A 53,573-nucleotide genomic window follows, 5' to 3' on the forward strand; every position below is an offset into this window, starting at 1 on the left:
TTCTTTTATTATAACAAGCTAATGTAATGACCAAATTCAAGTCTAATGCTCCAGTTTTCAGGTTGGATTTAGGAAAACACCCATAAATACAAAACAATGAGTGAATTTTGATCTAGTACTTCATATTTAGTTTTTCAAATGCTAAACATAGCAATAAGAACTATTTAAAACAATTTTCCTGTTTACATTCATTTACTGGCTTGGTCCCTTAAGAGTTTTGTAGCACTCTTTCTTAACTTTCATATACAGTACCATAAATACTGTACTTTTTCACCAGTTTTCTTAATTTCTTGGTGGAATAATGATGAGTTTTTTAAGTTGCTTCTCTGACACATTTGCAGTTTTGAAGAGTTGTGAAAATTACTAAGTGGTGAAAAGGGAGTAGCAATTCTAGAGAGCAACTCCAGTGGATCACTAGGGCTTCAAGCTGTCAAGATTAAAATATTGCATCTCTCTGGTCTAGGTGATGTGTGAAACTGAATTATGGAACTGGCTATAAATTATGTTTTTGGCATCCACCCATTTTCTTTTTGTGGATGTCTTACTATAAAAAGTATCAAAAAGTGGTTGGTTAAAAACTGTTGGAAAAGACATGCAAAGGTATCAGAAATCTAGGCATTGCAACGTCAGGAAGAGATGGAGGAAAAGGGAGACATGATGGTGGAATAAAAATGTAAAAGGGTAACTTAAGAAAAGAATAAAGCCCTAAAGCTCTGGCAGAGAACAGGCAGGGAGGAGGACAAAGAAAATAGGGTTTTATTCAAGATAGCAAAGAAGATAAAGAAGATGGAAAACATGTGAATGTGTTGAAGCCTATACAGTAAAAAAAGAAAATTAAATAATAAAGTTAAAAAGGCTAAAACAATTGAGGGTCTGCAGTATTTTTGTAAATAATTTGAATGAAGAATGATTACAAGCTGGAGGTGGTTGTCATGATAGGAACCAATAAATGCATAAACACCTGATGAAGGAACAGGTATTACCAAAGATTAAGAAAATAGTATAACAGTAATATACTGAAAGTAATTGGAATACTCTTCGATACAGAAATAGAAATAAAATTACGTGATCATGCAATGGAAATACTGAATAATATGCTGGAGGAAATTAGAAGAATGTTTGAAATTGATAATTGTTGGCTAGCTTCTTGCCAGAGTTCAATAACAGAAGCAGTTTTTGTAATAGGGCAACTACAGGACGGTTACCATAAAAAGATAATATAACTTATATGTATGGATCTTTGGAAGACATTTGATAAAATATAAAAGCAAACTATTAGATGACCATTATGAAGGCTGAAGGTACCAGAAAAAGTGAGATATAAATGTTATTGTACATAAAATAATAAATAATAAAACACGGTTGTGGCAGGTGCGTTGAAAGAATTTGTTATAAAAGTTTGGTGCGCTTCAAGATTAACCTAAGCCCTTTGGTACTTATAAGTAAAATAGAGGAAGTTAGAAAGGTGTTTGCTTTTTTATTTTAGATTATGTTGTCCTTGTGATGGCATGGCCTCTTGCTCATGGTAACTCTTAACTCATATAACACTTCTGCAGAAAACGAAAAAGGGAACAAGATTTATTAACAGGGTGGGAAGCAAGCAGTTGCTGCTGATATCCTCGGTCCTCTCTAGCCACTGGGTCGGAAATAAAAAAAAAAAAACAAGAAACTGTTACAGTGAGTCCCAGTAAGGAGAAGGGCCTATGAAAGAAAAAATGAAGTGAAACCAAGAAAAAGGCTGGAAAAAGATTTCTTGTAAACTATAAAGCTCAAGTTGAAGGCATAGCAACAGAGTGTACTTTCAGCCTGGAGAAAAAGACTGAAAAGGAAGGAAGGATTGATGAAAAGGAAGGAAGGATTGAGAAGAAAAAACAGTCACTTGTAGAAGGGAAAGCCATTGTGTTTGTTGAACACAGATGATGTGGTGTTCAGATCAGAATGCATGGAAGAGGTTGTAGAAATACATGAAAGATGGAAAATTGGAATGGGAGGAGAGAATTAAAAATCAATATATGCATAACAAAACTTGTTTTAATATATAATTATTAAGAGAAAACTACATATATAAAAGGTGCCATGTGGTTTTTGTAAGACAGGTATATGGGGTGAACTTGGTACAGTTTATTAAGGGTAACAGATTGTATCACAGGAGATTAATAGGATTTCAAAATGGTTTCCAGTTGGAAGGCCAATGGACATTTGGCTGACAGACATTCCACCAAAGGACATTTGGTTGAACAGACATTTCACTGAATTGATACCTGACCAAATGGACATTTGACTGAAAAGCGAATGACCTACATTCCAAAGGACATTTTGTTGAGCGGGCATTTTGCTGAATGGATACCTGACCAAATGGACATTTGACCGAAAAGCGAATGACTAGACAGACAATTTGCAAATTTTAGCAATATGTCACAAATCATTAACGTACCATTAATAGTAGAAACAGTCTTCATTATCCAGAAACAATCAGCATTAATTTTTCCCAATTGCACCTTACCTAGTCGTTGGTTGCTTGTTTGAGCTTCTTAGGAACACTAATAGCTTACCTGGATGCTCATACAGTCGCTAACCAGAAGTTGTAAAGGTAAGCTGATGTTTCTCAGCATTTTGTTTCGTTATGTTTTACTTGTATTTACACTACTGTTGCTCTCTTTCAAGATTATTTTGTGATGTGTATTGTGATGTGTGTATACTATCACCTATGATAAATTAGTTATTTTTGTAATAGTTAGTTATTTTTGAAATGTTAAAACCTTGTAAAAGTAGTGGTGTTGCTAATGTGAATAACATTTTGTTTCTTTTAAGATCATGGAATTAATACCAATGACAAAGTATGAATTCCTTGATCTTAAAAGAAAACAAAAGATAAGAAAACTTTTGCTTGATGGATTTGCCTACACCATTGATAAACAAAAAGACAAGACGATGTAACATACTGGCAATGTGATGCAAAGTAAGTTGTGAAGGGTGACTAAAAAGAAGACAGCTATTCGAGGAGAAGCAAGTAATCATTCACATATGCTTGATTCTGGATGCAACCTGTCCTTGAAAACAGTACAGAAAAATAAAGAAAGAGGGCCAGCATGTACTCTTTCTAAACAAGAAACTCTGGCAGAATGGTGTGTGAGCAATGTACGGCACCAGACTGGGACATTCTAATTGACGACTTAAGGAAATCAAGTGAAGGAAGAGCTTTTGTGATCCATGAAAGTGGCAACCTGCTAATTCTATCAACACCTCAAAATAAACAGCTTCTTGCTTTTCCAAAGACCACTGGTTGTGTGATAGAACTTTTTATTCTCTGCCATTAAACTTTCAGTTATATATATATATAGTGCCTTTATGCTGGATTAGAGCCATAAGTTCCCTTAGTACACTGCATCCCCAGGAACAAAATCCAAGCAACTTGCGACTTGATTTTTAACACCCTGAAGCAAGTAATACCAGATCTTAATCCTTTTTCAGTTGCCATTAACTATGATAAGGCAGTTCTTAACAAGTAATACCAGATCTTAATCCTTTTTCAGTTACCATTAACTATGATAAGGCAGCTCTTAACAAGTAATACCAGATCTTAATCCTTTTTCAGTTACCATTAACTATGATAGGCAGCTCTTAATAGCATCACAGAATGTTTCCCTAACATGAATATGGATGCTTTTTCCATTTGGGCAGTGCTTGTGGAAAAAATACAAGGATTTGGACTACACATTTGGCATAATGGTTCAAGAAATGCAATGACTGTCAAGTCTGTTCAAGCTTTAGTATTTGTGCCAGTTAGTTATTTAAGATCATGAAGCTTTAGAATTTATTAAAATACTACATATGGTGAAATGTCCATTCGGTCAGATATCCGTTTGGTGAAACGTCCGTTTGTTGAAATGTCTGTCAGTGAAATGTCCGTTCGGCCAAATGTCCATTGGTCATTTGTCCAGCCATATCCAAATTACATGGAATAGGAATTTCAAGGCTACAAATGATTAAGTTGAGTTAATGGGAAAGAAGGAAAGTGCTAAACCCTGTGGTAGATGGGCAGATCTAAGAAAAGACAGAACATTTGTTACCTTGGTGATTCGCTATGGACTGGGAATCAGATGTTGAGGGTAGTAAGAACAGGATCAACATCCATATTGGAATGGAAAAAGGCTGCTACATAGAAAATATCCCATCAGGAGACAGAGCAATGATTTAATAATGCAAGCATAAGGCATGTATAACTCTCTGCTGCAGAAAGCGGCCGAGAAAGAAAGTGGTGATTTTAAAAGGGTGGGCCCATACAATTCTCGGATTCATAGACAGTGTTCAGTGGTATAGTAAAGAATGAAAAAGTGATTGGAAAAGAGACTGAAATTGTTTTTACATGTAATACAGGAGGGATAAACTGCTAGAAAAGTGTTTGATGTAGAATAGGAAGGACAAAAGCCTGTCAAAAAGCCTAGGAAAATATGTAAAAAGGGGCAAAATTAAGACCTATACATCATGGAAGTTCAGGATGAAAGTTTGTTCAATTGGAGAGAGTGGAGAGAACTCTTTTTGCATCCAACCCTGTGAATGAAAAAGCTATCTTATTGCTGAGGTTCTGAAATTTTTAAATGTTGTCATACAGCCTTTTTAATGCAAGTTTCATCCTCTGTGTAGTTTGAAAGCAATGGGGGAAAATTTCTTTATTTAGCTGCTATACCCACGATGACAAATAGAAATTTAGGGACCAGTGATATAGCTGACCTAACTTACTTCATTGTTAAAAAAAAGTAAGATGTATTTACATTTAGATTAATTTTTCAGCATTTTTCATGATGGAAAACTTTTTGAACAGTCAAATATTGTAAGCTCTACAGTATGTAAATTAGGTTAATATTTTTACATGTTGTATGGTGTGATCTATTAATGATACTTATTTTCTTGTCAGGTGTATTGTTTAGAACTGGTGGAAGTGATGAAAATGACTTGGACAGCCACCCTTGGCAAAGTCACGAATCCACTCCTTCTGAAATACTAGAAAGAACCCTGGATTCTCAGATTCTTCCCAGTCACGTCCTACAATAGGTAAAAAGGAGTGTTTTGTCATTAAAACTATGGTAAAAAGTATAATTTATTTAAAACAAAATTTATTTTTCATACAAACCCATAACCTTTAAAACAGGTTGTTCATTTGTAGAAAAATCCTGATAATACTCCCAGTAGATGGCACATGAACACAGGCAACCTTAGGTCGAGATAGCAAACTTGATCACATATTGTATAATTTGAGCAAGCTGTGACAGACAGCAGGGTCAGGATAAAACTGTAAAAATAATGGATTTGTATGAAAAAATAAATTTGAAAATATCTTATTTGGATGATTCTTACATACTGTTAAAGACAGCTACATCTTTGTGCCAGCAGGTGTGGTTAGCATTAAAGTAAAAGACCCAGATGACTGTCCAGTTCACCTGTTCTCCACCAGGTGTGTTGTAAATGTTTTAGTTCTCATCAGAATTCTTCTCATAGGGCAGGATGGTTGTCAGGAATCACTAGTTGCTGTTGGCTGCTTTCTTCATGATATTGTGATGTTTTTGTTCCATGAGGATGCTTGAGAAACAGAAACATCAAGTTGTGCAGAATTTTTTGCATTAACAGATTGTATTTTATATAATTAGATATGCCCAGTGTTTAATAGTGTGTGTTAGGCACAGTGTTTCTTCCAGTTGTAGGAGTAAGGAATGTGATGTTAACTAAGTATGAATTGTAGAGAGTGATCAAATAATTATACTGTAATTCCTTATGTATAGAAAAAGGAGAGAGACTTAATTTAGAGGAAACAGTTGATTAGACATGTTTACTTCCCTTCCTTCTTCATTTCAGGTTTCATCATCTAATTACCCATCTTTGTCCCCTACTCTCTCATGCCGCCTCCTCTACCTAGACGTGACTCTGCAATCTCAGCCCCACCTTATGATCCCCAATTGGTTTAGGAAAAATCTAAATTAGATAGGTTGTTAGTCTTACTCTGGAAGCTGTTAGGGTTGGTACTTGTGGTGAGGTGGTTGTGTGCCCTGTGAAACCTGCCTCCCATCCATCTTTATTGGTTAGGCACTTGGGGTCGTTACTGAAAGTGTAAATTGTTTTATCAGTTATCGATGTCTCCTTTGTCACTAATGGAAGGAAGGTTAAGCCTTAGCTCTTAATTTAAAAGAGAATAACAATAAAATGGTATGGTAAGAATTCAGATGTTTTTGTTTTAGTTCTGATGATAATGTTGTTCTGTATACTGTATTGTTGAACCTGTTGCATCAGACTCATTTATTCCTTCCTTCTTTTTTTTCCTCTTAATTTATTTCTTCTACCTGTATTGTCTTTAGATTTTACTGTTGGTGGTATCTTCTGCCACCTCAGTTGTTCTTATTTTAACTTCTGCTTCATTAGCAGGCACTTCAGTTAATCTAAACAAAGTACCATTTTGTTATTTTTATATTCGCTTGTAATTTTTCTACTGATGACTTTTGGTGTTGTGAGACAGTTGTGTCAGCTATTGCTTGCAAAGGATACAGTATTTTTCCTGGTTTGACCCTTTTAATAGGTGAGCTCTTGATACTGGCAAGGTTCTTTGGTCCAAGCTGAGGCAGAAATTATGTACAAGTCACTTTTTTGCTTTAGCTTAACAGGATTGCTCATTCCTTCTGCACGATTAGGGAGTTTGTGGTGCCAGGAGGATTTTGATTTTAGAGGAGTCTTTGGAGTTTTGCTTGCCTTGATAAGCAAGGATGCATTACACTACAAATTAAGATGTTTAACCTATATAGGTAAAACTACAGGTAAAGAAGACTAGGAATAAAATATCACTAATGGATGCCTAAGATACAACATAAATAATTTAAATCCAGATAAATGAAAAAGTACAACCTTCATCATACTTGCACACCTGATTGTTAACTCTAGATAAGTGGAAGTAAAAATAACAGGATTGCAAACCAGTATTATTATTGATACTATTCAAGAAAACACAGGAATATACAAATATAAAACCAGATAATATTCATATGTTGTTTGAGGTATTAAGACTAGCAACTATCCCATCCCTTGGTGTAAAGTACAAGAAAGGAGGTTAATGCAGATTAAAACCTACCTGTGCTAATTAACTAGCTGAGCAGTATTTTAGTTAATGTCAAGCAGTAAAACATAAATACTGTACTCAAAATATTGGAAAAATTGTTGTTTAAATTTCACCCTCGTTCAAGAGTAAGATACAGTGGACCCCTGCTTATTTGCAGTTCAGTATTTGCAGCTCCAGTTATTCACAGATTTTTCTGTGGAACATATTTTCAATAAAAATGGAAAATTCTGTAATTTGCGGATTTTTAGTAGAGCAATATTCACTAATTACTGTATTCTCAGGTTATTTTCATGACTAAATACATGTTTTAGGATAAAAAATTATTTACTAATTTTCAGATATTAATATTAAGATTAATAAGATTAAATGATAATCAAAATTTTAAGTAATAACATTAAGTAATAATAGTACAGTAATAATACTACCTGTAATAATGCAGATAATATTATAAGTTCTAATTTTCAAATAATAATAAGATTAAATAATAGCTTAGAGAGAGAGAGAGACTTAGTGGAAAGAAACAGGTTTTGAGCTTTGGCTGGTAATAAACCAGTTTTTCTTCCTCTGTATAGAGGAGGACCTTGTTATAAACCCTCCCATATTAGGTACCTTATTACATATAGTGAACCTCCAGATGGCTACTGGACAGTGCCTAAACTGGTTTCTCATCTCCTTATGGCTATGCCGATCAGAAATGATATGTATTGAAGTATTGAAGTGATATTGAAATTTTATTAAAATATTAGTGATATTGAAATTATATTAAAATATTAAAGTGTTTTATGATGATAGTTTAAGGTAGATTTGGTGTTTGAACTATTGAAATAGGCAGTTATAAGCATTTTTAGACGGGGTTTCAGTATACCACAGATTTTCGGTATTCACCTGGTATTTCTGGTACCTAACCCCCATGAATACCGGGGTCGTGCCTGTATACTGTACATGAGAAAAGATCTGTAAATACCTGCAGGTAGTTACCATTTTAAAACATGCTAAAAGGTGGAAATATTTCATACCTTAACTATTTCTTTCCATCTCATTACCAATAAGAAAAGTACTGATAAAATCTGGAACTGATTAACAGAGTCAAATGTCATTAAAAGAAAGCCCAAAGAATATTGCTCAGGAAAACAAGCTGGTTTGAGTTTAGCTGATGACAGCTCAGATAGTTGTTGAATGGTGCTAAGGTTTTCCAAATGGTACTAGTGTTGTGGGAGAGTGCTACTGTTGCTTTTTCTTGGTGAACAAATAATGTAAGCCTTTTGTATATCCCAGGCCTTGATTGAGGCCTAATATGATTACAGGCAGTCCCGGTTTTAGCGGGGTTCCGTTCTTCAAAGCGTCGTAACCCGAAAATCGTCGTAAGCCGGAAAATCGTCGAAAATCGTCAAAATCATAAGAAAACCTTACTTTTAATGCTTTGGGTGCATTGAAAACGATGTAAACTGCATTATTATTGAGTTTTACATCAAAAAACCTTCAAATTATGATTATTCTGCCGTTTTGGGGCCATATTTCTTCCGTCGGATCGTGCGACGCGTCGTAACCGGAACATGCGTCAGTAAGCCAGGAAATAATTTCTGATGAATATATTTGAAAAGCGTCGTAAATACCGGGCGTCAAGCGGAACCGTCGTAAACGGGGACTGCCTGTAATTGGTTTTATATCAAATATTTTCCAGGTAACATGGGAAATCTTGAAAAAAAATTGAAAATTAGATGGAAAATTCCTGCTTTCTATGCAAACATTAGCAAATTTGCAGAATTGTGACCAAATCACACCAAAATTCGTACTAGTTGGTATATTAAGCTCCTGGAAAATTAAAGATTTTTATCATATATTTTAATTAAAAACTTGTAGACTTGAATGTTGCTTATGTAAAAAAGAGCATACATATGTTGATCATTATTATGAGAATAGAGATCTCAAGAACTATGAAATATATAGAATTAATATGAAATAGAATACAGGCAGTCCCTGGTTTTACGGGAGTTCGTTTTTACGCGTCATAAACCAAAAGATTTTCGAAAAATTGTCAAAAATCCTAAGAAAACCTTACTTATAATGCTTTGGTAAAATCGGGAAACTTTAAAATAGGAGCAGAACTGATTTTTCTTTCAAGGTATCAAAAAGCAATTTGATGTTGGGATTCCCATTTGAAAGTTACGTCCTTCCTTATGAGATCAGTTAAAGGAGCTGCTATTACTGAATAATCTCGGATAAACCGGCGATAATAACCCGAAACCCCGAGAAATTTGCTGTATGGCTTTAACATTAGTAGGAACGGAAATTTACTAATAGCAGAGATTTTATCATGGACTACTTTAAGACCTTGCCGAGATACCATGAAACCCAAATAGACTAATTCGTCTTTAAAAAACTCATTTAGAAATTTTTACTTTTAGATGATGTTCTCTTAACCTCTGAAGGACTATTTCTGGTTTACTTAAATGCTCCTCCAAGGTGTTGGAAAATATAACTAAATCATCCATATAAGCATGGAGAATATTCCTAGTAAATCTCCGAACACTATATTGATCATCTAGTGAGCGTAATAGAGCACAACGTAGCCCAAATGGCATGCGTAGGAATTCATAGTGACCTCTAGCTGTACTAAAAAGCAGTGTACTGGGTACTATCCTTAGCTAAGGGTATCTGGTGAAAGCCTTTAAGTAAGTCCAAGGAAGTAAAAATTTATTCTGTCCTAATAGAGACAAAATATCATCTGTGCAAGGTACTGGGAAACGATCAGGGATAGTTTGGTCGTTAAACTGGCGAAAGTCAACACAAATCCTCCAGGTTTTGTCCTTTTTTGGTACTACTATCAGGGGAAAATTATAAGGGCTGTTAGATTTCTTAATAACCCCCTCTTTTAACATCTTATCAACCTCAACATTGATTTCATTCAGAAATTTGGCAAAGCGATATGAAGGCACGTAAATGACCTGGTCTTTATCCTTTAAACGAATTTGATGTTCGATGACTTCCGTTTTGCCTAAAGCTCCAGTACTAGTAGAAAAAACATCACTATATTTGGATAAAAGATCAAAAATTTCTTGCTTATATCCCTGTCTAAGATGTCTGCTTCGATCTTGCCTTTAATTACCTTTAAAAGAGATTGTCTGTTGCTGATTCAGTGGAGTTAATTTCAGCAACTGTAAGGATTCGATGTTTATATGCTTCGATATTGACAATATGTTGATTTTCATGTACTGTTAAAGCAGCATTTAAGTGATTAAAAACTTCAATGTTAACCCGATGATCAGAATTTACTGTGTATAATGCTTGCGTGACTGAAAGCCCATTGATCTTTAAGGTATCAGGAAGAATTAAAACCTCTGAGCCTGGCAATTTTCTTTTAACCTTGACCGTGAGATACGATGGTGTGTTTGGCTCGATGGTTTGTGCGAGCGCAGCAAGGACGGGTGCCTGAGAGTTATGTTGGGTTGCTGTAACAATATCATCGCTTATGAGACAAGTGACTGGCTCTTGATATCGTTATCTTCTTACTCTCTGTCTCCTTCCGATCCAAAACAGATTTCAATGTGTGTGAAGACCGATAGAATTTCCTTTTATAAACACTCCGTGTGTTTTATGGGTGTTAAAATTACGTTATGTAATGACATTGATGGATATCCATAATAACTACTGGGTACATATTAATATTGCCAACTATGATAAAGGTATCCGTAAAAAGCACGTTACCCCAACCTGTATTGTATCTGAGATGTACCAGTACATCTAATTCATTATTGCCTATTCTGACAAACGAACATCAGAGCGTTCGATGGGAAATCTTGAAAATAAAAGGTGATGGGTACGTAAATCCATTATATTACGTGGACTACCTGAATCAAAAACAAGGTGAAATGCTTGTGTTCTAAGCTAACTGCGTGCAAAGTGGGTCTAACTTCTTCTGAGCCAATAATAGCGTGTATTTTGCAAAAATCACGGGACCGTTCTCTGCATGTTTGGGAGACACTACCTCGATTTCTGGAAAATTCTTGTCTTCACACATATCTTGGAGAACATTAAACTTATTTCTGATTCAAAAAGTGATGATAACCCAATATCACTCTCCTCCCCTTTAAGCTGGCTATGTGGTGTTTGTCTGCCCATATGGCATTCGGAAAATTCACTGACGATTATTGTTTGGAACTGCTGAGCCTGAATTTGGCTTTCCGAGGAACGATTTGAATGTACTTGTTTCTGACCTGCATTACTGTTCTGCTTGTAATGTTTGTTCTTTCCCCATGGTACTGTTGCTTTTAGCGTCATTACCAGTGTTTTGAATGTTTGTGTTACTGTTTAAATTCTTCTTTCTTGCATTGCAATGACTATACTTATGATGCGTACTGTTATGGATTGAACAATAGCGGGACCTACACTCATTTATCACATGACCAGGTTTTTTGCAATTGTAACAAATGACTGCTGATGGATTATTAGTGACTAAGTTAACCTGTTGCGGTGATGTAGGCGCATGATTTTTGTTTTCTTGCTTTGTAAAATCCTGAATCAGAGAAGGATCGAGATCTGTACACTTGGACAAGTGTTTCCGAACTTGCCTATAGATATCTAATTCTGAGCTATCTGATTGTAATTTTCATCAAAACACTTAACAAAGGTTCAGGTAACATCGCTGTTACAAGTGTTAAAGGGATTTTGACAAAGGAAAAATCTATTTCTGAGGAAGGTCCCGTGTCACCCGGTGAAATTCCATTACAGCACGAATTTCTAGGTATAACATTGCTAGATATACCAGAGAAAAGAGCTTTCAGGAAAGCTGGGGTTACTACCCCCAGTCGAGCGTCTTCTAGGAAGACGTCGGTATAAGGAGGGTGAGTGAAATACCACTACCACGGAAACCTACTGAAAGATCTCTCCCTATCAAAATCCCCGGAGCAGAGCGGTGAGCCGTTACAGCCCCACACCAAACACCCGCCAGGACGGCGACACCAGCGCCACCTACCTCATTCCATGCTAGCACTAACCCCAGACTTGGCATGTGCAAGAAGGGGGAGAGTACTAGGTGATTCAGGGAGGGTCACGGGTGACATCGGGACCTTCCTCAGAAATAGATTTTTTCCTTTGTCAAAATCCCTTTCTGAGTTCAGTCCCGTGTCAGCGGTGAAATCGTGATAGAGAATCATGCCAAGGCTGCAACTACCAGGAAAAGAAATGGGGTAATCTGAAGAAAAGGCAAAAGTTTTACCAAAATAATTTTAATTAAGCAATCTCTTCCGTAGCAAGAATATTAAGACTAAGGCATACTAAATCTAAGTCACATCAAAAAACTTAATACTAAGAAACGTGGGAGGTCCCCTGCAAGGACGGAGAAGAAGCCCCAAAAACCTTAAAATTACTTAAAGTAAGGTGAAACATGAAAAGAAAATACAAAATAACTGCAAATATAACCTTAATACTATACACGTAAACTTAGGCTAAACACGTAAGAGACAAAATCAATGAGCATTAACATATACATATATCTGAAGGGTAATGGAGCCAAATAAAAACTGTCCAGTACCCCATAAGAAAAACAATCATGGCATGTCAGATTACACTTTTTCCATCAACAGATACAAGAAACATCAATATGAGGAGCCAGGCAGTGAGGTATAATCAACCAGGAGAATAAGCAGAGAAGTAAATGAGGCAGGCGGGGGGGAAAGGAAAGGATAAGGATATGATTAATTAAGGTGGGAGATGACACTTCCCACAGCTATGGTAGAAAATTTCAGGGCTTGAGCGATTTTTAAATAGTGGCGTTTAAACACTAGAGGTGATTTCCAACCCAGTAAATTTAGATAACTCCGAAAAGTCCATATTATGAAAGTAATTAATGGAAGTAGCAACTGCTCGAATATCATGAACCTTGGGAACTGAATCTGGGTTGGCCTGTTTAATGAAATATAGAATTTGTTGTCTTATAGCATTTAGTGAAAGAGTACCACCTTTCTCCCTGATAAAAGAGGACCCGACTTACTCTGTGGAGTTCTTAAAAGGTAAGATTTAAGTGTATAAACTGGACATAAAGACTGGTCTTGAGGAAGGGGCACCACCTTCCAAGGAGACCACCTGTCCTGTGGGTCTTCGTTCTTAGCTAAAAATCTAGGGTCAGGGGAAAGGAGGACCTCTCCAGACGGGAGGAAGTTCACATAATTATCACCTCTAGTGAGAGCCGACAGCTCTGAGATTCTAGCACCTGAAGCCAAGCTAATCAAAAATAAAGTCTTCCTTAACAGATCCTGATAAGAGCAATGAAAGTTATCCATCTCTGATGCTAACTTGAGGACGTCATTGAGAAACCACGTAACAGACTGTGGGCGTGATACTGGTCTCAGACGAGCGCATGCTCTGGGGATAGATGAAAAGTAGGAATCTGTAAGGTCGATTTTAAAGCCGTAAAGAAATACTTTCTTCAATGCTGACTTGACTGTGGTAATAGTGGCGGAGCAAGGCCTTTCTCAAACAATGATCTAAAGAAGGAAACTCCTAAATTAGCTGTCATGATTTTGGCTTCAGATGCTTTTAGGAAGGAGGCTAATTTTTGACTGCTGAGTCATACTGTCTAAGAGTAGAATCTCTTTTATCTGATTCTAAAAACAGAGTGTTGACAGGGTCAATGTTCGCTCCTTTTGGGCTGCGAATTTTATAAAGTCCATAAAACTAGGGCATTCTGAATTCTTGAGAAGCTGACACAGTCTTGGTTTGTACTGTCTGAGTCAGAATGGGCTTGGGAATCCAAGACTCCGTAATCCCAGTTCCTGAAGAAGAGGGAACCAATTGCTCTTCGGCCAATAGGGGGCTACTAGGGCTAATTGACCTTTGAATGTCCTGAGTTTGTGTAAAACTTTCAGCAGTAAATTTATTGGGGGAAAAGATAAATCTTCTCCCAATTGTTCCAATCTACTGTCATTGCGTCTGTGGCGTACGCCTGAGGTCCAGGTTGGGGGCCACATAACAGGGAGCTTGAAGTTGCTCTCCGTTGTAACAGATCCACTTGGAGGCCCGAACCCGGCGGCAAATCCATTTGAAAGATTCCACGTCCAGGGACCACTCCGTCTCCAACGGAGTAGTCCTGGACAGGGGAATCCGCCACCACGTTCCGTACCCCGCTAGGTGGGTGGCTGACAGGTGCCAGCCGTGCTTGTTCGCCAGGAGAAGATAGCAACCATTACTTGGTTTACTCGGCCTGATTTGGAGCCGCCCCTGTTGATGCAATGAACTACCACTGCGCTGTCAATACCAACCTGATATGAATCCGGTTGGGGGCGGATTTTCTTCAGAGTTAGAAAGACCGCCATAGCTTCCAGGGTATTTATATGGAACTGCTGAAACATTGTGGACCACGTTCCTTGTACTTTTGTTTTGGTGAATATCCCCAGCCGCTTAGGGAAGCGTCTGTGTGAACAACTAGTGCCGGAGGGGGAAATTGAAGCGGAACTGTATTGGACAGGCCTCTGACCGAGGTCCAAGGTCGCAATCTTGTCTTTAAGATTTGAGGAATAGAGGAGACCTTGTCTCTGAGCTTGACATTGGCTCGACTCCGCCACACTCTGTTTATGTCTTTTAATTTCGCTTTTTTAATAGCAGGTCTGTCACTGAGGCAAACTGAAGAGATCCAGGACCCTTTCTTGGGACCGGCGGGATGCTGATGGATTTTTGAGGAATCTCCTGGTGAGAGATGCTATCTCTTTCCTCTTGGGAGGCGGAAGAGACAGCGTGTGAGATGACAGATCCCACTGGAGACCCAACCACTGAAACGGGACTCCGAGTCAGGCGGGACTTCTCTCTGTTCAGTTGAAAACCTAGCGACTCCAGGAAATTGATGACTATGGACGTAGCTTTCTGACACTCCGAACTGTTGGTGCCCAAATTATCCAATCGTCCAAATATGCTGCTAGAGATATCCCTCGAGACCGGAGTTGTTGTACTACCGTGTCCGCCAGCTTTGTGAATATCCTGGGCGCAATGTTCAGACCGAAGGGCATGACCCTGAAGGAGTAGGCTTGATTCCCGAGTCTGAAACCGAGGAACTGAGAGAAGTTCCGGCGCAACCGGGACGTGATAATAAGCGTCTGAAAGATCGATAGAGGTGGTGACGGCTCCACGCGGAAGTAGAGTCCCACTTGAGCTACCGTAAGCATGCGTAAATTTGTCGCATTTATGTAGAGATTTAGACGCGACAGATCCAGGATCACTCTTTGCTGATCGGAGTCTTTTTGGGAACAGTGAATAACCTGCCTTGAAACTTTAGGTGCCTTACTTTCTTTATTGCTCGTTTGTTGAGCAATTCTGTCACGTAATCCTTTAGGATTGATGTGGGTGGCTGGTAAAACCTGGTTAGAGGAGGAGGGTTTTGATCCAGCTCCATCCTAGTCCTTTGGACACAATGCTGTGTGCCCAAGGGCTGAAGGTCCATTGGTCCCTGAACCAAAACAGGCGACCGCCTACCTGTGTTCTCTCAGTGGGAGGGAGTGGGTTTATTCCCCTACCACGTCCAGGTCTTCCCCCTTGGGGTGGTGTTGGGCTTCCCTCTATGAGGGCTTTGCCTCTTCCTCCCCTTGCAACCCTATTAAGGCCGTGAAAGTAACCACGGCCCTCATATGTGGGGTTGTACGCCGGTGAAGCCACATAGGAGGGTGCAGCTGGTTGGACCAGCACATACTGTTGGGGGTGAGCCTTGGAAGTAGAAGGCTGTGCTACTGCCGAGACCGGGACGGCTTGGACTACCGCCTGATGGTGGGGCCTCTTATGCCTCCTGAAGCGTTTACCTCCTCTCGATTGGGGCCGGCGATTCTGGGGTCTTACGCTTATAGGCAGAAATGCCCCAGCGAGAACGAAGACTCTGGTTGGCCCGTGTAGCCTCGGCCATAACGTTGTGACCTCCTCTTCAGGAAGAGGTTAGGTCCCCAGATCGAGCTTTTAACGAGCTTGTTAGGCTCGTGGCGGATAGTCGCATCGGCAAAGATGAACTTCCTACATTCCAGTCTGGCCATGATAAATTCAAACAAGTCAGACTGGAAGCCAGCCAGCAAGGATTTAGCCAAAACTTGGAAGAATGGTTCGTCCGAGCAGGAGGCGGCAGTAGCTTCAGTAAGGCATACGGAGTTCAAGGACCGGGCTAACTTGACCGAGCATCAAACTCCGCTTTCAATAAAGCTTCCGGCAGCTTGGGGAGCTGCTCACTGGTGCGTGGAAGCGCAGAAGGGGTCCAGCTTCCCGACCGTGAAAGTGGACGGGGCGTCTATCCAGAACTCATTACTTCCTGGGAATACCAGGGAAGTAGGGTCTGTCTCCCTTAGCTGTGGTAACGGATTACCATCAAAGCACGCTCGGGCCGTAGCCAGAGCGACTTTGTCCAAGCAAGGGGTGGGTAGGTTGTCTCCCAGGGCTTAACATAGTAAAGTTGCCCTTGAAAGGAGTCAACCGTGATGTTGTCTGCCTGCCACTCCGTCAGAGTGCGCAGAAGAGCCGACTGAGCTTGGTCCCTAGGGACGATGACAGTCTCCCTAGGAACCTTGTCTGACCGAATCCAAGCTTCCTCCGTAAGCCTCACGAAGCCTGGGTAAGGGGGCAGGAGATCGGGGAAGAACTCCAATTCCTCCAACCGTCTCGTGCCAAGACCATCAAGTGTCAGCTTGCCATCATGTTGGATGGCCCGGAGCGGCGCCAAGGGTTACCGACATCGAACGCGGAGGTCCGCAGTGTCGGGGATAACATACTGTGGTTCGGCTGGGGGTGGGTGAGCCATTCCCGCCAGTATGTTATCATGACTGGCCAACTTCTCAGAGATTTTATTAAATCTCGAATCTAGGTCCTCTGTAAACCGCTTATAGAGCTGATTGGCAAAGGCCTCTGCGTCGAAAGCAGGTTGGCGAGGAGGGCTTGGTTTTGCAGCCCTCTTACTCGCGCCTTTGCTGGAGGAACCAGACTTGCTCCCGGAGGCTACAGGTCCTGAAACCTTAGCCTTCGACGGGGGAAAGGCGATGCCTTCTTGGAAGTCGAGGACTTGTAGCCCTTCGCCTTCCATGAAGTCTTCAACTCAACTTGGGGATAGCAGACGGAGCTCTATCACCCAAGGAGGAAGACTTCACAAAACCTGCGAAAGAAGAGATGGATGAAGCAGGGGAGTCAAATAAAGGGGGGCCCGCCCCAACAACCTCACTTACCTCACCACTTACCACCTGGTCCTGCTCTATGTTCATCGGTTCCAGGTTAAGATCCATGGCGGCTACATCCTCCGAGACCTCAGCGTAGAGGATATCCAATTTGGGGTGGCTGGGTCTCATCCCGGATTTGCTGGATGATAGGGGTGGCAAGGTCTTCAGGCACTGCGGCCGCCACCCGTGCGCCGGGTAGAGCAAGTCCTCAACCTGGCGTCGAGGACGAGGGCTTCCCCGACGGAACGTTCCTGCCAAACCCAGCCACCCAGGCCGGAGGGATTCCAAGGCAGACTTCTTGGAAGTTTCGTCCGCCTGTAAGAAAACCAACAATTAGCTAAGAACGAAAACCATTCCGGGAACCTCATAAACAATATACAATATGAGGAGCATAAAAGGAGTAATTTAAAGACTGTCACTTACCGACTCATCCTGGACAGTTGTGCAGAGAGCGAAGCAAACCTCACAACCATCAGGGTGCCAGACAACCAGGTCATCCAGTCGGACCGCACAACCAGCGTGGGTCCGGCAAACTACGTGACCGTAAGGTTGTTGGAGGGAGGCGGTGCACCCGGCTCCTCACAGCGAACAGTCTGTAAGTAGAAAAGTACATGAACCTCCCACCCTAAGCAAACTAAAGCTGGCAAGGCGGGAAACTCAACTACAACCGAATACTCCGGCGGAGAAGAACTCCCTTATCATAAACTGGGCCAATAAGCTCTAAATTACATAGAGTGGAAGGTAAAGGTTTTCAGACCTGGAGTACTCCGGGGAATGAAGGAAAGAGAGACCAGGAACTAACCATAAGGGCTGCCAGTAAAATATGGCGGAGCCCCGGGTATAGGACCGGACTCACGTATATAATATATAATATATAATAAATAAAGGAGAGTACTCCTGTAGATAAACAGACTTATCTAAAAACAATAACAAAAATAATAACAGTAACAAGTGATGGTAAAAACTCAAGAGGACGGAAGGATCCGCTCCTCTATAAAATGAAAAACCTTCGCCCTTACTTCCCGCCGGAGAAACAAGACGGGTAAAATGCTCGTATGTTCATAACATAGGCTGAAGCAATATATTTTACCGTATCAACGTAACCCGGACGGGGGAGGCGAGAGGAATGGATAGTGACTCGAACACGTTCGAGTAAACAAACCACCAACCCCAATACAGCGATGCTAGGGACGATATGGGAGGAGCGAATCCCTCAACCAACAGGAGAAGTCCCTGAACTCGGAGAAAACGCCATCTAGCGTCAATTTGAGTAGAGCAAGGCTGAGAGAGGAGGAGGGGGAGGAGTAGGCTACCAGGAAGGAACAGGAGACGGGGAGAAACTCACCCGCTCAACTGCACCATACCTCCCATACAATGAATCTTGGAAGGGTATTTACGACTGGAAGCAACCAACCCAAGCCCGACTCCTACCTAGGCGAAGCCTAATATGGACCTAACCTAATATAGGCTAGGAAAAAGGGAGGAGGGCAGAAGGGAGGAGGAAGCAACAGGGAGAGAAATTTTGTGCCGAGAACCAACCGGGATCGAGAATGGCGGGCAAGGGGGCGACTAGCCTAGAGGAAACACATCCAAAGAACTCGATTCCCCCCAAATGGAGGAAGAGAACTAAAGGGGCTCACTCTGCCCACGAAAAACGATCCCGGAGGAAACAGCAACTAAAACTCCCTCAACCTGAACTCCCCACCCAGGGCAAGGGGATGGAAGCAAACAAGCCTACTCCACAAAATAACCATCACACATAAAAAACTAAAATGTGCTCAACAGAGAGCGTAGCCTACCACGGGGAAGCGGTTAGATCTGAGGCTGCCGCCAGCGCACCGAGGTAAACCACCCAATAAAATAATAAAAATAATAAAAATAAAACTAAAAGAGAGCACCATCTTCAAGCAAAATTAATTAGCCTAGCAAGACCAAAAATAAACAGGAACCCAACCTGGAGGGGGTACCTAGACGGGCATCACTCCCACAAAGGCCGGTAGGCCAATTGAACGTAATTCATAAGGGGGAGCCACCGCAAGGAACCACCAGGAAGGGAACCAAGGGGCAAAATCTATCTATAACGACAGGAGACAACTCCAACTGAAAAGAACAGAAGGAGTCGCCTGCATGGTCGACATGGCTGGCTGGGGACGCCATTAGCGACATAATAAGATCTCAATATTTATGAAAATACGAGACCGTAACAGCCAAAAAATAGAACAAAACCCCACAAGAAGATGGTACTTAACTTTGAAATGGTAAAGCTGCTCGACGCCATCACAGAATGCAGAAAATTCAAATAAAATGAAGACGAGCACACAAAAGAAACAGCGAATTCACGTGCTAGAAAATGGAAAGAGGTAGGTGGCGCTGGTGTCGCCGTCCTGGCGGGTGTTTGGTGTGGGGGCTGTAACGGCTCACCGCTCTGCTCCGGGGATTTTGATAGGGAGAGATCTTTTGAGTAGGTTTCCGTGGTAGTGGTATTTCACTCACCCCTCCTTATACCGACATCTTCCTAGAAGACGCTCGACTGGGGTAGTAACCCCAGCTTTCCTGAAAGCTCTTTTTCTCTGGTATATCTAGCAATGTTATACCTAGAAATTCGTGCTGTAATGGAATTTCACCGGCTGACACGGGACTGAACTCAGAAATAGAATAATACAGGATTCTGTAGGGAAGTGGTGGGGTCGCTCCCACTTGGGGTTGGAGGAGTCATTTTCCTACTAAGTTTCCTATCTGCACGCCCTACTCTCTAAGTGATCTTGAAACCTATATGAATAAACACGGCCGCCACGATAACCTCATAAATCTAAACCAGGGAACGCAAGTAAATAACAACCGAGATTCATATAACCGCTAAAAAATAACATCACTTATGAAAAATGCATCATAAAATACAATAATGAAAGGTAATAAATGCACCTTCCTGAAAAGAACAGAGTTAACAATGTGTCAGGCGTAAAAAATAAAAGGACACAAAAGTATGAAAAAATGAGGTATCAGGAACCGCTACGCCTGCAAGGCAAAGGTATTAATCTACGGCACTGCTCACCTTATATCAGCAACCTGCCACTCGAGACCCGAACACTGTAAATGAATATACCAACTGTTATAAATAATGGCTGTACTTAGCTTTTATTGGATTCTGGTAAGTAGGTCGACGAGGTTTCTCTGCTGTCCAACTTCAATCTGGCTAGATACACGTCATCGGAAGGGATGTTATTGTGGATGTTGAACTTCTTATGTTGATGAATGTTGATTGCAGAAACCCTCAGGGAACAACGTGGAGTGTTGATGCAATGTTGCGTAGATTTGTGTAGATTTCTCTCTCTCTGCCATGCGTTGGGGTAGATGTGTTGTGAAGGTCAGATGTTTTCGCTTTTACGCTGTTGATTGTTTTCTTTCCGTCTGCTTGTAACCATGTTTATGAAGATGACAATTGTCTATGGTTTTTTGGGCATCTCGCCGTATCGGAGCTTCCGTTTACCAATGTAGACGCCATGTAGAGGTGCTGCCAGAAAGCTCTGTTGTGACCGCTGTTGTGTGTGCTGCCACCACTGTTGTATGAAGGTATTTCATCAGAAATTCCTCCAGGTGTTTGGTTATAAGGACTGTGTTTGGAACTCAGTCAGAGTTTGGTTATGACATCTTCAGTTTCTCCATGGCTGTAGAATAAGACTGTTTTTGGAAGATCAGACCAATGTTCTGCAGGATTTCAGACAAACTCCATAGTGGTTTTTCTTGTATTAAATATAAAGACTTATTTACAAAAGAATACAATTGGTCTGCAAGGGATGATCTCCCATGTCGATCTAATATCTAAGCTGTCACACTTTTACATAGCAAGACTAAGATGCACACACACGAACAAACATATGACCTCGTTCCCAAGAACTTCCCACGGCTACGTGACATTTGCCTCCAGCTCTGAGCAAAAGGAGAACGCTGAGTTTATGCAAACGGATGCTAATGTACGATGACGCACTGTCTTAAAGCACTACACAGGTACTTATTGCGTCGTCGTCTGGTTTGACCAAACGGAGATTTCACAATAGCCTTCCTTTCATGATCAATACAGATATATATGTTGGGAATTATCTTAGATTTACTAAGAAACGTAGTTTCTTTAAATGTGGCATAAATGAAATATGACATATTAAAATCTAGTTTCCAGCACAAAATCAGTAAGACTTCTTGGCCTTTTGTTTTGTTATTTTTAATAAGTTATATTCTGACTTGTTTTCTACTGTATCATGTAGCTCATATAAAATCTAATTGGGAATACAGTAAACCCCCATATTTGCAGGGGATGTGAACCACACACCCCATGGATAGCTAAAATCCGCGAATACTTAAAACCCCTCTAAAAACACTTAGAACTGCCTATTTTGATAGTTCAAACACAAAAAAAAAAAAACGCTTATACCTGAGTATTTTAATAGTTTTATCACAAAAATGCATTTAACCATGAAAATGATATGAAAATACAGTAATTGGTAAATATTTCTCAGTGAAAAATACCATGAATGGGCGAATATTCCACAAGTAATGTGTATATATGTTCCACAAAGAAATCTGTGAATAGGTGAGTCCAAAAATCGTGAGAACGCGAATACGGGTGGTTTAGTGCAACATTAATATCATTAATGAAACAGTTAACAGGCCTGGTAATTAACCTAAACTTCAAATGGTTTTTTCATTTTACAAAACTTTTTTATAGAAGATTTTCTAATACCAAGGTTTTCGTTCAAAAGTATTATTACGATAAATTTCTGAAATTGAAATCTAAGCAACCCAGTTTTTGGGGTCCATGGTTTTTTTCACAAAGGATATGATCTCCTTTCAGCTTCTAGGTTGTACATTTAGATAACATCAGTGTTAACGTCATTAATAATGGTTTGTATAAGTCGTTGCTTTATTTTGGTGTGTTTACATTTTCTTAGATTGCTTTTTCAGTATGTACTATATTATTTCATTTTATTGCAGGTCCTTTCTTAGAAGCCTTAATGTTACGTATTGATCAGATGTTGTCATCAAGTATTCATGTAAACCTCCTGGTCACAACTATAGTAAGTCGATTAGCTTCATATCCAACGCCTCTTTTAGCGTCATTATTGCTTGATGCATCTATTGTCTTCCAGCCATCTGTGCGATCACTGGTGCAGGTCAGTATTTAGTGTCAGTATGGAAAGAAATATTAGTTTTAAATTTGTATTTATTAAAAAGAAATTGTGTCAAAATGTAAATTATAAGTAATGGATTTGTATGGAAAATAAATGAATCCTGTTTTAAAAATTTAATTTTTAAAAAAGTTACACTTTTTCATCACAAAATATTGTAATACAAATTTATTCAGTTTTATGAAACCCATTAATCATGTAAAAGAGACCCAGCTACCCTAACTGGAAAAGGTAAAAGAGGAAAGATTCTAATTGTCTGGACAAGAAAAGTGAGACTTGGGGACTGGTAGGAGGGAACTCAGTATGTGAGTGATGGCCTTATATGGAAAAACTCATTTCTTTGAATCTTATTTAATATCATATAGCAATAAGTTTTCAGCCACAGGCACACTTAGCAGTTTAGGAAAAAGTAAAAGAAAGGAAAGGGGTTGAACATGGTTTACTGGTCTATTTTATCTTCCTATTTACCTTCTTTCTGGTAAGTAAAGACAGTCACTCCATTTTCTGTACCTTGGTTCCTTTTTTGCCACCATAGTGTTCATATCACTGGTAGTATACTTGGCTTGTTTGGAAGTATATTATAATAGTTTTGTGTTTCACAAGGAAATTTTGTAATTCTACCTTTTCGTTTGTGCAGAATGTGTTCGTTGTCAAGTAAGCCATTTTGTGAAGCTAGATATATAATAATAATCATTGTGGAAATATTTTCTTTGATTAAGCATGATAGAACACACAATCTTCAATGTGTATATGTAAAACATGTGGCATGGAAGATCATACCCTTGTGTAGCAACAGGAAAGAAACAGATAGGAATAGAAAACATCTCACTGAAGATGTTTTTCCTGATGTGGAATAGGTAGTTTAGGAACAGTTAGGCATAAATAGTGAGGAAGTGTTCTTGTTGATCACCCCATAGTATTCCCTATCCTCCTACCCCTCTTCCTGGATCTCCTGATCATCCTTTCCAAGCTCTTCCATTTTTTCTGTTTGATTTTCTACAAAGGTGTTAGAGGATGTGCCTGCACCCCATCCATACAAGAGCCATGTTAGTTGAGTGACTTACTTTAAGAGCTGTCTCCGCTGCCACTTCCTTTGTGTTCACTTCCAACCCTAACCCTTGAGGAGATGGGTCTTCCTTACCCAAAGCTGGGTGGCTAGGCAAAATCATCCATACATCCTTTTGCTTTTCAGAGCAGCACAAGCAACAGTTTGATTTTGTAAAGTACCCTTAACCATATATTTTTAGATATGTCAAAAATTTGAGAACTAGAGATGATTCTTTAGCATATTGGGGGTAACTAATTTTCAGGTGGTTTTATCAAGTTCAGACACTCGATTCGGAGGCTTTCTTGATCCTCCCTCCAAAAGTACGTTTCCCTTTATGTTAAGACCAAAGGTTTGTTCTGTATATGAACAAATGACAGATCTTAAATCAATTTGTATTTTTCATAACTGACAAACGTGCGGTTTTAACTTATATGGCCCACCTCAAGCCACCCCTCATCCTTTTACCTGGGCTGGAAGGAAACTGCAGAGCTAATGCATAGCTGGGGTAAGGTAGGTCGCACTGCTCCCTTCTTCTACCACCATAATGGCTGACTCCCGTTGCCACCAAACTCCTTGTACTATTTTTAATGGGACTCCAGCAAGCGCTAGAGAATTCTCCCCTTACATTGAGACCGCAGGTTTGTTAGTTATGAAAAATACAAATTAATTTAAGTTTTGTCATTTTAAATGCTTTTGGGGGTTTAAATGCTGTATGGTTTCTTCATTACTTTTGCATGAGTAGCTTCTCTTGAGTGTCATATCCTTGAAGTGTTTCATACTACAAGTAGATACCTAGGAACCTTTTGCCCTCACTTGCAATTTCATATTCTCTCCAGCAATCTTGTTTTTCTTTGTTTGCATTTGTATCGTGACAACACTATTTTGAGTGAAACTATTGTTTTGAGTGTGCATACTTTTTTTGCTGTAAATGTTAGATTTTTATATTATAAAAATGCATAAACCAAAGAAATACTTGAAGCATAAACAAAGTGTCCCACTTAAATGGCCATGCCTTCAGGTGCAACCTTGAAAGAAGCAGTGTGTCCAGTGAAAGTTCATCTGAAAAACAAACTGCAGCAGTTCATAAATCAAGAGAAAGCATTCAAGTATGGCAAGAGGTAAATCCTGTATTGTCAGAGGTGAACATAGTGAGGGTAGGGTTTAGTTCATCAAATGGTCTGTCCTGACATTGAGGTGAAAATTCTTGTAGACTGCTCTGCAGCTGCATCCTTGTAAAATTGATCCTGATTCTGAAATAATGTTTCTTTCTGTCTACCATCCTTTGATAGACATGAGTGAACTTACACCCTGACTTTGTCCATGATTCTGATACAGTAGGTCCCTGTGTACAAATAAGTTCTGTTCCAAAAGCTTGTTTTGTTCTCAAATTCCACAAAGGTAGCCAAGGCATCTAGCATTATACTACTGTAGTTAACTTATGTTGTATAGCCTAGCACTGTACAATAATGCAGTTTTCTAGGAAAACAATTTCCTCTATGTACGTGGAGTAAAGTTTATAATAAATTAAAATCTTTAATATTACCTTGAAAAAGTCTATTACCTAATAAATCTATGAAATTTATTCTGACAAAATTACGAGAGGCATCCAACATTGTTCGTAGTTAGGCCACGTCATTTAGTCTAGCACTGTATGGTAATAAAGTTTTCTTTAAAGACAATAGACAAAAGCTTTAATCTTTCCTTAAGGAAGTGGAATTGAAAATATGAAGTCAAATTTCTATATCCTGTGAGTTCCATTGTCACTAGTAATGCTACTCTTATGAAATAGCCAGTTGGTATCTTTCTCAGTTGATGACCTGCATTAAAAGTTATATTTTGTTTTAGACTTTGAGTGCAATTTAATACCAGCAACTAAGATTTAATTTTTATTTCCATTTTTTGTCTCTCTCTCTCTCTCTCTCTCTCTCTCTCTCTCTCTCTCTCTCTCTCTCTCTCTTTTAAATAGTTATTACATTTATTGTGCTATTTGATGGGAAAAGAAGAGGAGGATCCAGTGGGAGATGGGTCGTCAGTAATAGGATGGGGGGCTAGATGTAACATCTGATGTCTAAGCCACTGGTTCAGATTTATGACAAGGCATGTTTATCAGACCTCTTGAATAACTATATAGTGATATTCGGGTTGAGATGGTAACATTGCACTGCCTCTTGAATGGTTGCTACCACCTTGATGTACCATTCTACATTTTCCTGTTCTTCAAACACTGCCAAACCTTCCTCAAATAAAGCAGATATTTTTGCTGTCAATTTTGTCATGAACTGCTTTAGTTCTTGAACTCCTATTTTTTTCTCCCTTCTCTGAGCTTGCAGTTCAGTGAGATCCTCATTAGTGAACTCTTCAAGTCAGATAGCAAGGAGTTCAACAAGTTGTCCCTTTGAAGATAAAGGTTACTGATGTTTGCTAAGTTGCTGACATTGTCTTTGGACTCTTGAATGACCTCAAACTCACTTAAGTTGAAGACATATTGGGGGCGCAGGTTCTTCCAAGCCCCATTCATGTTGGAAGCCATAACCTCACACCTTGCAAAATTAATGTTCTTAATGACCTTATAAATAAATATTGTAGACACTACAAAACTGGTGCAAGGTTTGTCATCATTGGTCATGTTCAGTGCCTACTGAAAAGTGTAACAAAGATATTTTTTTAAGTGTCACTATTGCTCCTTGGTCCATTGGCTAAATGATTACGATTGTGTTTGGTGGTAGATAAGATTACCTTCACGTTTGGATGAAGGTCGTCCAGGAATGTAGGGTGGCTTTGGACATATCATGGACAAGGCAAGGTTTAAAGGACTGAGGACAAGTTTACAGCCAAGGAATCTTCCGCTAAATCCTTCCTTGTCAGTACAGAAGAGTACACTTCTACCACGGAAAAAATGCAACATTGTTCATACGTAGAACAAACCTTCGGTCTTAACATTAGGATAAATCTTCTGGCGCCAGCTGTAAATCATTTAAAAACAATAAAAAATTGTTTATGCAAGGAATCTGTGGTATCTGGCATCTGATACATAGAAGAGGTGGAATCGGGCCAGAGACCTGGCTATAACCTCATAACATATCCAGTCTTTCTTCAAACCACCTTGGAGAGCGGACGTTCACTTTTGCTCTGCTCCCCCCAAGCCGGTTTTTGTCTTAAGCCCGTGATTCCTTTCTCTGGTTGTATTGTGTTTTTAGGTGTGTGTGTGTGTGTGTGTGTGTGTATTGTGGTTTTATTGTGGATTCCTCTAATCAGCCTAAGAAGTCCGTGAGTCATCAACGCATGTGTCCCAGCTTTCCAGGGTTCCCATGTTTGGGCTTCCTGGCTTCCTCTGAGACAGACCCCATACAACTTGCAGTAGGTGTCGTTCCAATTTTTGTAATATCACAAATCCATGCCCAGGTTGTTTTTTCTGTCCTGTTGAGCAGTGAAAGAAGTTCTCCAGAAGAAGGAGCCCAAAGGAAGTCGGAGCTTCCCACTTGGGAAGGATTTCCTTCTCCTCAAGTGGACGCTTCTACTTCCCCTTCATCCAGACTTATTCCAACTGCTTTGTCATCCATTGATGCCTTTTCTCTTTCCTTTTCTTCCATTGATTTGTCTTTGGAGGCATCAGGAGTTGGTCAAAGTGATTTTATGTATATTGCTGCCCCGTCTTTCTTAGGGGTTGGGGGAGATATTGCTCCATCAGGGAGAGAGGAGGCAGCGCCATCTTGTTCCTTTGTTTCAGGCTCCGATGTGCAAAGTTGTTGTCTGTATGGGCCTCCCTAGGTCTACCAGGGGTACCCTCTCTGGAAGGCCTGTTGTCCCATTTCATGTCCTCACACCTATCCCCCCCCCCGCCTCCACTACTTTGGGTCTCGTGTGATGCCACCTAGCGGGACGCCATCGGTACTGACCACACATCACCTTGTGTTGACATTTCCCTTGCCCGCAGCAATTCCATTGACTCTGGGGCAGACTCCGTCTGCTCCCATGATGTCACTCCGTGTCATCTCTCCCTGTGACGACAGTATCCGTGACGTCATTTCCTCTGACCGCTCCCCTGACGTCATAGCCAGCTGCTACCATGACATCATTATATGCAGTCGCCAATCCATCGGATGCTTTTGTACAGACTATGATGGACAAACTGGACTCTGTTTTTCAAGAGAGGTACAGGCATAGAGGCCTTACGAAGACCAAAGAAGGATGTAAGGACATCTTGAGTTGCCTTGCTCTGGGCATACTAAGTCGATCTTACGGCATGTGGATTCTTTGGTTTCAGGACGGGATAATTCTCTCCGTTCCAATAAGTCATTCAAGCTTCTTCCCCTCCACTTGTTCGTCATAGGAAGTATTTTTCAACAAGTCTCGTACCTCTGATGAGTAGACAGATCAACTTGGATGTCGTTCAGTTGAAGCCTGGGTTAACCCTGGATCAAGTTAGGGCTTGAGGGTCCTTCTCAAACCTTTCAGGAGGCATCTACCTTGGAGTCGACTGCTTCTTCTGCCTTTTAGACTGTCTCATGGCTAGATTTGTGGTCATCAGCAGTAGCTAGGATTTCTTCATCACATTCTGTGAGAGAAATGTTCGATAGTCCGTCTTTCATCAGATTACTACAATCTGGTGCTAAGACCATATCGTATCTAGGCCATTGGAATACAAACTTGTGGGCTAACTTACTACTGGTGAGACAAGATGCAGCTCTCACTAAAGTGGCTCAGTCAGTTGATGTGGACTCTTTGCTGTCCTTGTGAAATGGAGATCTCCTAGAATCCCAGCTTCTCCTGCCTAGGGAACAGTTGGACACTGCGATCCACAGACTGCGGGCTGACAATAATGATCGAATTATCCAACAGGCAGTGACTAAGTCTTCAGCTTGGTCTCGCCCATCCGCCCCAAGGCAGAGTAGGCAGTCCCCTGCCAGGAAGTCATCAAGGCTTTCGGCTTCAACTAAGGATTCTCAGCCAGCTCCGGCACCAAAGAAGCAACCTCAGCAACATCCCTTTCAGTCTTGCCCTTCGAAACCAGGGAGGGGGAGTAGGGGCAGAGGCAGGGGAAGACGTTGGTAGATCGCGCGCCATTCCCCACCTGTTGCCACCGGTGGGGGGATGCCTGGCAAACGATTGGGCTATGTGGCAGATGCGTGGAGCGGAACCGTGGGTATTAGATGTCCTTTGGGTAGGATATCTACTCCCTTTCAACTTCCCTCCTCTCAGATCGTCCTCTCCTACACCTGACTTGCACCCAAAGCTCTCCGAAGCACTTAGCTCTCCAGGAGGAAGTGAGAAAGATGATGGACAAGGGGGCAGTAGAAAAGTAGTACGTCCCTTTCCAGGGTTCTGCAGTTGAGTTTTCCTGGTACCAAGAGCCACTGGCGATTGGAGACCAGTGATAGATCTCTCGGCTCTGATCCACTTCTTCAGGAAGACGAAGTTGAGAATGGAGACACCCTGGACAGTCTTAGCAGCCATGAGAAACAACCACTTCATGCTGACTATAGACTTGGACGTCTACTTTCAGATTCCTGTCCACCCTTCATTCAGGAAGTTCCTCCACTTCAGTCTTGGGGAGCAAGTGTTCCAGTTCAAAGTCCTTTGCTTCAGACTGACAACAGCTCCAAAGGGTTCACAAAAGTCTTTACCCTAGTGTCGACATGGGCTCATGCTCAGGGGATTTGCCTATTGAGATATCTCAACGATTGGTTGGTCTTAGCAAGTTCCCGGGAAAGGCTGTTTCAGGACAGGGACCGTCTTCTCCAGTTTTGTCACAACCTAGGTATCGTGATAAATCTGGAAAAATACAATCTTCTTCCCAGCCAGAGGATTGTGTACCTAGGAATGATGATAGATACAGCCTCGTCGAGAGTTTTCCCGTCGGACCAGAGGGTAGAAAAGTTCAGGGTGGTAGCATTGTCCTTCCTTTTGAGGGAGGAGCATCATCTCACCAGCGGCAAGTAGTTCTAGGCCTCTTGACTTCTCTAGAGAAGCTGGATCCTCATGGGCATCTACATACTCGATCACTGCAATGGAGACTAAAGGAGTTTTGGTACCCAGCAGAAGACGCCCCTCAGCTCCAGGTCCCTCTGTTGGCAGAGGTGAGAAGCGACCTCCTGTGGTGGTTGGACAACCAGAACCTGACTGTTTGACAGTGGGAGTTCCTCTTCATTTACCCCCTCCGGATCTTCTCCTCTTCTCGGGCACATCCTCCGAAGGTTGGGGTACTCATCTGGAAGAGCTCCGGGCTTCGGGGGTGTGGAGCTCTCAGTTCAGGAGTTTCAGGAGAGAGTGGTAGGTCACTCTATCATTCTGATGTCGGACAACACTATGGTGATAGTGTATACTGTATGAACAAACAGCAGGGGTGGGTGTCATGCCAACTTCACTCGCAAACAGTCGAATTGCACCAATGGATGATCAAAAACTCGGTGGAGCTCATGGCCAGGTACATTCTGGGCAAAAGGAGTGTAGTGGCTGATAAGCTGAGTCGTCAGGGACAAGTTCTAGGTAACGGAGTGGTCTTTGCATCAGGACATAGTGGACAGGCTGTTAGACCTCTTCGCTACAAGGTTAAACAGAAAGCTAGAAGTCTGTTGTTCAGTGGTCCCAGATCCATTTACTGGGGCAGAGGACACCCTTCAACATCCTTGAGACAATCTGGAAGTTTACGCCTTCCCTCCGTTCTGCCTGATCCGTCATGTCCTGAACAGAGTGATGGGTTCCAAGAATCTCAGAATGGCTCTAGAAGCTCCTTTGTGGCCCCAAGCAGAGTGGTTTCCAGATCTGCTGTCTCTTCTCTCACCAGTCTGAGAGAGATTCCCCTTTGGCACAATCTCTGCCAACATAGAGAGGTACCACCAATTGGTAGGGTCCCTATCTCTTGACGGCTGGAGATTATCCAATATCTCTAACGAGTGAGAGGTTATTCTTGCAGAGCAGTGACTCAGATGTCCAGCTACCTCAGGAGATCTTTGTCAGCTGTGTACCAGGGCAAGTGGGACGTCTACTGTGATTGGTGTCATTGACGGGGTTTCTCTCCACTTGGAACTTCTGTTCAACAGATAGTGGACTTTGTGATCTTTCTCAGAACAGAGAAAAGTCTTTCTGTTTCTGCCATCAAAGGCTACAGGGCTGCCTTAGGATTAGTTCTCCATCTGAAAGATGTGGACATCACTATGTTGTTCAAGAGCTTTGAGCAATCTTGTTCACCTAGGGACCTCAAGCTTCCTACGTGGGAACTAACTCTGGTGCTGAGTAGTCTCACTCAAGCTCCATTCAAGCCAATGCGTCAATCATCAGACAGGGAACTGACTTTGAAAACAGTTTTTCTCCTGGCCTTTGCTTCCTTGAAAAGAGTTGGAGAGCTTCATGGTCTAGATTATGACGTAAAACACATCAGGGTTTGGGGGTCGGTAGCTTTCGAATTTGTCCCAGAATTCGTGACTAAGACTCAAAATCCCTCGGTTCACAATAACGGATTTGCCTCATTTTCCATTCCTTCCCTTAGGGATTTTGTTAACAACGATCCTCGGGGAGTTAAAGCTCTGCCCTGTCAGAGCACTGCATTGTTACCAAAAAAGGACTCATCACCTAAGACCTAGGTGTTGTAGACTTTTTGTTAGCACAGGCCAAGCCAAGAAAGAAGTGTCCAAGAATACCATTTCATTTTGGCTACATGAGGTTATTACTCAAGCCTACTCCTTATTGTCAGGTTCTGTCACCAGTACTGAGCATGCAAAAGCACATTACATCAGAGGAATAAGTTCCTCTCTAGCATTTAAGAAGAACTGTCTGTTCATAGGATTTTGAATGCTGGTTCTTGGCTTCGTCAGACCACTTTCACTTCCTTCTACCTGAAGGACACTGCCCACAGATCCTTGGAAACTTTTTCCTTGGGTCCTCAGGTGGCTGCTCAATAAATTGTGTAGCTCATCCAGTGCCCCTGGCAGGATAGTTTGTATCTTGCCTAAGATGATAGTGTGGAAGAGAGAATGAGTGAGATGACTGGTCTCTTTTCTTTCCCTTTTCCTTTCTTCTCTACCTACGAGCTGTTTGAAGAATATACAGTGATCCCTCGTCTATCGCGGATAATGGGGGCCAGAACCCCCCGCGATAAGTGAAATTCCGCGAAGTAGCATTGGCCCCTCCCTAGGGAGGCATATACTGTATATACATGGTATATATTTAAAGGTTTTACTGTATAGCCTTTCCCACACTGTTATAAACACTTCCTATGCACTTAAACACTGTATTACTATTTTGATCTCCTATCACAGTAATATGCATAAAAAAAGATCGTCCCATATTTGTAATGTTTACGTTCTGAGAATCAGCTGACTGAAGCTGCTCACTACTAACGACAGAATTAGGAAAATAATTTTTTTAGTTGCCAAAAGAAACAAATTTATCAATGAAATTATTTTTAATTCTGTACATAAAAGATTATGATACAGTAATTCATATTTCATTGAGAGAGAGAGAGAGAGAGAGAGAGAGAGAGAGAGAGAGAGAGAGAGAGAGAGAGAGAGAGAGAGAGAGAGAGAGAGAAATGGTGTGTACTGTACAGCACAGTAGCTTGGGACGAGACTAAGTCTTGACAAGCTGGTGATGAGAGAGTATACAGTATCCTTGAGTTGCTTATGTATGAAATTCGGATTTTAATTATTTTTACAGTGATTTAAGATGAAACATCAACAGTGATAAGATATTCTCTTATGTACCACTCACGTGCCTTGTCCAGTGCCTGTATTACTATTTTGATCTCCTATCACAGTAATATGCATAAAAAAAAAAATCGTCCCATATTTGTAATGTTTACGTTTTGAGAATCAGCTGACTGGAGCTGCTCACTACTAACGAAAGAATTAGGAAAATAATTTTTAGTTGCTAAAAGAAACAAATTTGTCAATGAAATTATTTTTAATTCTGTACATAAAAGTTTATGATACAGTAATTCATATTTCATTGAGAGAGAGAGAGAGAGAGAGAGAGAGAGAGAGAGAGAGAGATGGTGTGTACTGTACAGCACAGTAGCTTGGGACGAGACTGTATACAGTATCCTTGAGTTGCTTACGTATGAAATTCGGATTTTAATTATTTTTACAGTGATTTAAGATGAAACATCAACAGTGATAAGATATTCTCTTATGTACCACTCACATGCCTTGTCCGAGTGCCTGTGGGTATATCTGAAGCTTCCAGTCCTTGCTGGCGTCGGTCTGCAAGCCGTTCTTCTCACGTAACATGATGAAACATCGCTGTTTTTCCGCAATATGGCTGCCGATATGGTGGTACTTTTTAATTTTAATTTTTCGATGAATATTTCTGAAAAATCCGCGATGCAGTGAAGCATCTTTTGTTTAACTTCATTTTGTACTGAATTATATGTCATAATGCAATGAACCAACAGTACTAGCAGATATTAATAATTATTAATGGAATTAATGAAATATTTGGGTCTTCATATATCGCGACTATTTTTGAAATTTCCGGAAAATCCGCTATATATTTTCTCTTATAATATACATACGTAATGGAAAAAATCCACGAAGTCGTGAATCCGCGATAGTTGAACCGCGAAGTAGCGAGGGTTCACTGTACACATCATATGCCAGAACTGGCTCAATGCAGGTGAGTGTTGCAGTCATGCTGTTACAGCATTTATATGTTCTATACAACATACAAATATGTGTCTCAGTAGCCTTTACTTCTCTCTCTCTAGCAAGGGGAATGAGGAGTGGTGACAAACTCGTATGTGGCTGACATGGTTTGTTGCTTGAACACATATAGTTCTCTTTGACTTCCATATATGCAATTAAGCCTTAAATGCCTAATGGACGTACCATACGTCGACGAAAATTGTCTGTTGGATGTCAAGTGGATGTACCATACGTCGACTAAAAATGCTTTTTTAAAATATTCGCGGAAAAATAATTATAGGCCTAGTTTGTGGAAGGTTTCAAATCACGCGCCTTGAGGGATGCTGGGAGTTCACGGATCAAGCTGTTGTTTTGTTTATAAGCGTCACCCAGACGCGCATGCGCGAATTCCCTCCTTCTCGTACCAGACAGCATCAGCGTCGGACCGTGCGAGAGCGATTTTTTGACGCATCCGTGTTTTGCAGAACTTTGGCGAGTGTTTGCGTATTTGTGCTGCAACAGGAGGTTTGCAGAGATGTCTCAAAGCCGTCAGGACTGTGAAAGGCGCATACTGCCTGTCGGTAGTGAGCGTGTGAGACGAGTTTTAGATTGGGATGCTGGAGAAGGACCCAGCAGACAAAGTGACCCAGCATCTCAGCGCCGTGTTGTTCGCCCACGTGTGACCGAAGGCAACCGAGGACCACATCCCGTGCCTTTTATGACCCCTAGGAAGCATCGGGGTGTCCTGAGGGGCATCCGTAAATTTTTGAAAAAAACTTTTTCCTTTGCTGAAAATCCTGGCATTTCTTGAGTCACCTTGTTGTAATTTTTTCGCTGTTTTATATTATTCATTACATAAAGTGTTATACATCAAAGTGTGTGCAATTTCATGTAGAATACAACAAAAAATAAATCATTCTTTTAGCTTTTAACAGTTTTGAAATATTTTCATTTAAATCACGATAACTGACAAAATTTTAACATTCGGTCAATTTTGACTCGACCGAAATGCTCGAAAAACGGAATCGTAAGCCAAAATTCTTACATTCTAGTAACAATCAATCATTTACCTTTATTCTGCAACAATTGGAAAGTCTCCCGCACAATATTTCGATTTATGGTGAATTTTTTTAAAAAACTTTTTCTTTCGCTCCGCAAAAAATCCTAGCATTTCTTGAGTCACATTGTCGTAATTTTTTCGCCGTTTTATATTATTCGTTACATAAAGTGTTATACATCAAAATGTGCACAATTTCATGTAGAATACAACAAAAAATAAATCATGCTTTTAGCTTTTACCATTTTTGAAATATTTTCATATAAATAATGGTAAATAGAAAAAAATCAACCTTCGGTCAACTTTAACTCGATCGAAATGCTCGAAAAACGCAATCATAAGCCAAAATTCTTACATTCTAGTAACAATCAATCCTTTACCTTCATTTTGCAACAAACGGAAAGTCTCTGGCACAATATTTCGATTTATGGTGAATTTTTGAAAAAAAACTTTTTCCCTCCATCCGCTCGCGCGAACTCCGCTAAAAATCCTAGCATTTCTTGAGTCACCTTGTCATAATTTTTTCACCGTTTTATATTATTCATTACATAAAGTGTTATACATCAAAATGTGCGCAAATTCATGTCGAATACAAAAAAAAAATAAATCATGCTTTTAGCTTTTACCATTTTTGAAATATTTTCATATAAATAACGATAAATATAAAAAAATCAACCTTCGGTCAACTTTAACTCGATCGAAATGGTCAAAAAATGCAATTGTAAACTAAAAAACTTACAGTCTAGTAATATTCAATCAATTTCCTTCATTTTGAAACAATTGGAAAGTCTCTAGCACAATATTTCGATTTATGGTAAATTTTTGAAAAAAACTTTTTTTTACGTCCGCGCTTTACGAATTCATGCATCATTTTGTGATAATATTTTCTCTGTGTTGCTTTAATCGTTTTACAATCTGTTATATACCAAAATCATCGCAATTTAGTGTACAATACAACTAAAAAAATTAACTCATTAGCTTTAACGTTTTGCTTTACAGCGATTTGTATACAATTATATACGAGTTTTTTTTTTTTTTCGCTGTCATATATTCTAATATTTATATATGATAATGATATTTTTTTCATTTCTGATGGTTGCATACTAAACTTCAGGCAATGAGAAAAAAAGGAGCCAAATATGAACTCTTAATCTTAAAAACTAAGCGTGCTGTGATTTTTTGAAAAAAACTTTTTTTCCGCTTCGGCGCTAGCTCCCGAACGCTGCCGGCATACGGGAGACGTTTTTGTAAATAGGGCTTCGGCGTTTAAGGGTTATTATCTCATGTTATATTGTATTTTAACCCAGTGGACTGGGTGTTAGATACTCACATATCTAACAACTCAGAGGCTTAAGCCCTCTTCCTTAGAACCCCAATTTCTAGGAAGAGTGATCAGGTGTGCCAAACCTCCAGTCGGTTCAGGATTCTCATACCTCCCTCCAAGTGTGAGTCTATCCTAATGTTAATACCGAAGGTTTGTTCCGCATATGAACAAATGACAAATTTGTAATTAATTTGTATTTTTCATAGCTAATAAACCTGAGGTTTTAACATTGACTGCCCACCTTTAGCCACCCCCCTCTTATGTCTTATCCTGGTTGGAAGAAAGACTGGTCTCTGACCCGCTTCCACCTCCTCTACATATCAGATGCCAGATGCCACAGATTCCTTGCATATACAATTTTTGATTGTTTTTAACTGGTTTCCTGCTGGTGCCAAAAGATTTATCCTAATGTTAAGACTTCAGGTTTGTTGGCTATGAAAAATACAAATTAATAAAAAATTTGACATTTTTCATCTTTCTCTTTTGGTAAACACCAAATCTGATAGCTAAATAAACCCATCAGAAAGGAAGTGAGCAGTACGTATCAAGTAGGGCTTTTTGGCTGTTTGTGGATGAGGAACAGCATCGCAAGGCCCTTTTCAGTTTTCTATACTTCCTCCAGAATATCAGCTTGTAGTCAACAAAGCTTTGGAGTTTGTTTTTTGAATGGCATTGGCAAGATAGCTCACAACTATGGAGCTATTTTCTCCTGGAAAGGAGGGAGTCCAGTAACATGCCTCAACGTCATGAGGCCTCTTGGATTCTTGACGCAGTGGGCTCTTAGATTAATAATCTAAGTTCATCCACACTTTCATGGATGATGAAGCCAGGAAAGAGAACACAGAATTCTTTGCTCAACCCACCAGACATGTTTTTAAATCATGAATGAAATGAATGACAGATTGATAACTGGTGTAAACTTGTTTTGAATCCTGGGATGCCCTGCACAAGTCTGACTCTAAGGAAGAAAACACAGGATAAGAATTGGTTCAATCTGTAGAACATTGGCAGGAAATGCACAGTGGAATTTATCATCTCTCAGTTCTTTAAGTTGGTGGGACTGAATCTGTTTCACACAGTAAAGGCTAATAGGATTGGTAGGTTTGTATAACAAACATGTTCAACACAAACCTGTTAATCATAGTGTCATTGCCCATCTCCCTTCCTGCACTCATTCAGTTCTCATTCCAAACATAATGAGGGATGATGTATCATTTGAGGATCAAGGCCTGCACAAAAAGAGTCTTCCCTCTATGGAAATAAGACAAAATACGAGTAAATGGTTTTGTATTAAAAAAAATTTTTGTCTTATAAAAAACATTGTATATATCAATATGACAGTGAGACAAATCGGAGTCATTTGATGCTTCAGTATTCCATGTGGACTTTGGCTTGTATATGTCAGATTTATTCCATGTGGACTCTGGCTTGTATATGTCAGATTTATTAAAAAGATTTTATTGGGTATTTTAATTGTGTACAGGCAGTCCCCGATCTATGACGGAGAGCCGTTCCTACGGCTTGTTGTAGTTTGAAATTCAGTGTAAATCGGAACAGTGAGTAATTGGCAGTCTAACATCATGTTTCCAGGATTATTTTGGAACTGCAGTAACGTTGGGTTTTCGGGTTTATGTCAGAACCACGGTAATGTCAGGTTTTTGGTGTTATGTCGGAACCGTGTCATAGCATTGGGTTTTTGGTGTTATGTCAGAACCAGATTTTTTGTGAATAATTTTTAATAGAGTCATAAGATTGGAACGGCGTAGGTCGAGACTGTCGTAAACTGGCGACTGCCTGTATTTTACTTTAGTTTCAGATTTTGTTTTCAATTATTCTTATGGTATTTTTTTTAATCTTATACACTAATTTTATTTTTCTAGGTGGTAAGTGGTTTGAAACAACGAATTGATAGCATTTTAGGTACTGAAGATGTATCACATCTTATTGAAGCTCGAACATGGTTCATAATGCATCTAAGTGTACCGCGATATGTACCTTCCACCCCAAACACACCATCGGCATCCCCAGACACATCTCTAGTCAGAGGTGAGTTAGCATACAGTGCATTGTAGGTAGTTATTGCAATTGATTCTTCCATCATTTTTGCTTCTTGACACCTTGTTATTGTTGGAACTTCCACCTCACTGCTGTTTCAATGACTGTTGAAATTTTTGTGTCAATCCTATTTTTGGATCATGCATCTTAAGATTTCATCGGTTCCTCTTCTCTCTACCCTCTTCTTCTTTTGATCCTTTTCCACCGGTCCTGTTCAAGAAATCTTGGAGTGTTCCTCTTGTGTAGAATTAGTAAAGAAATTCAATAAGAATATTCTGTTCATGATATTAACATTGCAATGCTTCCTGCTAAGATGGTCTGGCATTTTCAAGGGCCTGGGATCCTAATCCATTATTGCCCATTTATAGATGTGATTCTATTGGATAATTATGTGATAGTCTTTTATCATGATTTTTGTGCTTTTAGGTGAAGGGAAACGTCGTAGTCTGTCTCAAACTGTGTCTGCAATATTTCGTCGTACTACAAATAGTGATCGACCTTCAATAAAGGAAAGCCCATTAGAAAACCTTCCTGATGGTTCTGGTTATCGGTATGTTACTTATAAATGATCAAATTTTTGTTTATCTTTAAATGTCCATTATTTCAAAATTGAAATGAGCTTATCAGAATAAATAAATTTTGATAACTACTTCTGAAATTGAAGGAATATTCATCATGCTTTGAAATTTTATTTATTTTTTTGTGTAGGAAGGTTTAATTGCTTCTGATGCTATTCACAGTAATTTCTACTTGTATATCAATGTTACATTTGGCTAAGTATATATATGTACATATAATTGATGCCACATGCAGGTCTGGAAATATTAACTATCAACTTCCTGTGGCAGGTACAGAAAATGTTTGACATTTTCTATACCCTGAGCATTTGCTTGCCTTCCTCTTTCCAATATTTTGTTTTTCTAAATTGGCTGACCTTAAAGTTTGCCCAGTCATGGGTTTTGTTAATGTATACTATGTAGGCCAGTCTGTAAGGGTTAATATTTGGAACTTCATAAGTTCAATTCGGTTGCAATTGCTATTTCTGTGTTGAGCAGGCTCATATAATTACCATTTTATTGTTAGCTAGCTGACCAACCCGGTGCTTCCCGGGAGAACTGAATGACAACAGATAAACATTCTCTCTCTCTCTCTCTCTCTCTCTCTCTCTAAACTCTCTCTCTCTCTCTCTCTCTCTCTCTCTCTCTCTCTCTCTCTCTTCTCTCTCTCTCTGTATATAGATTTATTCTCTTTCTCTCTCTCTCTGTATATAGATTTATTATAGTCTGGCCCTCTGTAAACTGGCTTACTTGAGACCAGGCCCTAGCAGGACCACAGAAAATCCCGGACAACAGACATCACCCTTAAAAAAGACCCCTATGTAAACAAAGTCTTGCCAGCTTATTTCTCATATATATTGCTGTTATCAAAAGCAGAACAAAGCTTATGAATAATCACCTTCATTCATTAGGTTTAGTTCATTATGAAAATTCTGGCCTACTCCATAAGTATCTCACTGGAAATGCATACATTGTCAGGTCATTGCAGCTGAAACCACTTTAAATGTGTACTGTCGAGTGCTGATCTCCTGGCCTTTACAGAGTTTTCCAGTGCTTCAAACATTTCTGGCTTTCTTTCATTTTCAGAAAAAACCTAAAAATCTGCTGCTTTTATTTCTTGAGAGAGAGAGAGAGAGAGAGAGAGAGAGAGAGAGAGAGAGAGAGAGAAAAGTTTTGTGGAGAGAGAGAGAGAGAGAGAGAGAATTTAGTGGCATGCTTTCATAACACTATCCTCTCCATTGAGTGAAGGGTGAATAAAGATTTATTTTCTTATTTATGGAAGTCACCTTTGAAAATTAGCAAATTTTGAAAAAGTAATCAACTGTAATGCAACCCGTAATGATTGTGTGTTAGTTACGGTAACTGACCTGGACAAACAGCTGTTTCTCTATTTGATTGTTTATGTCAGTACTTGCTGTTGTTTACGCTGGGGTCTCACACACAATAGTAAGTGGTTGTTAATTATAAGTCACAGTGTTGGTAAGCCTGATTTAATGTATGAAGATTTGCATTTAACCTAATGAACTTTGGCGTCTAGGCCTATTTATTAGTTAAAAGCTAACTTGGATGTACAGTAGACTCCAGTATTTGCAGGGTTAGGGACCTCAACCACCTGCAGTTAGCTAAAATTCACGAATACTTGAGACCCTCCCCCCCCTTGAAATGCTTATAACTGCCTATTTTAACAGTTCAAACACCAAAAATACCTTAAACTATCATCCTAAAACACTTCAATATCATTTCAAAGTCTTCTTACAAAATTACCCTTAAAAATATATGGCTTACAGCTATGAGTGAACACTCCTACAAGTGTTACTCTTACCAAGGCACAAGGTAGTCAAGTTACCCTTATATTCAGGCATGCACATACTATTTCATACAGTATTCAAGCCTTACCGTTTTGTTTTAAACGTAGGTAGGGGAAACATTGTTATATAGTTTGCCGTTTTAAACATAGATAGGGATAACATTGGTATATAGTTTGGCAAACTTTTTTTTAAGAAAAAAATACATTTATTGATATTTTGCTGTGTTTACATTAATGTTAGTATTTGAAAATTAGTAAATCATTTTTTTTATCATAAAAAATGATGCAAGTTTTTTATTTGAATTTCCAAAACCAGCTTCTTTATTTTAGCTTATGTGCCAGTTGGAATAGTTCCAGTATGCATTTGTAGACTTGTAAAGTTTTTCTGTTTAGTGTGGTCCATTTACTTTTGTCTCATAATCTGCTTTTTCATGATAAAACTATTACATTTCAGGTTTTGCTTATCCTTTATACTTTATTCTTTGACAAAGCTGGAATACATGCTAACTGTATGCATTTATTTGAACCTGAGTACACAATGAATTTGGAGTTATATTCCACAAAAAATTTTCGAATAGTAGGTGAATCTGTGAATACAGGCACAGAAAACCTAGCATAATGTAATCCACTGAAAATACATCTCATGCTATACATGACGTATAAGATGAAATCATGTTTTTGGACGAAATTTTAATAATCGCATGATACACGAGATCGGAAGATACACAAATATACAGTATATGCAAATGATGGTTCTTTTGTATGCTGTATATTTTTTAGTTTCACAGAATGTCTTCATTTGGAATAAACTGTGCTTGTGTATTTACAGAGCAAGCTTCAGTTACAAAATCTGAAAAAATCCAAAAACTGAAGCAGGTGGCCACGCCCTTGTAGATGCTGAAGAACTAATGGCGGCTGAGTCAAAAATGTCCTAGACCATGGGAGTTCCCAGACCATGGAGTGCCATATTTTGAGGCTGGACTGTATATCTAACTTATTTTACTTTGTTGTTTCGTACTTATTTTTGTTTTTACTGCTGTATTCTTTTTCCATTCCTGGGCTGCTTTCCCTATTCTGTTTCCAACTAGGGTTGTAGCTTGGGTAGTAATGGTAATGATAGTGAGAAATATGAAGCACCTAACCTTTTGAGAGATGAATTGAAGGATTAACAAGATTACTTACAACGTCTTCAGAGGATTCTCAGGTAGTCCATATACTATAATTCAAATGGCCCAAATAATCCTTCCTTAGTAATTGTCTCCTTCGGGAAACAAGGTTGTTTCATAAGTCTCCCTGGGAGAAAGTGTAACAATCTCCTGTCTTTTTATGAGGTCAGAGGAAGTAAATAAAAATTAATTTTTTATTTTGTACTTTTGCCCTTACATTTCTTTAGAGGGAGACAGTAGTGCAAATAGTAAGCCTTCATGTATAAAAGTTGTCCCCCCTTCACTGAAAGCATAGAGACAACCAATATGTTTTCCATAGCAGAAGGTTGTGAGCAACATCACACGTTGTCCTGACTTTTAAATATTATCAGCACACACACACACACACACACACACACACACACACACACACACACACACACACACACACACACACACACACACACACACACACACACACACACACACACACACACACACACACACACACACACACACACACACACACACACTCTCTCTCTCTCTCTCTCTCTCTCTCTCTCTCTCTCTCTCTCTCTCTCTCTCTCTCTCTCTCTCTCTCTCTCTCTCTCTCTCTCTCTCTCTCCAGTCCGGGATATATTCTGGTTTTAATCTGTCGGTGGAGTCCCAGGTGACTTTCCTGTCCACTGTCAGCTGATACGCTTTCTGTGTTGTTGTGTGTGGTGTGGTCCCAAGTAGGCTGGAGAGAGGGGGCCTTGTATGTGTCTATTCTTTTGAACACATACTTTTCTGTTTTAAGGTCTTGGGACGTATTCTTTTCTTGCTACGTCATATGTTGTCTTCACTGGCATGATGTTTTCCAGTGCTCTGTGGACATCTGGAAGAGTCATGGGCTCTGTTGTGTCTTGAAAAACATCTGCCGGTATTGTCAATGCTTGGCTGTAGAGTGCTTCTGCCGCTGATGTGTTGAATACTGCGTTTGGGGGTGTTCTAAATCCCAGTAAGACCCATAGTAATTCCTTTCTCCAACTCATGCCTTGACATCTGGCGGTGGGTGCTGATTTGAGGGAGCGGTGCAGCTGCTCCACCATGCTGTTCGCTGTTCTGCGAATGAGTTTTGTCCCGAGGCTGGTGGCAAGGGAGCTCCATAAGGTGGAAGTGAAGTTAACTCCTCTGTCGCTCGTTATGTACTGCGGTACTCCATGCCTGCTGACGCAGTCTTATTAGTGCGTTCACACAACTTTCTGCTGTCTGCTGCCTTACAGGTATTGCTTCTGGCCACCTGGTGTTCCTGTCAATGATCATGAGGAGATACCTGTACCCCTCGGAGGGTGGCAAGGGTCCCACAATATCGACGTGGATGTGGGCCAATTGTTGCTGTGTTGCCTAGAATTCTCCTACCCGTCTCTGTGTGCCTCATTATTTTTGATGTTTGGCATGGAAAGTATTCTCTTGTCCACTTTTTGATGTCCACTTTCATTCCCCACCAGATGTACTGCTCCAACAACACAAGCACATGAAAGATGAGTTTGTTTCAAACAGTCTACTGTACATACATCATAGACAAACAAATGATGAGCCTTCAGTAATTATGATTTATCTCATTAGAATAGCCAAGGCTACACTTAGACCTTATGCTCACAAACTGTTCAATCACAAGATTTTATTATATGTATAGTTGCATTGCATGCATATAAAAATATATGCATCCTTAAACTGAGGTATAAGATTTAATATTATTTACTGTTAGGACTTGTAGCATAGACCAATGAGCTAGGCCTATGCTACTGATTCACCGATATTATATTTGACTGGCCATATTTTCAGCACATTCATTCCAGTTCAGTCAATATTAAATTTTTATTGTAGCCTTTATTTATTCATTCTGAGTATCGTTCAGGTGCCCAACATTGAAAAAAAAATCTAAATCTAGGCTTGCCTTTTATGCCATATGTTTGGCATCAACACTCTTAAGGATGACAGAAATGAGTGGGATTTAAAACTTTTGTTCAATAAATTATTTGGCTAATTAGTCCCAGAAGTGCCCAGTCACCAAGCTGTTATAATGATTTGTATGTTTGAGAAAAAATTTTATAAATATGCAGATTATTCTAAAAAGAAAACTACAGTACCATTGCCATTAACTGAAATTTTTCCCGCCATCCAGCCAGTGGTGCAATGGCTGTTCCATTCACTTCTCCCAGACCCCAAACAGCCTCATAAACAACATTATTTCATCCTATTTTTAATGTTAACCTACTCATGTACTGTACATGCAAGAAATGATTAAAATGTATAATTTTTATTTGACTTGCATAGCCAGATGTCTTTTTATTTAACTACAGTGAGCCTTCAGTTGTCCAGACTAATAAGGTAAGGGCCCATTAGATAATGGCAAAATCTGAATAAGGGCAAATAAGAAAATCTAGGGGTGTTCAAGGGCAACTCCATATCCTTCCTCACCTAACCTTGTCAGTATAACAACTATAAACACTCAATATGCTTATAGCAACAACTATCACTTTGAACTGAAAAATTTATGCAAAAGTCAAATTATCCATTTTTTTCCATATTTGTAACAATATACTGCACTGCATATATACAATATGAAAAAAAGATAACCCCTTCTTTTTTTTCTCTAATAAATGACACAATTCAGTAGGCAGGTAGCCTACCTAATAAATTGTGCATACCTTGGTTTTATGACCATTAATGTATTTTTATACAACTATCTTACCAGTTGTTACCATATTGTGTTACCATACACAAGATACAAAATGTGTACAGTATTGTGAATTGTTGACCTAGGTTAGGTATTACATTCACAGTATCCATTTGCACGAGTCATACATTTTACTTACTGAATTCATTTATACTGTATTATTATCCTGTTATATCATCATCGTAATATGTATGTATATACATTGAGTAATGTTTACGTTCAGGAATCAGATGACAAAACCTGCTAGCGAAAGAATTAGGAGAATAATCTTTAGGTTGCTAAAAGAAACAAATGTATTACTAGAATTATTATTTTATTTTTGTGTATAAATGTAAAACTGGTATACAAAGGTAAACTAACATAATTTATGTTAAAGTAAAATCCCTCAAAATCGCAAAACGGCTGTTTCCTAATTCGTTTGTTTACTCTCATTCAGTGTTGTTAATGTCATTTCTATGGTGAGTGGTTGTTAATTATATTAGATGGTTATGAAAATGAAATTCATTCTGTAAGTAAAGACTATTTTTATTTTTTACTTTCATTTATGTAACAAGAAAGGATTACTGAGGAAAAGAGGTTAGCCTAATATTATCTTGGCTATCGAAAAAGCAGCTTGCATGATACATGAGATATGTAGACGAGGAAATCACGATTATGGGACAAACTTTTATGTCACAGGATACCAGAGATTGAATGATAGATACACGAATATACACAGCATATTTCATATGTTTACTCATTTTGCCCTATCATGGAAACTATGTGTAAAGCATCCTGTGTTTACAGATTCAGTACATTTGCCATCTCTCAGTGACAGTTAACTGTGCAAAGCAAATTAATTTTATGAACACTACCTAAAGTATTTGATAATATTCTGTTTTATTAGAATTAATTTTTCATTTCACCTCATAATATCACGAAAGCTATACTTGTATGCCTGTGTGAGCGTGTTTGTGTGTTTATACATCTACATGTGGCATTTCATCCATGTTGACAGTACCATCTCTACGTAGTGTTTGCGTATATGTGTGCTTGTTTCATAGCACTGTATCACGTTTTTAATTTTTATTTTTTTTGCTTTGCTTGATATACTTTAGAGTATTTCATTACAAGTTTAGTTTATCACATATCATAACAGTAAACGAGAATTTTTTATCACTGCTGATATTTCATCTGAGTTCTCTCTCTCTCTCTTTTTTTTCTTTGTGCTTGATGTATTTCATTACAGGCTACAGTGCAACATTATACATATCCTTTAATAAAATGTGAAAAAACATGCATGTAAAAACACAAAACAAAACAACCTCTAGCAAGTTCACCAACACCAGTGAATGAGTTGTGTGTACGTACATTCCGTACGCATGACTGTGTTTTTCTTTTCGGTTGAAAAATAAAAAGTGAGAAAATACAGTCAAAGTATAAGTGAGAATAGCATAAAATATAAATTTAAAAAAACATAAGCTTAACAAAACTGAACAAAACAAGCTCTAGCAAGTTCACTGATGCCAGGGAATGAGTGCTTGCGTACGTACTACCCTACATACAAAAATGCATTTATCTTTTGGGTTGTGAAAATAAAAAAATTGAGAAAATATAGTAAAAATACAAATGAGAATAGGGGAAAATATAAATAAAAAATTCATAAACGTAACAACACGAAACAAAACGCTCTAGCAAGTCAGACGTCTACCTAGCCCATCTTCACCCATCCAACCCGGCATCCCCACCCCCTCCCAGCCAGGGACACTGCTCCCCTGCTCCACCCACCTTCCAAAACAACCTCCTTCATCTACACATCATTACTGAACCTCTTCAACTGTGGCACCCAGCCATCTGGAAACTTCTCCCTGCCTCCCCCACCCCCAAAACCCTTTCTCAGTCTGTTTATGAGTGTAAGCCATGTTACCAACATTTTCTTGAGTGCCATGCGGCATTGCCAACCATCAAAGAACAGTTTTTCAAATTTTTTGAAATTATATATATCATATCTTTGGGGACCTTGGTCCTTCATCCGAGTGTATTGGATAATGGCGATCCAGGTGATTGAAGGATTACTGTAGAGTGAGATAGAAATAATTATGTAAAGCCTGTTGTTCATTCTCACTTGACCTGAGTAGACTATTGTTAGAAGCTTGCCATTCATGTGCTTGTATTGTTATATTACTGGTGTATTACTGGTGTTTGTGATCTAATAGGTGGTGTGAGAGTTTTTTGTATATAGAAGCATTCAGGTGTAGTATTGCTGAAGAAAGAGTATGCATTTTTATCACAGCAAGCCTACAATATTGGAAACATTGATTTTGGCCAATTGAGAATAGCCATGCTACTTGCCACATCTACCTAAAACCTATGTTGGTGAGTGGACACATGGAAAGAAATAGAAATAGACAATAGTCTACCACATTTAATCAGATGTAAGAACATCATAAAAGTAAAAGGTGTTACTTGTCTGTCAAAAACATATTAAGAAAATATATTTCTGATACAAGATTATTAGAGGTTTTGTAAAACTTTATGAAGGTTATCTGTTATTAGTTTTGAGCTTGGAATTTCTAGCTATTTCACAGGAACGAGTTTCTTCCAGGTTATCACATTTGTTGTGGTTATCTGATTTTAAGTAGAACAAATAATAATTATTTCTGTGTCAAGTTATTTCAGCAAATAGGTGTTATATTGATTGACTTTATATTGATTCTTAATTTTTTTTTCAAGGTATGTGAAGCGAGCCTCTGTATCAAGTGTGGATGCAAATACTCTGGCGGGCCCTGCAATGCAGAAACGTCATGCCGCTAGATGTGCTGTCTTGCTGAGAGATTGGCTGCTAGAGCTGTCTGCTCTAGCACAAGAACATATGGTGGCAGTGCCAAGTTTAGAATTTAGATTTCCTTCTAGTTGACGATGACTCTTGTCAGATATCACATAACTTTTGGTAAAATTTTAATTGTTGAACTGTATTACTAACAGTTCTAATTTTTAAAATATTGTAATATTGTTTATTAATGTAAAGTTACTATATTTCAGTTTCTGAAATTTCACTATTTAAATGATAAAGCATTTATCTTACTTATCGTTAGGAACTTTTAGGTGTTTGAAAGAATGAAGGGGTCATTTTTTGCTTGTAGCTTCTTCATATTTTTGTGTGGTTCATATGATTATGCTGTAATGTACTGTACTTTCATGTACCAGGAGAACATGTATGATATACTTGCTCACCTACAAAGTGTTCTATGCAATTTTATATTTCTAGATTTTTTGCAAGTTCATTCCTGTTCTTTTCCTCAAGTCCTGGAAATGAAGATCAGGCAGCGAGAATTCAGTAACTTTTGTCAGCCTCTCATCAAATTCTGAAGTAATTATAGTTGATACCACTGAAATATTTAAAGTAAAGACAAAAAAGATTTTGCTATGAAGTTAGTGCAGTGCTGTACAGAAATGGAAACTGTCAGATATTTATGTACTTGGTTCTGGAATTTTCCGTAAAACAGAAATGTTCCTAGCTTTTTTTAAGAGGAATATTTAAATCTAGTTGTTCAGATATAGAAGTGTTGTGGGTGTGTTTGTGTACACATACATGATTGTGTTGGCAACTTTTCATGCTTGTGTGTGTGTGTGTATGTATGCTTGTCTCGGGGTCTGTTTCAATTTTACGTTAGAATAATTGAACTGCAAAGTCTTGCTTTAATACAAATTTTCATAATAAAATTTATTATTTGGATACTTCCCTACTGTTAAAGATAGCTTATATCTCCGTGCTGGTAGGCAAGTTGGCACTCAACATGTTTACAAAACCAAAAAAATAGTTTGTTTTCGTAGCTATTAACCATCTTTTAACAGTACAGCAATGCAGAATAAAGCATGGAACTCTAACCTTGAAAGTAGACAGCAAAAAATTCCTAACTCTTACTATCTCAGGGGTACAAGTGCTAAATTCCTCTAGAACGGCACCTAGAGCAATACATAAATAGATGCATCTGATACAGGGCCATGGGTGCTCTCCACTTGATTAAGGATAGAATCTGTGATATCTTGAAAATCCCCTCATTGGGAGGAGATAGTTGAGCATCTCCAAGCTGTTAAGTGTAGGATGTGGAGGTTAGTGGGACTGCATGGAATTTGGTATTTTGAGTCGATTTCTCCTTAATGGAAGAATATGAGAAACATTTACCAAGAGAGCTAGAAAGTGTGAAAATCTTTCCCTCTGAGGCTAATATGGCTCTACTGGAGTCAATGAGCTTTACTCATACCCAAAATTTGTTCAACACTTTCCTTAGAGTAGATAAAGGGGAAAGGCTTATATGAGTCTGTATCAGGCCAAACTTGAAGAAACGCATCCACTGCTCGAGGGTCCTCAAAGGAGTAGTAGTAAAGTGGTCATTCTTGTTCATCCACATGCTAATAAGTCCACATTTGAGTGCTCCTCCAATTCCACAGTGAGTGTCAGGCTCGCAGATGTAATGACCTCGCTGAAGGCAGTTTAGTCCTTCCTGAATCCTCACTTGCCAAAGAACATTGTCCTGCCACGAAGTTAACTAGTGAACCAATATTCTGTTGTTCATTTTTTTGCCCAAGGAAGCAGTCTTTCCGTTATGACTTAGTTTCAGACCAGGTGTTTGTATTATAGAAACTCATCCATATAACCAAGAGTACGAGCTCTTGAGATAAACCTACTAGGAATCTTTGATGGTCTTTCCACCACCCTGATTTCTCTGTTAGGTTTACCAGGTGTAGTGTTGACCATTCTATGGTGTATTGTAAGTCAGTAATGACACTTGTCATAACTCTTTGCTTGCGTTACAAGACAGAGGGAAAAACAAAACCTGGATGTAGGTTTAAGAATACATACTCTTTTTCTTGTAGTTTCGGTGTTCCTCCTATAGAACCTGGCAACAATGATGGTCCTAGATTTACTTAAAAGTTTAAAGAATGTTTACTGTAAGTTGCAATCTGTTATGCTGAGACTGTAATTGTACCTGATTATTCTGACAAATTCTCTAGTGAGGCCATGTTTTCTAACAAAGACAGCCATTGCCATGTAGGAAGCCTCCTTAAGGGCTGAAATTCTTTGAGAAGCAATAAGTGCCTATTTGTCTTCCGACAGTAAAGCCTAGATAGCTAGATAAATAATGGTGAGTTGGGGAAGTTGACTGCAAACCATAATGCACAGAGACTGAACCAGGTAAAGCAACCGATTCATGGCCTTTGAAATAATGTTGACAGAGTTGGACAACTTGAATTAGTCAACTCAGTAGAAAAAAATTCTTGTTTCTAAAATAAAACACCATCTGCCTAGGGGCAACAAATTCCTTGTGAATATGTGAGGCGCTCTACTGTACACGAGACGAAACAAAGTGCTTTGAACAGCAATACCTACCCTTCAGATACACATTGGAGGAACTTGCGTGACTGAGGATGTACTGGCATGAGGGAAATGCATCCTGCATGTCCACTGAAACATCCAATCATTCGTTGGAAAGTCAATAAAACCATGCTGGAAATAACCAAAAAGAATGGGGACAGTCACATAAAGTTGCCCAGTCTCAATGTGTCCAACACTGGGTTCCAATCTCCAGTTACTTATGACATTAGGAAAAGTCAGAGATAAAATGCCAGTGAATTACTGACACCTGCTCCTTCACATTCTCTCTAATTACAACCTCTTGCTGAAGAATGAGATACTACAGCTGGAGAAGAGACAAAGGCATGGCTATGGGAGGCTAAGCCAGTGCAACTAGCCTCCTACCGGAAGTTGTGGGTTTAACAGATCCCTGAAAAGTACAAAATACCTGTGAAAAAGAGGTACAACTTGTACCAATATATACTCCCTTAACACCTTGAAGTGAGGCGGGTTTTGAAGGCGACCTGAAGGAGAAACGAAAACAGCTGCCATCTCCTGTACAGAGTAAGCCTTCTATAACAGATAGGAGCATAAGTGTTCTCACCTCTTCAAAACTGAGTTAGTATAAGCATGAGAACATTTGTCTGCCGCCTTAGAAATGGCTTGGACCACCAAGTCAAAAACTCTTAACACACTTCGTTACTAAAATCTTGCTGACGCCACAAACTCCTTGAAGCTGGCACCACAAACATAATTAGCATGCGCCTCAGCCTCCCAAAGCTGGCACAGAGAAGAGGCAATCATACTGAGCAAGTTCCAGACAGCAATCTCCATCTCATCTCGTCCAAAGCACTTGTCAGTCTCAAGTACATCTCTTCAAAGGAAGGAGACTGGCAAAGAAAACAGAATCTTTGACCAAAGATGGGTAAGTGCTGGTAAAGTGCCTGTATCATAAGAGGTGGTTTTCCACAACTTCAAAAAACCGGGAAGACAAACACTGCAGACTTAAAAGAAGCTTTGTTCTCCAGAGTATGAAGAAATTTACAAAACACACTCTTATTGAAGGAGAAAGCTTGGGTTTTGCAAATACTTTATGGCCGCCTAAAAACTCAAAGATAACTGAGGTGTGTTCTCTACATGGCCTCTTTCCTCCACTAAATGAGAATAAAGTGAAGCGCAATGCAAACACCAACAAACCAAGGATTCTGCCAATTTAAAATCTTCATCCAGAGGAGGAGCTAGGGCAAATGCGTGCGACACCAGGTGACATCCTGCAGCAAATTGGCTATTCAGTGAAAGGGGAGAGCGGGAAATGCAGTTTGAAGAGATTCACCTAAGTTGACACAAATCGGCTGAGCAAAAGAAAACAACGTGCCAACAGGCACCAAAGAAAACAGGAAATGTTGGGAGGAGGGGGAAAGAGGAGTGACAGCCAACACTCCCGCCTCATCTGAATGCCACTCAGCAGACTTGAAAGCATTCTCATACAACACATCCTCTGAAAGCTAAGTAGCTAGAATAATATCTAGCTTTGGAAACAACAGAAGATCATGTAACCATGGTAGGATTGGAAAGAGAAACATTATTAGAGGCAGAAGTAAGAAATTTGTCAGTAGCTGAAGAAACTGCATGTACAGAACAAACAGGTGCATTTTGGATGAGAAAGAGTCAGTGTGACATCAGAATAAGTACAGCTCACTACAGATACATTATTGTTAAGAACACTGCTTATACCTATATAATTAGTCCTATTGGTGCTAACAACCTCATACTAGATGCCGATGATGGTAGAAGTCAGATATGTTGCGAAGATTAACTTTCCAAAATGATCTTTAGGCCAACGCATTAAATGAAACTCAGAACGTGAAAAATGGGAGGCAGGTGACGGAGGGCACAGAACCGCATCGCATTGAGAACTGACCTGATTCTGTGGCAGCACACACTTCCAACTGTCACAAAGCAGTCCTAAGCTTGGGCTAAAGACAGGCAAGGCACTGACATCTTACCTCTTACAGAGGAACACGAACTTGATCGCACACTATGGATTTTCCCAGAATGGTTGGTAACATAAATTCAGATAAACCTTTTAATGACCAAAATAAGGTTTATGTCCTTTTCTAACTTCTCAGTATGCTTTTCCTGAACCAAAGGAGGGCAGAAGGCAGAGTTAAAGAGAGATTCTCTGTACTAGCTAAAGCATTAACAGAGGAAAAAGCCAAAGACTGACAAAAGAAAATTACAGACAAAGGACCCGGCGAAGGGGAGAAATAACAGGTTTATGAACTTACCTAACTATTTGCTTTTGCAATCTAATTGCTTCCCTTCTTTTTTTGTACTAACAAACTTAAGCATAAAGTCCTTCGAAAATTGCTACTTTCCTCACATCTATTTCAAGATCACATTTTAAACCCCTGCACAAACAGTGTGGCTATCTGCCCAAAAACTCAACATCCTGTTAACACAGTAATCATTCTTATAGAACCTGACATTCTTAGCCTTGATTCCAGTGGAAGGCATCCCAGGAAAAATAAATGTACAGAGCCTAGAAACCAGCAAATAGCCAAAACCATGAAATACCAGTGGCGCCTAGATCCAGTGGCAGCAAGGAGAATTCTAACAAGAGCTAAAGCATGCAAAACACACCTGGTGGAGAACATGAGACAGTCATCCAGGCAGCCATTAGATCTTTTATTTTCTTTCAGTATTGGCCCACTTGTCTGCGCAGTGACATAGGTTATCTTTAATATCTTTAACAGTAGGTAAGATTCATCCCAAATTATTATTTTTATAGAAATTATTTGAACGTTTAGGCAGTGATAGTGCTAAATCATTAACATTATTTAATTTTGTTGTTGTTATTATTATTATTATTATTATTATTATTATTATTATTATTATTATTATTATTATTATTATTATTATTATTATTATTATTATATCAATTTACAGAAAATTCTTTAAGAAATCTATGTAATAATTCTGTGGTAGTGCTGTAAAGAGTAACGTTGTACAGTATGTACTCTTTGCATATTTAGGTTTAAAAGCAATACCAAGTAGTCAGGAATTCCTGTTTATCTTATTGTATATAACATTTTAGCATACCAGTAAGCATATCAGTTCAATGCAGCAATACACTGATACCTAATATCAAAGTGAGTTTTATAATATACTGTACTATATTAACATTATTAACACCAAAGAAAATTTGAGTCATTATTTTAATCTTTAATTACTCGTAATTGTGTCACAATGTTTGATTTCAGCATTTGTGAAAAACTCATAATTAATGCAGTGTATAAATGCCATAATTTGCCTTATATGATTTTATTCTCAGTGCTAAAAAAATTATCAACATTTGAGGATCTGCTTATTCACTTGTCACAAGTTTAAACATTAAAAACCCAAAGATTGATATTTAAGTGAAATTTTTTCAATTCTCATCTTGAATGCAGTGGAATGCTATTTTTACATTATTATATATAATATATAGGGAAATTATAAAATTTCAGTTTTAAGTGAACACTTCAATTGCTGACTGAAATTTCATCATGTCAGGCAGCCAGCTAAACCTCTTCTGTAATAAGTTATCTGTGGATATGCCCACTAATACTTATTATTAATGGTTATTAAAAAAAATTAATATTTAAGATGCAAAAAATCGCTTTTATTCTGTGTTATTATGTTTTATATTTGATGTATTGAATTCAAGCTTCAGTTATGTTGGTGGTTCCATTGGCTATCTTGTCTGCATTTGTATCATGTAACAAACTTGCATTACAAAATTTTATAATCATAGACCATATTATTAAGGAAGAGGTATGGTTAAATCACAGGACTTAAAATGAAGTGTTGTATATACACATTTTTATGCATGCTGTGTTGTGTATTCTATTGATGATGGTTGGTTGTTTACCAATAGTCTTGAGATATAGATGAATTCATACAGAATTCGTATGCAATAGATTTTTTGCTTCTTGGTACTTGACTATATTTTTTAAAGTGATCTCATTCTTACAACTATCTTAAACTGGAAATCCTGAGGTTGATTTATATATCACAAGTTGTGGCATCAGTAAATATACACAAAGTATATATTTGTATATGTACAGTATTTAGTGTATATAGTCATTTATATGTACTATATATATAAGCTTTGTACATATATTTTTACAGGGGCACTTGTTATATGATTTTCACAGTGCAATAACAGGTTCTTCATTGCCGTGAGAAAGTTTCTTGAAACATAAAAGAACTGAAGCTTTTTATTTTTCCAGTCATAAATTTTAACCCTGCACATTCTCTGTTTTAATTAGTTGTATAAACTTTCACCCGTCCAGTACACATTAGCATTAGTACCACAATACAGACACTGTGAATGAAATTGTTTTGTTAATTTGCAATGGATTTTGATGTTCTGGCTTTTTGTTTTAAGAACCTTTTGTTTAGGTTTTCTTAATT

The 53,573-nt window shown here is 39.1% G+C and overlaps 1 protein-coding gene across 1 annotated transcript; it reads left to right on the forward strand.

Moving 5' to 3' along the window:
- The first annotated feature begins 4,485 nt into the window (after positions 1-4,485).
- Positions 4,486-48,757, forward strand: LOC136838943 (FHF complex subunit HOOK-interacting protein 1B-like). Its single transcript, XM_067104637.1, is given in 7 exon segments — positions 4,486-4,504; positions 4,916-5,001; positions 5,004-5,052; positions 22,255-22,433; positions 37,375-37,540; positions 37,976-38,099; positions 46,493-48,757. Coding segments are annotated over 7 exon segments (807 nt in total). The 3' UTR covers positions 46,677-48,757.
- The last annotated feature ends 4,816 nt before the right edge of the window (positions 48,758-53,573 follow it).

This window comes from Macrobrachium rosenbergii, chromosome 5, assembly GCF_040412425.1.
Source record: "Macrobrachium rosenbergii isolate ZJJX-2024 chromosome 5, ASM4041242v1, whole genome shotgun sequence".
NCBI classification, from domain to species: domain Eukaryota; kingdom Metazoa; phylum Arthropoda; class Malacostraca; order Decapoda; family Palaemonidae; genus Macrobrachium; species Macrobrachium rosenbergii.